We start from the raw sequence: 61,313 nt of genomic DNA, 5'->3' as shown, positions 1-61,313 counted from the left end.
GTACTAGACGAGCGGCTGCTGCCGTGTACTAGACGAGCGGCTGCTGCGTGTACAAGACGAGCGGCTGCTGCCGTGTACAAGACGAGCGGCTGCTGCCGTGTACAAGACGAGCGGCTGCTGCCGTGTACAAGACGAGCGGCTGCTGCCGTGTACAAGACGAGCGGCTGCTGCCGTGTACAAGACGAGCGGCTGCTGCCGTGTACAAGACGAGCGGCTGCTGCCGTGTACAAGACGAGCGGCTGCTGCCGTGTACAAGAAGAGCGGCTGCTGCCGTGTACAAGACGAGCGGCTGCTGCCGTGTACAAGACGAGCGGCTCTGCGTGTACAAGACGAGCGGCTGCTGCCGTGTACAAGACGAGCGGCTGCTGCCGTGTACAAGACGAGCGGCTGCTGCCGTGTACAAGACGAGCGGCTGCTGCCGTGTACAAGACGAGCGGCTGCTGCAGTGTACAAGACGAGCGGCTGCTGCAGTGTACAAGACGAGCGGCTGCTGCAGTGTACAAGACGAGCGGCTGCTGCAGTGTACAAGACGAGCGGCTGCTGCAGTGTACAAGACGAGCGGCTGCTGCAGTGCACAAGACGAGCGGCTGCTGCAGTGCACAAGACGAGCGGCTGCTGCAGTGCACAAGACGAGCGGCTGCTGCAGTGCACAAGACGAGCGGCTGCTGCAGTGCACAAGACGAGCGGCTGCTGCAGTGCACAAGACGAGCGGCTGCTGCAGTGCACAAGACGAGCGGCTGCTGCAGTGCACAAGACGAGCGGCTGCTGCAGTGCACAAGACGAGCGGCTGCTGCAGTGCACAAGACGAGCGGCTGCTGCAGTGCACAAGACGAGCTGCTGCTGCAGTGCACAAGACGAGCGGCTGCTGCAGTGCACAAGACGAGCGGCTGCTGCAGTGCACAAGAACGAGCGGCTTCTGCAGTGTACAAGACGAGCGGCTTCTGCAGTGTACAAGACGAGCGGCTTCTGCAGTGTACAAGACGAGCGGCTGCTGCGGTGTACAGGGCAGCTGCTGCCATAAAGTAGACAAGGCCTGCTGTGTACTAGGCGTGCAGGGCTGTACTGGTCCAGGCATCCACACAAAGAGGCTCATGGGCATTTATCATAACATATCTCTGCAGGAGTTCTAGTAATTCTATGCATTGGGCTCATGGACCTGCAGAGCGCATGCTATTCATTCCCATAGTGTACAGGCATGAGGACTTAAAGGGGCTGAGGGGCTGCGTCTTAGGACGTGCTAGACATAAATATACCCAAAAGACCTCTAGATCGTAGCCAAGTTTGTGCAGAACACGCTTAGGACATTTTTTTTTGTACAACAAAACATTTTTCCTTAGTTTTCGCTAGTCTGCACCAGTGGTAGCTAAAGCTGAGTGCAAACCTCGAATAAAGACGTGAACTGGACGCAACCAAATATGGCAGCTCCACAATATGTAAACAAAGCCACCGCAGCCCGTGCCGCCCGGTACAGAACACATGGCATCAGTCCATGCATGCGCCACTTAAGTCTGTGCTTCTGGCAGCTTCCTACTGGGTCCTGGCCGAGGAGTGCCGAGTCTGGAGCTGTGTGAATGAGTCCTCGGCTCGCCTCACAGTTCAGGTTCTGATAGCGGGATGTGTCCGGGGGGACCTGCGGCAGACTGATATGAAACTAAACCCGCCCAAACAGCAGGCAGGACATGACACCGTCTCCTCGTGGTCCAGGACAGAACTTGAAGATGCGTGGAGAGGAGCCATGCTACCACTCTCTGCACCCTCACAGCCGAGGCCGGGCAGGCTTCCTTCCCATAAATTCCCCTCCAGAGAACCCAGCGGATGTGGATTGAGCAGGCCGACCCACCTGATGGGCTTACTGCTTACCACATTGTTGTTGTCCGAAAGGCTCAACCTGTTTGGGACACCTTGTGGCTCTAGTTGCCAAGTGCTGACTGGAGGGGACGGGGAACGGGAAGACGATGGTGTGGAAGATGATGAAGAGTGAGGAGAAGACGAATGAGCCAGAAGAGATCCATTGGTTTGTAGGTGCGGGAGCCTTCTGCAGAAGTTATTCTCTTCTGTGCTGTCAGGACTGCTGGAGCAATCCATGGGCTGCTCCGGCTGCGGAGGACCCCCCGGTGATGCTGCGTTGGGTTTCCACTTTCTATTCCAGTCTTTGGATCTCTCTTGAGATTTCAGGGCTCGGGAATCAGGACGCTCCCCAGATAAACGATCATCCATCCATTCACTGATATTTGGGGAACCATCTATGTTCGCTGCCTCTCAAATCCGTTTTCTCCACATGGAGGACTTTTCGTGGTCTTGTCCCCATTACAGTGTAGGACACCTCCTTCTATAGGCATTTCCTTCATGTAGTCCGTTAGTGTCTCATTGACAATCTGCAGGTCAGAATGTGGTCTCCATTCAGGACCACAGGGTTTAGTGTACGGACAGTCTATATCTAACGGAGGGCTGGAATCCCATTGGATGGCAGATTCTTGGGGGAGGTTAAACTTGCTGAAAGATTGTCGGAAGAGTTCTCCGGTAAAAGAGAATTAGGGAAATAGTCCCGAAAGAAGCCATTGACTACTCTGGTGTCCTGACTGCTGTCGGTCCTCTACCGAACTAAAGTCAGGCGTGTGCCAGAGGTCACCGCTCTCTCCTTTATCTCGATGGCCCCTTTGGACCGGGGTGGAGACCGGGCACGGGCTTCCTCTACGTACAACTTCAGGTGAAGATGGAAGAGATCTACATCGTCTCGGTCTTGTCACCAGGTCAGAGAATTCACACTGGGCATCCACCATTGGCTCAGGGGTTACGGGACTGCTCATCTGGTAGACAAAGGTGGCGGGAGGTCAAAGGTTAGTGAGATGACCGATTTGCTGGGGGTGTCATAGAGTTTGATTCTTCCTCCTTTCAGGTCTTCCGCTGTGAGAAGGGATTGAAGCGGGCGGGAGTGTCAGGTAACAGGTCTGTGTACGGGCCATGAGAGCGAAGAGCCAGCGGAGCCTGAGGAGAGAACATGTCTGACTGACTCCGGGACAAGCGCTGGTCAGGTGGGTGGGGAGATCCAGGTCCGCTCCTGATTATCCGACTTCTTAGAACTTCTCCCTCCACCTATATGAGAAACAAAATGTTGTTACTATATATAATGTTATAATAACAGAAAATTAATATGAGGTGGCGCCACGTCCGGGCTCTGACCTAAGGATCATGAATACCCCTTATAGATGGGAGCAATCACAAATACTGCGGTGACCTATGACCTGAAGGATCGTGAATACCCCCTATAGATGGGTTCAATCACAAATACTGCAGTGACCTCTGACCTAAGGATCGTGAAGACCCCCTATAGATGGGATCAATCACAAATACTGCGGTGACCTATGACCTGAAGGATCGTGAATACCTCCTATAGATGGGATCAATCACAAATACTGCGGGTGACCTATGACCTGAAGGATCGTGAATACCCCCTATAGATGGGATCAATCATAAATACTGCGGTGACCTCTGACCTAAGGATCGTGAATACCCCCCTATAGATGGGATCAACCACAAATACTGCGGTGACCTCTGACCTAAGGATCGTGAATACCCCCCTATAGATGGGATCAATCCTAAATACTGCGGTGACCTCTGACCTAAGGATCATGAATACCCCCTCTAGATGGGAGCAATCACAAATACTGCGGTGACCTATGACCTGAAGGATCGTGAATACCTCCTATAGATGGGATCAATCATAAATACTGCGGTGACCTCTGACCTGAAGGATCGTGAATACCCCCCTATAGATGGATCAATCATAAATACTGCGGTGACCTCTGACCTGAAGGATCGTGAATACCCCCTATAGATGGATCAATCATAAATACTGCGGTGACCTCTGACCTAAGGATCGTGAATACCCCCTATAGATGGGATCAATCATAAATACTGCGGTGACCTCTGACCTAAGGATCGTGAATACCCCCTAAAGATGGGATCAATCACAAATACTGCTGTGACCTCTGACCTAAGGATCGTGAATACCCCCCCTATAGTTGGGATCAATCATAAATACTGCGGTGACCTCTGACCTAAGGATCGTGAATACCCCCTATAGATGGGATCAACCACAAATACTGCGGTGACCTCTGACCTAAGGATCGTGAATACCCCCCTATAGATGGGATCAATCCTAAATACTGCGGTGACCTCTGACCTAAGGATCATGAATACCCCCTCTAGATGGAGCAATCACAAATACTGCGGTGACCTATGACCTGAAGGATCGTGAATACCCCCTATAGATGGGTTCAATCACAAATACTGCAGTGACCTCTGACCTAAGGATCGTGAATATCCCCTATAGATGGGATCAATCACAAATACTGCGGTGACCTATGACCTGAAGGATCGTGAATACCTCCTATAGATGGGATCAATCACAAATACTGCGGTGACCTATGACCTGAAGGATCGTGAATACCCCCTATAGATGGGATCAATCATAAATACTGCGGTGACCTCTGACCTAAGGATCGTGAATACCCCCCTATAGATGGGATCAACCACAAATACTGCGGTGACCTCTGACCTAAGGATCGTGAATACCCCCCTATAGATGGGATCAATCCTAAATACTGCGGTGACCTCTGACCTGAAGGATCGTGAATACCCCCTCTAGATGGGAGCAATCACAAATACTGCGGTGACCTATGACCTGAAGGATCGTGAATACCTCCTATAGATGGGATCAATCATAAATACTGCGGTGACCTCTGACCTGAAGGATCGTGAATACCCCCCTATAGATGGGATCAATCATAAATACTGCGGTGACCTCTGACCTGAAGGATCGTGAATACCCCCTATAGATGGGATCAATCATAAATACTGTGGTGACCTCTGACCTGAAGGATCGTGAATACCCCCCTATAGATGGGATCAATCATAAATACTGCGGTGACCTCTGACCTGAAGGATCGTGAATACCTCCTATAGATGGGATCAATCATAAATACTGCGGTGACCTCTGACCTGAAGGATCGTGAATACCTCCTATAGATGGGATCAATCATAAATACTGCGGTGACCTCTGACCTGAAGGATCGTGAATACCCCCTATAGATGGGATCAATCATAAATACTGCGGTGACCTCTGACCTGAAGGATCGTGAATACCCCCCTATAGATGGGATCAATCATAAATACTGCGGTGACCTCTGACCTGAAGGATCGTGAATACCCCCCTATAGATGGGATCAATCATAAATACTGCGGTGACCTCTGACCTGAAGGATCGTGAATACCCCCCTATAGATGGGATCAATCATAAATACTGCGGTGACCTCTGACCTGAAGGATCGTGAATACCCCCCTATAGATGGGATCAATCATAAATACTGCGGTGACCTCTGACCTGAAGGATCGTGAATACCCCCCTATAGATGGGATCAATCATAAATACTGCGGTGACCTCTGACCTGAAGGATCGTGAATACCCCCCTATAGATGGGATCAATCATAAATACTGCGGTGACCTCTGACCTGAAGGATCGTGAATACCCCCCTATAGATGGGATCAATCATAAATACTGCGGTGACCTCTGACCTAAGGATCGTGAATACCTCCTATAGATGGGATCAATCATAAATACTGCGGTGACCTCTGACCTGAAGGATCGTGAATACCCCCCTATAGATGGGATCAATCATAAATACTGCGGTGACCTCTGACCTGAAGGATCGTGAATACCCCCCTATAGATGGGATCAATCATAAATACTGCGGTGACCTCTGACCTGAAGGATCGTGAATACCCCCCTATAGATGGGATCAATCATAAATACTGCGGTGACCTCTGACCTAAGGATCGTGAATACCTCCTATAGATGGGATCAATCATAAATACTGCGGTGACCTCTGACCTGAAGGATCGTGAATACCCCCCTATAGATGGGATCAATCATAAATACTGCGGTGACCTCTGACCTAAGGATCGTGAATACCTCCTATAGATGGGATCAATCATAAATACTGCGGTGACCTCTGACCTGAAGGATCGTGAATACCCCCTATAGATGGGATCAATCATAAATACTGCGGTGACCTCTGACCTGAAGGATCGTGAATATCCCCCTATAGATGGGATCAATCATAAATACTGCGGTGACCTCTGACCTGAAGGATCGTGAATACCCCCCTATAGATGGGATCAATCATAAATACTGCGCTGACCTCTGACCTGAAGGATCGTGAATACCCCCCTATAGATGGGATCAATCATAAATACTGCGGTGACCTCTGACCTGAAGGATCGTGAATACCCCCCTATAGATGGGATCAATCATAAATACTGCGGTGACCTCTGACCTGAAGGATCGTGAATACCCCCCTATAGATGGGATCAATCATAAATACTGCGGTGACCTCTGACCTGAAGGATCGTGAATACCCCCCTATAGATGGGATCAATCATAAATACTGCGGTGACCTCTGACCTGAAGGATCGTGAATACCCCCCTATAGATGGGATCAATCATAAATACTGCGGTGACCTCTGACCTAAGGATCGTGAATACCTCCTATAGATGGGATCAATCATAAATACTGCGGTGACCTCTGACCTGAAGGATCGTGAATACCCCCCTATAGATGGGATCAATCATAAATACTGCGGTGACCTCTGACCTGAAGGATCGTGAATACCCCCCTATAGATGGGATCAATCATAAATACTGCGGTGACCTCTGACCTGAAGGATCGTGAATACCCCCCTATAGATGGGATCAATCATAAATACTGCGGTGACCTCTGACCTAAGGATCGTGAATACCTCCTATAGATGGGATCAATCATAAATACTGCGGTGACCTCTGACCTGAAGGATCGTGAATACCCCCTATAGATGGGATCAATCATAAATACTGCGGTGACCTCTGACCTGAAGGATCGTGAATATCCCCCTATAGATGGGATCAATCATAAATACTGCGGTGACCTCTGACCTGAAGGATCGTGAATACCTCCTATAGATGGGATCAATCATAAATACTGCGGTGACCTCTGACCTGAAGGATCGTGAATATCCCCCTATAGATGGGATCAATCATAAATACTGCGGTGACCTCTGACCTGAAGGATCGTGAATACCCCCCTATAGATGGGATCAATCATAAATACTGCGCTGACCTCTGACCTGAAGGATCGTGAATACCCCCCTATAGATGGGATCAATCATAAATACTGCGGTGACCTCTGACCTGAAGGATCGTGAATACCCCCCTATAGATGGGATCAATCATAAATACTGCGGTGACCTCTTTGCTTGTTGTTTGCTGGAGGAGGAGACATGTAAAGCCTCATTCTCATACAGTGGGGGTTCTCCCCTTATAAAGATGAGGCTGTAATTATCAACATAGAATGAGAAATAATCCATAAATCACATTGTCTGATTATTAAAGAATTTATTTGTAAATTATGGTGGAAAATAAGTATTTGGTCACCTACAAACAAGTAAGATTTCTGCCTCTCACAGACCTGTAACTTCTTCTATAAGAGTCTCCTGTGACCTCCACTCATTACCTGTATTAATGGCTCCTGTGTGAACTTGTTGTTATCAGTATATAAGACACCTGTCCACAACCTCAAACAGTCACACTCCAAACTCCACTATGGCCAAGACCAAAGAGCTGTCCAAGGACACCAGAAACAAAATTGTAGTCCTGCACCAGGCTGGGAAGACTGAATCTGCGATAGGCAAGCAGCTTGGTGTGAAGAAATCAACTGTGGGAGCAATTATTAGAAAATAGAAAACATTATAGACCACTATTAATCTCCTTCAATCTGGGGCTCCACTCAAGATCTCACCCCGTGGTGTCAAAATGATCACAAGAACGGTGAGCAAAAATCCCAGAACCACACGGGAGGGACCTAGTGAATGACCTGCAGGGAGCTGGGACCAAAGTAGCAAAGGCTACCATCAGTAACACACTACACCGCCAGGGACTCACATCATACAGTGCCAGACGTGTCCCCCTGCTTAAGCCAGTACATGTCCGGGCCCGTCTGAAGTTTGCTAGAGAGCACTTGGATGATCCAGAAGAGTATTGGGAGAATGTCATATGGTCAGATGAAACCAAAATAGAACTTTTTGGTAAAAACTCAACTTGTCGTGTTTGGAGGAGAAAGAATGTTGAGTTGCAGCCAAAGAACACCATAACTACTGTGAAGCATGGGGGTGGAAACATCAGGATGACTGATCCGTGTAAAGGAAAGAATGAATGGGGCCATGTATTGTGAGATTTTGAGTGAAAACCTCCGTCCATCAGCAAGGGCATTGAAGATGAAACGTGGCTGGGTATTTCAGCATGACAATGATCCCAAAAACACCGCCCGGGCAAGGAAAGAGTGGCTTCATAAGAAGCATTTCAAGGTCCTGGAGTGGCCTAGCCAGTCTCCAGATCTCAACCCCATAGAAAACCTTTGGAGGGAGTTGAAAGTCCATGTTGCCCAGCGACAGCCCCAAAACATCACTGCTCTAGAGGAGATCTGCATGGAGGAATGGGCTAAAATACCAGCAACAGTGTGTGAGAACCTTGTGAAGACAGAAAACATGTGACCTCTGTCATTGCCAATAAAGGGGATATAACAAAGTATTGAGAGGAACTTTTCCTATTGACCAAATACTTATTTTCCACCATAATTTACAAATAAATTCTTTATAAATCGGACAATGTGATTTTATGGATTATTTCTCATTCTCTCTCATAGTTGAGGTTATAACCTATGATGATAATTACAGCCTCATCTTTATAAGGGGGAGAACTTGTACAATTGGGGGCTGACTAAATACTTTTTTGCCCCTCTCTATGTCCCGTCCCCCAGAACATCATAAGGTACAACTTTATACAGTAAATCATTTCAGTAAATATTATACTGGTCAGAAGGTGACATTGTATGAGAGGACATCGTATGAGGGGACATGGGATCAGGGGACATCATATGAGGGGACATGGGATCAGGGGACATGGGATCAGTGGACATGGGATCAGGTGACATCGTATGAGGGGACATGGGATCAGGGGGACATGGGATCAGGGGGACAAGGGATCAGGGGGACAAGGGATCAGGGGGACATGGGATCAGGGGGACATCGTATGAGGGGACATCGTATGAGGGGACATCGTATAAGGGGACATCGTATAAGGGGACATGGGATCAGGTGACATCGTATGAGGGGACATGGGATCAGGTGACATGGTATCAGGGGACATCGTATCAGGGGACATCGTATGAGGGGACATCGTATGAGGGGACATCGTATGAGGGGACATCGTATGAGGGGACATGGGATCAGGTGACATGGGATCAGGTGACATCGTATGAGGGGACATGGGATCAGGTGACATGGTATCAGGGGACATCGTATGAGGGGACATCGTATGAGGGGACATCGTATGAGGGGACATCGTATGAGGGGACATGGGATCAGGTGACATCGTATGAGGGGACATGGAATCAGGTGACATCGTATGAGGGGACATGGAATCAGGGGACATCGTATCAGGGGACATCGTATCAGGGGACATCGTATCAGGGGACATCGTATGAGGGGACATCGTATGAGGGGACATCGTATGAGGGGACATCGTATGAGGGGACATGGGATCAGGTGACATCGTATGAGGGGACATGGGATCAGGTGACATCGTATGAGGGGACATGGGATCAGGTGACATCGTATCAGGTGACATCGTATCAGGGGACATCGTATGATTGGACATGGGATCAGGTGACATCGTATCAGGGGACATCGTATGAGGGGACATTGGATCAGGTGACCCCAGAAGGAGAGAAGGGGACGGTCACTAACAACTTACCACTTCCTGGTGTTTTCAGCTCCGCTGCCTCTTTCTGAGCACTTTGTGGAGACATCGGGGCGTCCATACTGTCCAGGATGCCATCGAGTCGCTGACTCACCTCACAGAAGGACGACCTGGACTCTGGCGCCATCTATAGGTAGAAAGGGGAAGTGTCATGCAAACAAGAGAAATACTAAGGTTACATCATGTCTTATCCTCCAGAGCTGCACTCACTATTCTGCTGTTACATCACGTCTTATCCTCCAGAGCTGTACTCACTATTCTGCTGTTACATCATGTCTCATCCTCCAGAGGTGCACTCACTATTCTGCTGTTACATCATGTATTATCCTCCAGAGCTGCACTCACTATTCTGCTGTTACATCATGTCTTATCCTCCAGAGCTGCACTCACTATTCTGCTGTTACATCATGTCTTATCCTCCAGAGCTGCACTCACTATTCTGCTGTTACATCATGTCTTATCCTCCAGAGCTGCACTCACTATTCTGCTGTTACACCATGTCTTATCCTCCAGAGCTGCACTCACTATTCTGCTGTTACATCATGTCTTATCCTCCAGAGCTGCACTCACTATTCTGCTGTTACATCAGGTCTTATCCTCCAGAGCTGCACTCACTATTCTGCTGTTACATCATGTCTTATCCTTCAGAGCTGCACTCACTATTCTGCTGTTATATCATGTCTTATCCTTCAGAGCTGCACTCACTATTCTGCTGTTACATCAGGTCTTATCCTCCAGAGCTGCACTCACTATTCTGCTGTTACATCATGTCTTATCCTCCAGAGCTGCATTCACTATTCTGCTGTTACATCATGTCTTATCCTCCAGAGCTGCACTCACTATTCTGCTGTTACATCAGGTCTTATCCTCCAGAGCTGCACTCACTATTCTGCTGTTACATCAGGTCTTATCCTCCAGAGCTGCACTCACTATTCTGCTGTTACATCGTGTCTTATCCTCCAGGGCTGCACTCACTATTCTGCTGTTACATCATGGCTTATCCCCAGGGCTGCACTCACTATTCTGCTGTTACATCATGTCTTATGCTCCAGAGCTGCACTCACTATTCTGCTGTTACATCATGTCTTATTCTCCAGAGCTCCACTCACTATTCTGCTGTTACATCATGTCTTATCCTCCAGAGCTGCACTCACTATTCTGCTGTTACATCAGGTCTTATCCTCCAGAGCTGCACTCACTATTCTGCTGTTACATCGTGTCTTATCCTCCAGAGCTGCACTCACTATTCTGCTGTTACATCGTGTCTTATCCTCCAGGGCTGCACTCACTATTCTGCTGTTACATCATGGCTTATCCCCAGGGCTGCACTCACTATTCTGCTGTTACATCATGTCTTCTTCTCCAGAGCTGCACTCACTATTCGTCTGAGCTCAGCTAACACACCGCGGTGACCGTGAGACCCTACATACCCGGCAGCAGTGAAACGCCAGCTGTAAGAAGGCAGGAGGGCAGCCGGAGGGGACCATCTCCCGGAAAGACTCCATGTCCAGACCAAAGTCCTGGGGGAATCAAAGCAGAAGGTAAGAGAAGAAAAACAAAGCCTTACAGCCCCCAACATACAAAAGATGTCCCTGCAGCTCCCCTGCACCACAGCCCTCAAGATACAAGAGATGTCCCCGCAAGTCTTCTGCACCACAGCCCTCAATATACAACAGATGTCCCTGCAGCTCCCCTGCACCACAGCCCCCAACATACAACAAATGTCCCCGCAGGTCTCCTGCACCACAGCCCCCAACATACAAGAGATGTCCCTGCACCACAGCCCTCAATATACAAGAGATGTCCCCGCAAGTCTCCTGCACCACAGCCCTCAACATACAAGAGATGTCCCCGCAAGTCTCCTGCACCACAGCCCCCAACATACAACAAATGTCCCCGCAGGTCTCCTGCACCACAGCCCCCAACATACAAGAGATGTCCCTGCACCACAGCCCTCAACATACAAGAGATGTCCCTGCACCACAGCCCTCAACATACAAGAGATGTCCCCGCAAGTCTCCTGCACCACAGCCCTCAACATACAAGAGATGTCCCCGCAAGTCTCCTACACCACAGCCCTCAACATACAACAGATGTCCCTGCAGCTCCCCTGCACCACAGCCCCCAACATACAACAGATGTCCCCGCAGGTCTCCTGCACCACAGCCCCCAACATACAACAGATGTCACCACAGCTCCCAACATTCAACAGATGTCTCTGCAACTCCCCTGCACCACAGCCCTCAACATATGACAGATGTCCCCACAACTCCACTGCACCACAGCCCCCAACATGCAATATATGTCCCCGCAGATCCCCTGCACCACAGCCCCCAACATACAACAGATGTTCCCGCAGCTCCCCTGCACCACAGCCCCCAACATATGATAGATGTCACCACAGGTCTCCGCATCACTGCCCTAGACACACGACAGATGTCACCACAGCTCCCCTGCACCACAGCCCCCAACATACAACAGATGTCCCCGCACCACAGCCCTCAACATACGACAGATTTCCCTGCATCACAGGCCTCAACATACAACAAATGTCCCCGCAGGTCTCCTGCAAAACAGCCCCCAACATACAACAGATGTCTCTGCCACTTCCCTGCACCAAAGCCCTCAACATACGACAGATGTCTCCACAGCCCCCAACATATGACAGACGTCCCCACAACTCTCCTGCACCACAGCCCCCAACATACGACAGATGTCCGCGCAAGTCTCCTGCACCACAGCCCTCAACATACGACAGATGTCCCCGCAAGTCTCCTGCACCACAGCCCTCAACATACAACAGATGTCCCTGCAGCTCCCCTGCACCACATCCCCCAACATACAACAAATGTCCCCGCACCACAGCCCTCAACATACGACAGATGTCCCTGCACCACAGCCCCCAACATACAACAGATGTCCCCGCAGGTCTCCTGCACCACAGCCCCCCAACATACAACAGATGTCACCACAGCTCCCCTGCTCCACAGCCCCCAACATATGACAGATGTCACCACAGGTCTCCTGCACCACAGCCCTCAACATACGACAGATGTCCCCGCAACTCCCCTGCACCACAGCCCCCAACATACGACAGATGTCACCACAGGTCTCCTGCACCACAGCCCCCAACATACGACAGATGTCCCCGCAGGTCTCCTGCACCAAAGCCCCCAACATACAACAGATGTTCCTGCAGCTCCCCTGCACCACAGCCCCCAACATGCAATAGATGTCCCCGCAGCTCCCCTGCACCACAGCCCCCAACATACAACAGATGTTCCCGCAGCTCCCCTGCACCACAGCCCCCAACATACAACAGATGTTCCCGCAGCTCCCCTGCACCACAGCCCCCAACATACGACAGATGTCACCACAGGTCTCCTGCACCACAGCCCCCAACATACAACAGATGTCCCCGCAGGTCTACTGCACCACAGCCCCCAACATACAACAGATGTCCCCGCAGGTCTCCTGCACCACAGCCCCCAACATACAACAGATGTTCCCGCAGGTCTACTGCACCACAGCCCCCAACATACAACAGATGTCCCCGCAGGTCTCCAGCACCACAGCCCCAACATGCAACAGATGTCCCTGCAGGTCTTCTGCACAGTGTGCCCCCCACCACATCCCCACTAGTGGACAACCAAGATAGACGGGGTCTGCAGGACTCACCTCAGTGCGTGGGAGATAGTCCGGGTCTGCGGGAATCCGAGCGATGATCTCACAGAGGATTATCCCAAAGGCAAAAACGTCGGCCTAGAAGTAGAGAGAAGAACGGTGTGAAAGGACGAGAAGCCGAAACATCACAGACCGCAGGGACCGCTCCTCCTCACCTTCTCATTATACAGATCCCCCCGCAGGACCTCCGGGGCCATCCAGTATGGGGAGCCCACCACCGACAGCGGCTCTGTCTGACTGCAAGAGACAGGGGGGAGTCAGCAGGAAACGGCAGAGTAATGATCAGTAATAATAGGGCTACACAGTGACATGAATCACCTGACCCTGCAGAGCATCACTCAGTAATAATAAGCACTTATTGAAGGTGCCAGGGGTGGTCGGGTGACCCAGGTGCCAGGGGAGGTCGGGTGACCCAGGTGCCAGGGGAGGTCGGGTGACCCAGGTGCCAGGGGAGGTCGGGTGACCCAGGTGCCAGGGGAGGTCGGGTGACCCAGGTGCCAGGGGAGGTCGGGTGACCCAGGTGCCAGGGGAGGTCGGGTGACCCAGGTGCCAGGGGAGGTCGGGTGACCCAGGTGCCAGGGGAGGTCGGGTGACCCAGGTGCCAGGGGAGGTCGGGTGACCCAGGTGCCAGGGGAGGTCAGGGTGACCCAGGTGCCAGGGGAGGTCGGGTGACCCAGGTGCCAGGGGAGGTCAGGGTGACCCAGGTGCCAGGGGAGGTCAGGGTGACTCAGGTGCCAGGGGAGGTCAGGGTGACTCAGGTGCCAGGGGAGGTCAGGGTGACTCAGGTGCCAGGGGAGGTCAGGGTGACTCAGGTGCCAGGGGAGGTCAGGGTGACTCAGGTGCCAGGGGAGGTCAGGGTGACTCAGGTGCCAGGGGAGGTCAGGGTGACTCAGGTGCCAGGGGAGGTCAGGGTGACTCAGGTGCCAAGAGAGGTCAGGGTGACTCAGGTGCCAGGAGAGGTCAGGTGACTCAGGTGCCAGGGGAGGTCAGGTGCCAGGAGAGGTCAGGTGCCAGGAGAGGTCAGGTGCCAGGAGAGGTCAGGTGCCAGGAGAGGTCAGGTGCCAGGAGAGGTCAGGTGCCAGGAGAGGTCAGGTGCCAGGAGAGGTCAGGTGACTCAGGTGCCAGGAGAGGTCAGGTGACTCAGGTGCCAGGAGAGGTCAGGTGACTCAGGTGCCAGGAGAGGTCAGGTGACTCAGGTGCCAGGAGAGGTCAGGTGCCAGGAGAGGTCAGGTGCCAGGAGAGGTCAGGTGCCAGGAGAGGTCAGGTGCCAGGAGAGGTCAGGTGACTCAGGTGCCAGGAGAGGTCAGGTGACTCAGGTGCCAGGAGAGGTCAGGTGCCAGGAGAGGTCAGGTGCCAGGAAAGGTCAGGTGACTCAGGTGACTCAGGTGCCAGGAGAGGTCAGGTGACTCAGGTGCCAGGAGAGGTCAGGTGACTCAGGTGCCAGGAGAGGTCAGGTGACTCAGGTGCCAGGAGAGGTCAGGTGACTCAGGTGCCAGGAGAGGTCAGGTGACTCAGGTGCCAGGAGAGGTCAGGTGACTCAGGTGCCAGGAGAGGTCAGGTGACTCAGGTGCCAGGAGAGGTCAGGTGACTCAGGTGCCAGGAGAGGTCAGGTGACTCAGGTGCCAGGAGAGGTCAGGTGACTCAGGTGCCAGGAGAGGTCAGGTGACTGAGGTGCCAGGAGAGGTCAGGTGACTGAGGTGCCAGGGGAGGTCAGGTGACTGAGGTGCCAGGGGAGGTCAGGTGACTGAGGTGCCAGGGGAGGTCAGGTGACTGAGGTGCCAGGGGAGGTCAGGTGACTGAGGTGCCAGGGGAGGTCAGGTGACTGAGGTGCCAGGAGAGGTCAGGTGACAGGTGCCAGGAGAGGTCAGGTGACTCAGGTGCCAGGAGAGGTCAGGTGACTCAGGTGCCAGGAGAGGTCAGGTGACTCAGGTGCCAGGAGAGGTCAGGTGACTCAGGTGCCAGGAGAGGTCAGGTGACTCAGGTGCTAGGAGAGGTCAGGTGACTCAGGTGCCAGGAGAGGTCAGGTGACTGAGGTGCCAGGAGAGGTCAGGTGACTGAGGTGCCAGGGGAGGTCAGGTGACTGAGGTGCCAGGGGAGGTCAGGTGACTGAGGTGCCAGGGGAGGTCAGGTGACTGAGGTGCCAGGGGAGGTCACGTGACTGAGGTGCCAGGAGAGGTCAGGTGACAGGTGCCAGGAGAGGTCAGGTGACTGAGGTGCCAGGAGAGGTCAGGTGACTGAGGGGTTGGGTCACATGACTGTGTTCTCACCTGCCATCAGGAATTTTTTCAGCCAATCCAAAATCCGCCACCACGGCCGTGTACCCGCTGTCATCATAACGCACCAGGCAGTTCTAGGAGAGAGAAGACCCATAAGATCCCGGTAATCTGGCAGCAGGAGGTGAGTGGCGGATTACAGGACACCCTGTGTGTGACCGATGGTTCATACCTTGGAGGTGAGGTCCCGGTGGAAGACGCCCTTGGAGTGCAGGTAGCGCAGGCCGCGGGCGATGTCCAGACTCAGCTTGATGCGCACGGACCAGGACAGGGGGTCCCCGCTCTGCAGCAGCTGCTCCAGGTTACCCCCATTAATGTACTGCAGAGAAAACCAGACATGAGGAGATATCCCAGCATGCACCGGGTGACAGCCTCCAGCAGTCCTATGTAAATATACTGATCTAGAAACATTATATAGGAGTATCTATAGGTTACTTCCCACAGCTGAGAATCTGTTACAATTGTACACAGACTAGACAATCCTGTACTGATACATTGTACCAAACATCAGGAGAGCAGAGGGTGAGAAGCCCATCAATAAGATCCTCATATCTCAGCTTTCTGGACCCCTGGGGGTTTGGTTATGACTGGGACAGGTGAACAATTCTGAGCATACCCTCCACTTACCTCAGTGAGGGCGTGAAGCTGCCCCTGGTGCACACATACGCCCATGAACCTAAACAAAAGAAAGGATGAAGAGAAGAGTCACCACTCGGGAAAAGATGTAACAGTCACGACATAAAACATGGGGGACGGTACATGGGATGAGGGTGATCTTTACCTCAGTATATTGGGGTGATGGAGTTAAACATGGGATGAGTGAGATCTTTACCTCAGTATATTGGGGTGATGAAGTTAAACATGGGATGAGAGATCTTTATCTCAGTATATTGGGGTGATGAAGTTAAACATGGGATGAGTGTGATCTTTACCTCAGTATATTGGGGTGAGTGAGTTAAACATGGGATGAGTGTGATCTTTACCTCAGTATATTGGGGTGATGAAGTTAAACATGGGATGAGTGTGATCTTTACCTCAGTATATTGGGGTGAGTGAGTTAAACATGGGATGAGTGTGATCTTTACCTCAGTATATTGGGGTAATGGAGATAAACATGGGATGAGTGTGATCTTTACCTCAGTATATTGGGGTGAGGGAATTAAACATGGGACGAGTGTGGTCTTTACCTCAGTATATTGGGGTGATGGAGATAAACATGGGATGAGTGTGATCTTTACCTCAGTATATTGGGGTGATGGAGATAAACATGGGATGAGTGTGGTCTTTTCCTCAGTATATTGGAGTGATGAAGTAAAACATGGGATGAGTGTGATCATTACCTCAGTATATTGGGGTGAGGGAGTTAAACATGGGATGAGTGTGGTCTTTACCTCAGAATATTCAGGTGATGTAGCTAAACACGGGATGGGCGTGGCCTGGATGCTGAGCTGAACGGACGCACGAGCCAGAGCTCCCGCCGCTCAGCACTAATCACCTGTTTGCGCGGCCGGTACTTAACCCTGCTGTTACTGGAGGCTGGCTGAGGACCCGGGGACCGTTTCTGTGAGCTGTGGCGGCACGGGCAGAGGTCCGGGGCGAGTGAAGTGTCCCTGTGTTGGGTGGTGACTGGCTGGCGGAGGCTGGGGAGGGGGACTCCTGCTGTCGGCTGTGGTCCGGGCTGCTCTCCTGGTCCCTGGGTGGGTGTGGGCTCAGGTCTGCTGTAGAGGACGGGCGACCGCCATTGGAGGCTTCGTGGGCATGGCTTCCCCATTTCCCTGGTTACTCCAGGGCTCTGCTGTGCTCTGAAGCTGCTGTACTGGGATCTGTGGGTGCTGTAACCCCTCACTGGCCGGACTCTGTGGTTCCTGCTGTCCTATCAAGGGTGCCTGACTGCTCTGAGGTCCTGGACGGCTCCTCTCCCTCAAGTGAAGCTACTGTTTGGGGTCTTCTGCATGCTGTTAGAGACTGTTGCTAGTGCTGCTGGGTGGTGCATTGCTGGGACTTGTGTTGCTTGGACTCTGCTTACTGCCCGGTGAGCCTTCTTTGCTGCTACCCCTGCTGTGGGCCCTAGTGACTTTCTACCTGCTCTCTGCCTGGCCCTCCTGACCATGGGTGGCCCCCGTGGCAGCCAGAGACACAAGAAGTCTAAACTTAATGTTGATGCTCCAAGACCGACCTCTGATGAGGATGCCTCCTCTGATGAGGGGTCCTCCCGTTCTGGGGGCCCCTCGCAATTGGGTCCCGGCGTTCGAACTCCATTGGCCGCTAAGGTGTCTGAGCAGGCAGCGAAAGTGCTAAGTCAGTTCTCCAGAGATTCGGATCGCTCCGGGGGGGTCTTCCTCATGGGTCTTCCTGAAAGAGTTGAGGGGCAGGATCCTGTGAAGTTCCATGAAACCTGGCTGAAGGAGATTCTTCCAGCGGACACCTTCTCTTCCAACTTTTCTGTTGAGCGGGCTCACCGGGTCACGGCCCGGCCTCCTCGTCCCTTCTTGGCTAAGCTTCTTCATTTTAAGGACAGAGACGCTATCCTCAGGGCTGTGCGCCTCAAAGGTGAAATTGTTCGGGATAGGAGCAGAGTGTCCTTTTACCCTGATTTCTTGGTTGAACGTCGCAAGCAGCGGGTGCAGTTCACGGAAGTCCGTGCGAAGCTGCGAGCCAAGGGCTATCGTTATTCAATGTTATATCCTGCACGCCTACGAGTGGTAGATGGGACTTCCACCAAGTTCTTTACTTCTCCATCTGATGCTCTCCATTGGATTGATGCTGCTCCCCCTGCTAGACCACCGGACTGAGCTGTTTTGTTCTGGCCTGCTGCTGGCTGCTCTCCGTGAAAGTTTGTAGCTAGTGGTTAGGGAGTCAGCTTCTTGTTTAGGGCCTCTGTAGGTTCCAGTGTCCCTAGGTCCTCTTGGGATAGTTTTCAGTTACCGGCCGTATTAGTTCCTGCTGGGGTGGTGGGAGGGGTTGGGGGTTTATTAGACTTTTCTTCTGCGTCCTTGGGCGTCAGTAGTGGTTCCAGTTTTGGGTATAGGTCTGCACTGCGTTAGGGATTAACGGTTTAGTGTGTCCCGGTTAGTGTTGGACAGGGTCTTCATGGGGTTGTTTCCCTTATGCTATGTGCATTTGTTTTTCTGTTTTAAGTGTGTGCTATGTCTGTGTTTGTCTGTCGGTTGAGTGGGGTGAGTGTGGTCCCGGTGCTCAATCCTCCATAGTCCTGGTCGGGAGTTGGTCCATCCTGTTTCTTATTAGTGTACTCTATCCAGATGGGGACTCTGAAGGAGGTTTGTTGGAATGTCAGGGGGCTCAATTCCAAATTTAAGAGGGCCCTTTGTCTTGATTTTGTTAAGCGTCAGTCTCCTCACATTATTTGCCTCCGCTCCTTTCAAGTTTCAGTACTGGAGCTTATTACTAACGAACTGCTTTCTTTTCCCTCTGGCCCCATCCTCTTTGTAGGTGATTTCAACGTGGTTCCTGATCCAGTTCTCGACCGCACCACGGCTGTTGACCATGGCTCTTCTACATTCAATAACTGGCATTGGGCTTGACTGACCTCTGGAGGTGGAAATACCCTACAGGGTCCTCCTTCTACTCTGCGCTGCGGCCCATAGGTCATTTTCTTGCATTGACCTGGCATCTGAGGATCTTCTTCCAGTGGTAAGAGAAGTTTCCTACACCTCTAGGGGGATCTCAGACCACTCTGCCCTTGTGGTAGTTCTGCACCTTGTGGTAGTTCTGCACCTTGGCCCTACCCCCCCCCCCTTCCCGCATATGGCGCATGCACCTTGGCTGGCTACAGGCTGAGGCGGTTGAGGAGGCTTTGGGGGTGGCTTTTACTGAAAACTGGGAACGTAATAATGACTATTCGGGCCCTTTGGGGCAGTGGGATGCGTACAAGGCCACGATTAGGAGTGCTTTCATTGCGGGGGTTGCTGGTCAGCGAAGACGTAGGTCGGCCATGGAGGTTGCACTCTTGCAAAGGGTGGGGGTTCTGGAGGCTGAGTATGTTAGGAATCAGTCACCTGAGAATGAGAGGGAGTGGGCTAAGGCTCAGAGATCCTTGTTAGTTGTCCAGAAAGACAGGGTCCAATTGAAGTTAGAGGATAGGGAGGCTGCCCTGTTCGAATTTGGAGATAAGAACGGTAAATTATTGGTGTATTTGGCTAGGGCTACTCGCCCGACTGCCTCTATTCCTTGCATCATGGGAAGTGAAGGGGTGGTAGTTACGGATCCTTCAGGGATAAATGCAGTCTTCCAGGAATTCAATTCCTCCTTATATGCTGCCCCCTTTGTGCCCTGTCAGGGGGAGATTCTCTCCTTCTTACAGGCTTTGACTCTCCCCTCGCTTACGCGGGCTCAAGCAGAGGCATTAGATGCCCCCTTTACTGTGGATTAGGTGGCTCAGGGTATTAAAGATCTTCCTGAGGGGAAGACTTCGGGTTTAGATGGAATGGTAGGTGATTGGTACAGGATGAATGAGGAGCGTCTGTCCACTCCATAGCCGATGCCGATGCCCTTCCGGATTCTATGAGGGAGGCGCTCATCGTTGTGCTTCCCAAACCTGGGAAGGATCCAGTGCTCCCTGGCTCCTATAGACCTATTTCCCTTCTGAATGTTGATATTAAAATTATGGCTAGAGTCCTAGCTACTCGATTGTATGGACTTGTCGGTGCTATCATTCATCCTGACCCAACGGGGTTTATGCCAGGCAGGGCTACAGATGTAAATGTGAAACGCTTGCAGCTTAACATAGTGGCGGTAGATGGGGGCTTTCCCACGGGTGTGGTGATGAGCCTGGATGTCTATAAAGCCTCTGACTCAGTTTTGTGGCTTTATCTCTGGGAGGTGTTGGGGTCGTTTGGGTTTGGTCCCCGCTTTTGTGCTTGGGTTCGCCTGCTGTATTAGCCTAGGGCCCAGATCTGTACTAATTTGGACATTTCGGCCCCATTCTCCCTGGGTTGGGGGACGAGACAGGGGTGCCCTCTTTCTCCCTTTTTATTTGCGCTTGCGATAGAGCCTTTGGCAGCAACCATATGGAGGGACCCGGGTATATGTGGCATTTCCAGGGGGTCTATTATAGAAAAGGTTTCCCTTTATGCAGATGATACTCTAGTATATATGGCAGATGCTGAGGGTTCCCTACTGTCCCTTATGGACTTACTTAACCGATTTGGTGTAATCTCAGGCCTGCAGGTTACCTGGGCTAAATACTCCCTGATGGCGCTTTCTTCTGGGGTTCCCCTTCCGCCCTCTCTTCCGGCGGGGGTGCAGGTGGTTCCTTGTTTTTGATATTTGGGAGTGGAGGTTACTCCGTCCCTGTTAGACTATATGCCTAAAACAGAACTTCTTGTCTATTCTCCATCAACTGATACTGTACCTAACCCTGACATTTCCATCTCGGTATGTGGTACTACCATAACTCCCGGGCAGCAGGCTCGCTGTCTTGGAGTTATACTTGACTCTGATCTGTCGTTCAATCCCCATATTCAGTCCCTTTCACGTTCTTGTTACCTGCATCTCAAAAACATTTCCAGAATCCGCCCGTTTCTCACTACTGAAACTGCTAAAACTCTCATTATTGCTTTGATTCCCTCCCGCCTCGACTACTGTAACTCTTTACTAATAGGCCTTCCTTTCTCCAAACTCTTTCCTCTCCAGTCCATCCTTAATGCCGCAGCCAGATTCATCTTCCTCTCCAGCCGCTACAACGACGCCTCCTCCCTGTGCCAGTCACTACACTGGTTACCAATTCAGTCCAGAATACAGTACAAAATCCTCAGTCTCACACACAAAGCTCTCCACAATGCTGCACCTCCCTACATCTCCTCTCTCATCTCAGTCTACCATCCTACACGTTCTCTCCGATCTGCTAATGATCTCACACTAACATCTTCTATAATCCGAACTTCTCACTCCCGTCTCCAAGACTTCACTCGTGCTGCATCGGTTCTCTGGAATACTATCCCTCAATCCCTCAGACTCAACAACAACATCCATAGTCTCAAACGTGGCCTAAAAACACATCTCTTCAGACAGGCCTATAACAGTCTCTAATTGGCCTCAACATATCCCCAACATACATCCCCAAAATATCCTCAACATATCCCCAACATATCCCCAACATATCCCCAACATATCCCCAACATATCCCCGACATATCCCCGACATATCCTCGACATATCCTCGACATATCCCCCAACATATCCCCAACATATATCCCCAAAATATCCTCAACATATCCTCAACATATCCCCGACATATCCCCGACATATCCTCGACATATCCCCCAACATATCCTCAACATATCCTCAACATATCCTCAACATATCCCCAACATATTCCCAACATATCCTCGACATATCCCCCAACATATCCCCCAACATATCCCCGACATATCCCCGACATATCCCCGACATATCCCCAACATATCCCCAACATATCCTCAACATATCCTCAACATATCCTCAACATATCCTCAACATATCCCCAACATATCCAGAACATATCCCCAACATATCCCCAACATATCCCCAACATATCCTCAACATATCCTCAACATATCCTCAACATATCCTCAACATATCCTCAACATATCCCCAACATATCCCCAACATATCCCCAACATATCCCCAACATATCCAGAACATATCCTCAACATATCCTCAACATATCCTCAACATATCCTCAACATATCCTCAACATATCCTCAACATATCCAGAACATATCCAGAACATATCCTCAACATATCCCCAACATATCCTCAACATATCCTCAACATATCCTCAACATATCCTCAACATATCCTCAACATATCCTCAACATATCCTCAACATATCCTCAACATATCCCCACACCTCTTGTTTGAATAGTTATTGTGTAATATTATGTCTGATACTTGTCTTTGTTCCCATAATTGTAAGCGCTGCGGAATCGGTAGGCACTATATAAATAAATAAATAAAATGCCTCTTAACTTGGAGCCACTACTGCACTCCACTGTGGAGCGGCTGCTTGCATGGTCTACCCTCCCCCTCTCCCTGGCGGGCAGGATCAATATCTTTAAAATGATTTACCTCACTAAATTTCTATATGTATTTCACCTGTCCCCTGTCATTCCCCCCCCAAGAGGTATTGTAATGCGCTATGCAGTGCTCTGGGATCCTTCTATTGGCAGGGAAAGCCTCCCAGACTCAGTTGGGCCCTTCTTCAGGCCCCCAAGCAGTGTGGTGGCTTAGCTGGCCCTGATGTCTGTAACTATTTTCTTGCCTCCCAGTTGGTCTATACAGCGTGGTGGATCGACCTGGATTTGTTGAACTCGGCGACAGCCCTGGCTGGTGCGATTGTGGGATCATATGAAGCTCTGACCAATACCCTCTACAGGTATCACTCTGGCTTCTCCTTCCCTACCCCTCTGTCCACTGTGGCTAAGGTTTGGCCCATGGTGTCGAGTAAATTTCCACTGCCTCTGGTATCTCCTAGGGCACCCTTGTGGGGGAACGTTCATTTGTCTCACCTGCATGGGTTACAGGAGGCCAGTTTTTGGGGTGCTCATGGAGTTAAATTTATGACCCACTTGTTCCGGGAGGATCAGGTGTTCCTGTCCTTTGAGGAGATGATGGAACGCTATGGCGTCCCCGGGTCTGCCATGTTGTACGTATTTTCAGCTTCGGCACGTGGTTCAGGCGCAGTTTGGCTCCCTGACGTTTACCCAGGTGTTTTCCGAGGTGGAGCTCCTCTTGGGCACCACGGATCTCTCTAAACCTCTCACCCAGTCCTATCCCCTTCTCCAGTCATTGGGGCTCTGTCCTTTTTCCCTGGCCTTTTCTAAATGGGTGGCTGATATCCCGGACTTGTCGGAGAGTCAGTGGAAGGAAGTGGAAGGTTTGTATTATGCAACTGTGGTCAGTAGCCGAGATATGTTGATCCAATCTAGATATGTTTTGAGGGTTGTACTATACCCCTGCTAAGCTTAAAGAGGCACTGTCATTGTTAAAAACTTTTCATATATTGCAGGACTCATTATAATATGACATTTCACAATATACACCTGTTAAAAAAAATTAAATTTTCACCTGAAATTCAAGCTCAAAATAGCCACCACTAGGGGTCACCTGTCTTTTAGCCACAGACTAGTCTAGATTTTACAGCATACTGGATACGGCCGTAAAGCATACCGGTATCCAGTATAGGAGATTTCTATTGTGTGTGCAAAACTACAGATAAAGGATGTGTGGACATGCTGGGAGCTGTAGTTATACAACAGCTGGAGGCAACACTGCTCTAACACAGTTATTTACAACCATTGCAGCTTCAGTTGTTACTAAACTACAACTCCCAGCATCCTGAAATAGTCAAAGCTTTCTCAGACTCCTGAATGACAAAGAGGTTGATCAGACATTCAGGAGTCTGTGAAAGATGAATGACACACATAGTGACAGCTATGCTGATTAGCATCCAGCTTTACTAGGAGAAGATAAAACAGATAGGAAACGTATTCATAAAAATGCTGCTGTACTTTTATCTAAAAAATCCTTGCACTAATTTTATAAAGATCTATTCTTATATTTATACATTTCATCCTCATAATGTCTTCTGATTACTGCAGGCAAGCTCCAAGTATCTTCCTCTGACACATGACACAGCATAAAACCAGAGAGCAAAGGGTTACAGAGTAGAGAGTTCTGATTGGCTGACTGCCCAGGCTTGCTCCTGTGAGGGAGACAGACTGACACGCCCCCTCCAGCCTGCACAATGAAAAAGTAACTCACCAGCAGATAAATGCTTATATCTCTGGATATATAGGTCCGAGACACATAATAATGATATGCACATGATCAGGATTGGGTCCTGAGTAACAGATCACTTTTTTTCTTTTTTTTTGCACTATGACAGGTACGCTTTAAGCGTTTTGGATTGTCTCCATTGGACCTTTGTTTTCGATGTTCCTTGGAAGTTGGTACCTTTCTGCATGCTGTATGGGAGTGTCCTGTTATTGCAGCCTTCTGGGAGGAGGTGGTGGGTTTCTTGGGTGATCATCTGGACTTTCCCTTTGCATTTAGCCCTACGGTGTGCCTATTGGGGGTTCTTGATGACTTGATCTTTAGTACTCATATACGGTTGGTGATTCGTTTCCTGCTGTTTTGTGCCCGCAAGGGGGTAGTCATGACCGGGAAGGATACATCCACCCCTCCGCTGTCTCGTTGGATAGCCTTGGTGAACAAATATGTTCCACTGTATCAGGCCCTTTATGTTAGTCGTAAGTGCCTAAAGAAGTTTAATTTGGTGTGGACCCCCTGGTTGCTGTTAGCGGAGTTGGCTGGCCCGCCAGTTGGACTGTCTGAGTAGGTCGCTATGGGTTGTAACTGCTCGGTTGGTGTCCGGGCTGGGGTGGGGGGGTTGGGTGCCGGGAAGTATGTATGAATGCGTGTCAGGTTGTCTGTCTGTGTTGGATTCCTCTTGGGGCCTCGTAGCAGCCTTCTGTGTTCTTTGCAGATGCTTTTGGTATGCCTTATCTCCTTATTGTTTATCGTGGCTCCCTGAGACCTCTGGGGGTTGCTGTTCTCTCTGTCTATGCTATCTCGCCAGGATGGTGATGTCTGTTATCTTTATATGCAAAAACTTAAATAAATACTTTAAAAATAAATAAAGGAGTTAAACATGGGATGAGTGTGATTTTTACCTCAGTATATTCGGGTAATGGAGATAAACATGGGATGAGTGTGATCTTTACCTCAGTATATTGGGGTGATGGAGATAAACATGGGATGAGTGTGATCTTTACCTCAGTATATTGGGGTGATGGAGATAAACAAGGGATGAGTGTGATCTTTACCTCAGTATATTGGGGTGGAGATAAACATGGGATGAGTGTGATCTTTACCTCAGTATATTGGGGGTGATGACGTAAAACTTGGGATGAGTGTGATCTTTACCTCAGTATATTGGGGTGATGGAATTAACATGGGATGAGTGTGATCTTTACCTCAGTATATTGGGGTGATGGAGATAAACATGGGATGAGTGTGATCTTTACCTCAGTATATTGGGGTGATGGAGATAAACATGGGATGAGTGTGATCTTTACCTCAGTATATTGGGGGTGATGACGTAAAACTTGGGATGAGTGTGATCTTTACCTCAGTATATTGGGGTGATGGAGTTAAACATGGGATGAGTGTGATCTTTACCTCAGTATATTGGGGTAATGGAGATAAACATGGGATGAGTGTGATCTTTACCTCAGTATATTAGGGTGATGAGATAAACATGGGATGAGTGTGATCTTTACCTCAGTATATTGGGGGTGATGAAGTAAAACTTGGGATGAGTGTGATCTTTACCTCAGTATATTGGGGTGATGGAGATAAACATGGGATGAGTGTGATCTTTACCTCAGTATATTGGGGGTGATGAAGTAAAACTTGGGATGAGTGTCATCTTTACCTCAGTATATTGGGGTGATGGAGTTAACATGGGATGAGTGATCTTTACCTCAGTATATTGGGGTGATGGAGTAAAACTTGGGATGAGTGTGATCTTTACCTCAGTATATTGGGGTGATGGAGTTAAATATGGGATCAGTGTGATCTTTACCTCAGTATATTAGGGTGATGGAGATAAACTTGGTATGAGTGTGATCTTTACCTCAGTATATTGGGGTGATGGAGATACACTTGGGATAAGTGTGATCTTTACCTCAGTATATTAGGGTGATTGAGATAAACTTGGTATGAGTGTGATCTTTACCTCAGTATATTAGGGTGACATAGTCGGTTCATCAGCTGCACCTCTCGGAGCATATTGGCTCGATTACTCATCATCTTGTTCATCTTCAGGACCATGATTTGGCCGGACTGGCGATGCCGCACCTGGAGATAGAGGAAAGATCAGTCATCGGGGTCTCACAAAATCTACCTCACATATAGAGACCAGCGTGTGGTGCGACAACGAACATCAGGCAAACACAGTAAAGGTTCCTCTGTATATAGTAATGTAGGGAGGACATCACCTCTGTATTTAGTAATGTAGGGAGGACATCACCTCTGTATATAGTAATGTAGGGAGGACACATCCCCTCTGTATATAGTAATGTAGGGAGGACACATCACCTCTGTATATAGTAATGTAGGGAGGACATCCCCTCTGTATATAGTAACACAGGGAGGACACATCCTCTCTGTATATAGTAACACAGGGAGGACACATCCCCTCTGTATATAGTAACACAGGGAGGACACATCCCCTCTGTATATAGTAACACAGGGAGGACACATCCCCTCTGTATATAGTAACACAGGGAGGACACACGTTATACCTGTCCTGTATATAAGATCTTTAATGGAACATTATATATGAATGAATAATCTACAGATTTATTATTATAATCCCGATGTGCTGTAATAAAATGCACCATAATAATTTAGTGTAATAATCTACAGATTTATTATTATAATCCCGATGTGCTGTAATAAAATGCACCATAATAATTTAGTGTAATAATCTACAGACTGTGGACTTGGAACCTTTGTGACCTTCAATAGGGAGGTGTGAACAGGCTCCGAGGCCAGGAATAAATATCTCACTATTAACCCCTTAAAGACCAAGTGTTTTTCTGTTTTTGCACTTTCATTTTTTCCTCCTTACCTAATTTTGCACCTATAAAACCATATGAAGCTTATTTTTTGTGTCACCAAAAGACTTTTTATTTATTTTTTTATGGTATAAAAAGTGAACAAAAATACGCTGTTTTGGACTTTCCAATTCTTTGCACGCACGCCATTGACCGTGCGGTTTAATTAACATTATTTTTATATATTTTATTTCTATATATTTTATTTCTCCCCGCCTCTCCCATACGGGATAAGGGATAAGTGTCTTCCGCTGCAGATGTCCTTTAGCCCCTTCACAGCTTAACTTTATTTGGGGAAAAAACATGAAGGGGGAAGAAGGTGGAGGCACAGGAATGATACTGCTGGGGATGGGGTGGGGGCAGAGGAATGATACTGCTGGGGATCAGATGGGGGAACAGGACTGATACTGCTGGGGATGGGGTGGGGGCACAGGAATGATACTGCTGGGGATGGGGTGGGGGCAAAGGAATGATACTGCTGGGGATCAGATGGGGGAACAGGACTGATACTGCTGGGGATGGGGTGGGGGCACAGGAATGATACTGCTGGGGATCAGATGGGGGAACAGGACTGATACTGCTGGGGATGGGGTGGGGGCACAGGAATGATACTGCTGGGGATCAGATGGGGGCACAGGAATGATACTGCTGGGGATGGGGTAGGGGCACAGGACTGATACTGCTGGAGATGGGGTGGAGGCACAGGAATGATACTGCTGGGGATGGGGTGGGGGCACAGGAATGATACTGCTGGGGATGAGGTGGGGGCACAGGAATGATACTGCTGGGGATCAGATGGGGGAACAGGACTGATACTGCTGGGGATGGGGTGGGGGCACAGGAATGATACTGCTGGGGATCAGATGGGGGCACAGGAATGATACTGCTGGGGATGGGGTAGGGGCACAGGACTGATACTGCTGGAGATGGGGTGGAGGCACAGGAATGATACTGCTGGGGATGGGGTGGGGGCACAGGAATGATACTGCTGGGGATGAGGTGGGGGCACAGGAATGATACTGCTGGGGATCAGATGGGGGCACAAGAATGATACTGCTGGAGATCAGATGGGGCACAGGAATGATACTGCTGGGGATGGGGGCACAGGAATGATACTGCTGGGGATCAGATGGGGGCACAGGACTGATACTGCTGGGGATGGGGTGGGGGCACAGGAATGATACTGCCGGGGATGGGGTGGAGGCACAGGAATGATACTGCTGGGGATGGGGTGGGGGCAGAGGAATGATACTGCTGGGGATGGGGTGGGGGCACAGGACTGATACTGCTGGGGATGGGGTGGGGGCACAGGAATGATACTGCTAGGATGGGGTGGGGGCACAGGACTGATACTGCTGGGGATGGGGTGGGGCATAGGAATGATACTGCTGGAGATGGGGTGGGGGCACAGGAATGATACTGCTGGGGATCAGATGGGGGCACAGGAATGATACTGCTGGGGATCAGATGGGGGCACAGGAATGATACTGCTGGGGATCAGATGGGGGCACAGGACTGATACTGCTGGGGATGGGGTGGGGCAGAGGAATGATACTGTTGGGGATGGGTGGGGGCACAGGAATGATACTGCTGGGGATCAGATGGGGGCACAGGAATGATACTGCTGGGGATCAGATGGGGGCACAGGACTGATACTGCTGGGGATGGGGTGGGGCAGAGGAATGATACTGTTGGGGATGGGTGGGGGCACAGGAATGATACTGCTGGGGATCAGATGGGGGCACAGGAATGATACTGCTGGGGATCAGATGGGGCACAGGAATGATACTGCTGGGGATCAGATGGGGGCACAGGACTGATACTGCTGGGGATGGGGTGGGGCAGAGGAATGATACTGCTGGGGATGGGGTGGGGGCAGAGGAATGATACTGCTGGGGATGGGGTGGGGGCACAGGAATGATACTGCTGGGGATGGGGTGGGGGCAGAGGAATGATACTGCTGGGGATGGGGTGGGGGCACAGGACTGATACTGCTGGGGATGGGGTGGGGGCACAGGAATGACACTGCTGGGGATGGGGTGGAAGCACAGGAATGATACTGTTGGGGATAGGGTGGAGGCACAGGAATGATACTGCTGGGGATGGAGGCACAGGAATGATACCGCTGGGGATGGGGTGGGGTCACAGAAATGATACTGCTGGGGATGGGGTGGGTGGGGGCACAGGAATGATACTGCTGGGGATAGGGTGGAGGCACCGGAATGATACTGCTGGGTATGGGGTGGGGGCACGGGAATGATACTGCTGGGGATGGGGTGGGGGCACAGGAATGATACTGATGGGGTGGGGGCACAGGAATGATACTGTTGGGGATAGGGTGGAGGCACAGGAATGATACTGCTGGGGATAGGGGCACAGGAATGATACTGCTGGGGATGGGGTGGAGGCACAGGAATGATACTGTTGGGGATAGGGTGGAGGCACAGGAATGATACTGCTGGGGATCAGGTGGAGGCACAGGAATTATACTACTGGGGAACAGATGGGGGCACTTGAATAGTACTGCTGGGGATGGGGTGGGGGCACAGGAATGATACTGTTAGGGATAGGGGCACAGGAATTATACTACTGGGGAACAGATGGGGGCACAGGAATGATACTGCTGGGGACCAGGAGGGGGCAAGGAAATGATACTACTGGGGATCAGGTGGGGGCACAGGACTGATACTGCTGGGGATGGGGTGGGGGCTCAGGAATGATACTGCTGGGGATGGGGTGGGGGCACAGGAATGATACTTCTGGGATGGGGTGGAGGCACAGGAATAAAACTGCTGGGGATGGGGTGGGGGCACAGGAATTATACTGCTGGGGATCAGATGGGGGCACAGGAATGATACTGCTGGGGTAGGGGCACAGGACTGATACTGCTGGGGATGGGGTGGGGGGCACAGGAATAATACTGCTGGGGATCAGATGGGGGCACAGGAATGATACTGCTGGGGATGGGGTGGGGGCACAGGACTGATACTGCTGGGGATAGGGTGAAGGCACAGGAATGATACTGCTGGGGATCAGATGGGGGCACAGGACTGATACTGCTGGGGATGGGGGCACAGGAATGGTACTGCTGGGGATGGGGTGGGGGCACAGGAATGATACTGCTGGGGATGGGGTGGGGGCACAGGAATGATACTGCTGGGGATCAGATGGGGGCACAGGACTGATACTGCTGGGGATGGGGTGGGGGCACAGGACTGATACTGCTGGGGATGGGGTGGAGGCACAGGAATGATACTGCTGGGAATGGGGTGGGGGCACAGGAATGATACTGCTGGGGATGGGGTGGAGGCACAGGAATGATACTGCTGGGAATGGGGTGGGGGCACAGGAATGATACTGCTGGGGATCAGATGGGGGCACAGGAATGATACTGCTGGGGATCATATGGGGGCACAGGAATGATACTGCTGGGGATGGGGTGGGGGCACAGGTCTGATACTGCTGGGGATAGGGTGGAGGCACAGGAATGATACTGCTGGGGATCAGATGGGGGCACAGGACTGATACTGCTGGGGATGGGGGCACAGGAATGGTACTGCTGGGGATGGGGGCACAGGAATGGTACTGCTGGGGATGGGGTGGGGGCACAGGAATGATACTGCTGGGGATGGGGTGGGGGCACAGGAATGATACTGCTGGGGATCAGATGGGGGCACAGGACTGATACTGCTGGGGATGGGGTGGGGGCACAGGACTGATACTGCTGGGGATGGGGTGGAGGCACAGGAATGATACTGCTGGGAATGGGGTGGGGGCACAGGAATGATACTGCTGGGGATGGGGTGGAGGCACAGGAATGATACTGCTGGGAATGGGGTGGGGGCACAGGAATGATACTGCTGGGGATCAGATGGGGGCACAGGAATGATACTGCTGGGGATCATATGGGGGCACAGGAATGATACTGCTGGGGATGGGGTGGGGGCACAGGTCTGATACTGCTGGGGATAGGGTGGAGGCACAGGAATGATACTGCTGGGGATCAGATGGGGGCACAGGACTGATACTGCTGGGGATGGGGGCACAGGAATGGTACTGCTGGGGATGGGGGCACAGGAATGGTACTGCTGGGGATGGGGTGGGGGCACAGGAATGATACTGCTGGGGATCAGATGGGGGCACAGGAATGATACTGCTGGGGATCAGATGGGGGCACAGGAATGATACTGCTGGGGATGGGGTGGGGGCACAGGACTGATACTGCTGGGGATGGGGTGGGGGCACAGGACTGATACTGCTGGGGATGGGGTGGGGGCACAGGACTGATACTGCTGGGGATGGGGTGGAGGCACAGGAATGATACTGCTGGGGATGGGGTGGAGGCACAGGAATGATACTGCTGGGGATGGGGTGGAGGCACAGGAATGATACTGCTGGGAATGGGGTGGGGGCACAGGAATGATACTGCTGGGGATCAGATGGGGGCACAGGAATGATACTGCTGGGGATGGGGTGGGGCACAGGAATGATACTGCTGGGGATGGGGTGGGGGCACAGGAATGATACTGCTGGGGATGGGGTGGGGCAGAGGAATGATACTGCTGGGGATCAGATGGGGGCACAGGACTGATACTGCTGGGGATGGGGTGGGGGCACAGGAATGATACTGCTGGGGATGGGGTGGGGCAGAGGAATGATACTGCTGGGGATGGGGTGGGGGCAGAGGAATGATACTGCTGGGGATGGGGTGGGGGCACAGGAATGATACTGCTGGGGATGGGGTGGAGGCACAGGAATGATACTGCTGGGGATGGGGTGGGGGCAGAGGAATGATACTGCTGGGGATGGGGTGGGGGCACAGGAATGATACTGCTGGGGATGGGGTGGAGGCACAGGAATGATACTGCTGGGAATGGGGCGGGGGCACAGGAATGATACTGCTGGGGATCAGATGGGGGCACAGGAATGATACTGCTGGGGAACAGATGGGGCACAGGAATGATACTGCTGGGGATCAGATGGGGGCACAGGAATGATACTGCTGGGAATGGGGTGGGGCACAGGAATGATACTGCTGGGGATGGGGTGGGGCAGAGGAATGATACTGCTGGGGATGGGGTGGGGCAGAGGAATGATACTGCTGGGGATGGGGTGGGGGCACAGGACTGATACTGCTGGGGATGGGGTTTGGGCACAGAAATGATACTGCTGGGTATTGGGTGGGGGCACAGGACTGATAATGCTGGGGATGGGGTGGGGGCACAGGAATGATACTGCTGGGGATGGGGTGGGGGCACAGGACTGATACTGCTGGGGATGGGGTGGAGGCACAGGAATGATACTGCTGGGGATGGGGTGGAGGCACAGGAATGATACTGCTGGGAATGGGGTGGGGGCACAGGAATGATACTGCTGGGGATCAGATGGGGGCACAGGAATGATACTGCTGGGGATGGGGTGGGGGCACAGGACTGATACTGCTGGGGATGGGGTGGGGGCACAGGAATGATACTGGTGGGGGCGGGGGCACAGGAATTATACTGCTGGGGATCAGATGGGGGCACAGGAATGATACTGCTGGGGAACAGATGGGGCACAGGAATGATACTGCTGGGGATCAGATGGGGGCACAGGAATGATACTGCTGGGAATGGGGTGGGGCACAGGAATGATACTGCTGGGGATGGGGTGGGGCAGAGGAATGATACTGCTGGGGATGGGGTGGGGCAGAGGAATGATACTGCTGGGGATGGGGTGGGGGCACAGGACTGATACTGCTGGGGATGGGGTTTGGGCACAGAAATGATACTGCTGGGTATTGGGTGGGGGCACAGGACTGATAATGCTGGGGATGGGGTGGGGGCACAGGAATGATACTGCTGGGGATGGGGTGGGGGCACAGGACTGATACTGCTGGGGATGGGGTGGAGGCACAGGAATGATACTGCTGGGGATGGGGTGGAGGCACAGGAATGATACTGCTGGGAATGGGGTGGGGGCACAGGAATGATACTGCTGGGGATCAGATGGGGGCACAGGAATGATACTGCTGGGGATGGGGTGGGGGCACAGGACTGATACTGCTGGGGATGGGGTGGGGGCACAGGAATGATACTGTTGGGGATAGGGGCACAGGAATTATACTACTGGGGAACAGATGGGGGCACAGGAATGATACTGCTGGGGACCAGGAGGGGGCAAGGAAATGATACTACTGGGGATCAGGTGGGGGCACAGGACTGATACTGCTGGGGATGGGGTGGGGGCTCAGGAATGATACTGCTGGGGATGGGGTGGGGGCACAGGAATGATACTTCTGGGATGGGGTGGAGGCACAGGAATAAAACTGCTGGGGATGGGGTGGGGGCACAGGAATTATACTGCTGGGGATCAGATGGGGGCACAGGAATGATACTGCTGGGGTAGGGGCACAGGACTGATACTGCTGGGGATGGGGTGGGGGGCACAGGAATAATACTGCTGGGGATCAGATGGGGGCACAGGAATGATACTGCTGGGGATGGGGTGGGGGCACAGGACTGATACTGCTGGGGATAGGGTGAAGGCACAGGAATGATACTGCTGGGGATCAGATGGGGGCACAGGACTGATACTGCTGGGGATGGGGGCACAGGAATGGTACTGCTGGGGATGGGGTGGGGGCACAGGAATGATACTGCTGGGGATGGGGTGGGGGCACAGGAATGATACTGCTGGGGATCAGATGGGGGCACAGGACTGATACTGCTGGGGATGGGGTGGGGGCACAGGACTGATACTGCTGGGGATGGGGTGGGGGCACAGGACTGATACTGCTGGGGATGGGGTGGAGGCACAGGAATTATACTGCTGGGGATGGGGTGGAGGCACAGGAATGATACTGCTGGGAATGGGGTGGGGGCACAGGAATGATACTGCTGGGGATCAGATGGGGGCACAGGAATGATACTGCTGGGGATCATATGGGGGCACAGGAATGATACTGCTGGGGATGGGGTGGGGGCACAGGTCTGATACTGCTGGGGATAGGGTGGAGGCACAGGAATGATACTGCTGGGGATCAGATGGGGGCACAGGACTGATACTGCTGGGGATGGGGGCACAGGAATGGTACTGCTGGGGATGGGGGCACAGGAATGGTACTGCTGGGGATGGGATGGGGGCACAGGAATGATACTGCTGGGGATCAGATGGGGGCACAGGAATGATACTGCTGGGGATCAGATGGGGGCACAGGAATGATACTGCTGGGGATGGGGTGGGGGCACAGGACTGATACTGCTGGGGATGGGGTGGGGGCACAGGACTGATACTGCTGGGGATGGGGTGGAGGCACAGGAATGATACTGCTGGGGATGGGGTGGAGGCACAGGAATGATACTGCTGGGGATTGGGTGGAGGCACAGGAATGATACTGCTGGGAATGGGGTGGGGGCACAGGAATGATACTGCTGGGGATCAGATGGGGGCACAGGAATGATACTGCTGGGGATGGGGTGGGGCACAGGAATGATACTGCTGGGGATGGGGTGGGGGCACAGGAATGATACTGCTGGGGATGGGGTGGGGCAGAGGAATGATACTGCTGGGGATCAGATGGGGGCACAGGACTGATACTGCTGGGGATGGGGTGGGGGCACAGGAATGATACTGCTGGGGATGGGGTGGGGCAGAGGAATGATACTGCTGGGGATGGGGTGGGGGCAGAGGAATGATACTGCTGGGGATGGGGTGGGGGCACAGGAATGATACTGCTGGGGATGGGGTGGAGGCACAGGAATGATACTGCTGGGGATGGGGTGGGGGCAGAGGAATGATACTGCTGGGGATGGGGTGGGGGCACAGGAATGATACTGCTGGGGATGGGGTGGAGGCACAGGAATGATACTGCTGGGAATGGGGCGGGGGCACAGGAATGATACTGCTGGGGATCAGATGGGGGCACAGGAATGATACTGCTGGGGAACAGATGGGGCACAGGAATGATACTGCTGGGGATCAGATGGGGGCACAGGAATGATACTGCTGGGAATGGGGTGGGGCACAGGAATGATACTGCTGGGGATGGGGTGGGGCACAGGAATGATACTGCTGGGGATGGGGTGGGGCAGAGGAATGATACTGCTGGGGATGGGGTGGGGGCACAGGACTGATACTGCTGGGGATGGGGTTTGGGCACAGGAATGATACTGCTGGGTATTGGGTGGGGGCACAGGACTGTTAATGCTGGGGATGGGGTGGGGGCACAGGAATGATACTGCTGGGGATGGGGTGGGGGCACAGGACTGATACTGCTGGGGATGGGGTGGAGGCACAGGAATGATACTGCTGGGGATGGGGTGGAGGCACAGGAATGATACTGCTGGGAATGGGGTGGGGGCACAGGAATGATACTGCTGGGGATCAGATGGGGGCACAGGAATGATACTGCTGGGGATGGGGTGGGGGCACAGGACTGATACTGCTGGGGATGGGGTGGGGGCACAGGAATGATACTGCTGGGGATCAGATGGGGGGGCACAGGAATGATACTGCTGGGGATTAGATGGGGGCACAGGAATGATACTGTTGGGGATGGGGTGGAGGCACAGGAATTATACTGCTGGGGATGGGGTGGAGGCACAGGAATGATACTGCTGGGGATGGGGGCACAGGAATGATACTGCTGGGGATGGGGGCACAGGACTGGTACTGGTGGGGATGGGTTGGAGACACAGGAATGAAACTGATGGGGATTGGGTGGGGGCACAGGACTGATACTACTGGGGATCAGGTGGGGGCACAGGACTGATACTACTGGGGATCGGGTGGGGGCACAGGAATGATACTGCTGGGGATTGGGTGGGGGCACAGGAATGATACTGCTGGGGATGGGGTGGGGGCACAGGACTGATACTGCTGGGGATCAGGTGGGGGCACAGGACTGATACTGCTGGGGATCAGGTGGGAGCACAGGAATGATACTGCTGGGGATCAGGTGGGGGCACAGCAATGACACTGCTGGGGATGGGGTGGGGGCACAGGAATGATACTGCTGGGGATGGGTTGGAGACACAGGAATGAAACTGATGGGGATTGGGTGGGGGCACAGGACTGATACTACTGGGGATCGGGTGGGGGCACAGGACTGATACTACTGGGGATCGGGTGGGGGCACAGGAATGATACTGCTGGGGATTGGGTGGGGGCACAGGAATGATACTGCTGGGGATGGGGTGGGGGCACAGGACTGATACTGCTGGGGATCAGGTGGGGGCACAGGACTGATACTGCTGGGGATCAGGTGGGAGCACAGGAATGATACTGCTGGGGATCAGATGGGGGCACAGGAATGATACTGATGGGGATCAGGTGGGGGCACAGGAATGATACTGCTGGGGATGGGGTGGAGGCACAGGAATGATACTGCTGGGGATAAGATGGGGGCACAAGAATGATACTGCTGGGGATCAGATTGGGGCATAGGAATGATACTGCTGGGGATGGGGTGGGGCACAGGAATGATACTGCTGGGGATAAGATGGGGGCACAGGAATGATACTGCTGGGGATAGGGTGGGGGCACAGGACTGATACGGCTGGGGATCAGATAGGAGCACAGGACAGATACTGCTGGGGATCAGATGGAGGCACAGGAATGATACTGCTGGGGATCAGATGGAGGCACAGGACTGATACTGCTGGGGATCAGATGGAGGCACAGGACTGATACTGCTGGGGATCAGAGGGGCACAGGACAGATACTGCTGGGGATCAGATGGAGGCACAGGACTGATACTGCTGGGGATCAGATGGGGGCACAGGACTGATACTGATGGGGTGGGGGCACAGGACTGATACTGCTGGGGATCAGATGGGGGCACAGGAATGATACTACTGGGGATCAGATGGGGCACAGGAATGATACTGTTGGGGATGGGGTGGGGGCACAGGACTGATACTGCTGGGGATCAGGTGGGGGCACAGCAATGATACTGCTGGGGATGTGGTGGGGGCACAGGAATGATATTGCTGGGATGGGGTGGAGGCACAGGAATGATACTGCTGGGGATGGGGTGGGGGCACAGGACTGATACTGCTGGGGATGGGGGCACAGGACTGATACTGCTGGGGATGGGGTGGGGGCACAGGAATGATACTGCTGGGGATGGGGTGGGGGCACAGGACTGATACTGTTGGGGATCAGATGGGGGCACAGGAATGATACTGCTGGGGATCAGGTGGGGGCACAGAAATGATACTACTGGGGATGGGGTGGAGGCACAGGACTGATACTGCTGGGGATCAGATGGGGCACAGGAATGATACTGCTGGGCATGGGGTGGGGGCACAGGACTGATACTGCTGGGGATGGGGTGGGGGCACAGGACTGATACTACTGGGGATCAGATGGGGGCACAGGAATGATACTGCTGGGGATCAGATGGGGGCACAGGAATGCTACTGCTGGGGATGGGGTGGGGCACAGGACTGATACTACTGGGGATCAGATGGGGGCACAGGACTAATACTGCTGGGGATCAGATGGGGGCACAGGAATGATACTGCTGGGGATGGGGTGGGGGCACAGGAATGATACTGCTGGGGATGGGGTGGGGGCACAGGAATGATACTGCTGGGGATGGGGGCACAGGAATGATACTACTGGGGAACAGATGGGGCACAGGAATGATACTACTGGGGATCAGATGGGGCACAGGAATGATACTGCTGGGGATGGGGTGGGGGCACAGGACTGATACTGCTGGGGATGGGGTGGGGGCACAGGACTGATACTGCTGGGGATGGGGTGGGGGCACAGGAATGATACTACTGGGGATCAGATGGGGCACAGGAATGATACTGCTGGGGATCAGATGGGGGCACAGGACTGATACTGTTGGGTATCAGGTAGGGGCACAGGACTGATACTGCTGGGGATCAGATGGGGGCACAGGACTAGTATTGCTGGGGGATCAGATGGGGGCACAGGACTAATACTGCTGGGGATCAGATGGGGGCACAGGACTAGTATTGCTGGGGGATCAGATGGGGGCACAGGACTAATACTGCTGGGGATCAGATGGGGGCACAGGACTAGTATTGCTGGGGGATCAGATGGGGGCACAGGACTAATACTGCTGGGGATCAGATGGGGGCACAGGACTAGTATTGCTGGGGGATCAGATGGGGGCACAGGACTAATACTGCTGGGGATCAGATGGGGGCACTATGTTCAGTCTTCTGATATTCCAGTACCGGTTCCAATCACTGGGCAGAATACAGAGAGAACTCTTGGTACAGACAGAGGAGGAGGAGTCTAATGTGACTGCGCTCTGTCTATTCCTGCGGATGTTTTCATTATTACCTATACTACTACTCCTCATCATCCACTCCTAGGTGGGGGGCTCTAGATGGGACCATCATCATGTGACCTCCTCCAGTCCCGGTGATGGTGCACACAGGTAGAGTGAGGAGGCCGCGGTGCACTTTGTACCATGTGACCTCATTCACCTCCCAGGTCCTCCGCCCGCTCACAGAAGGCGTTGGCTGCTGATAAGACCGGAATGTGACGGCTCTGCAACCAACGATACAGGAGACCCACAGGGACCGTCCAGAACAATAAAACCACTGACAGGTGATGTGACGGACTATCTGGGGGGGGGGGGGGGGGTTGTATATTAAGGGAAGTGACCGGTCAATGCTTGAAGGCCAGACTGTCACAAGTGCCGAAGAGTTAAATGGGCACTGTCATGAACCTTTTTTTATATGTTGTAGTACTTATGTACTAAAACACATCTCTAATAAACTATGAACTAAAACTATAAAATATTGTACTTTATATTTGAAAAACAGCCACTAGGGGTCTCCCTCCTAGTGGTGGTTGCAGCCTGCCGTGACATCACGGCTGAACTCGGACCGATCCCGGCCGGGCAATCAGTCCTAATTCAGTCTTCCCGTATACGGTTTGGAGGAGGGGGGCAGGGCTTAATTGCGGCGCCCGCACTCAGCCGTATTCGGGAACCGTATTTAATGCAAGTCTATGAGCCGACCGGAGTTAACCGCAGCCTCCGGTCGGCTTCGTTTTCGTCCGTATGCGGTTTCCCGACCGCAGGCAAAAACGTGGTGTGAACCCAGCTTAACACTACACTGCTAAACAGGGAGGAGGAGACCCCGAAGCAGCCTGCTGTGCTATTGGCCGCTCATCTATGCGTGCTCCCGACGGGAGCGCAGCATAGATGAGCTAAGGGCAGAAGTCGGCCCCAGCAGGCATCAGTGAAATTGCGCCTACTGGGGAAGTCTTCCTGGTAAGTGAGCACACTACCAGGCAGACAAAAATATATTTCTAAGGGGGTAAAAACATTTTTAAAGGCAGGGATGGAGTTAGGGATAGATGGGCAATAGGCAGGGACATGGTGGGAGCTTCTGTTTAAGTGTAGACACCTGGGTCAGAGAATCTCCAGAATGGACGGCCTTCTGGGGTGTTCCCGATATATGGTGGTTAGTACCGACTAAAAGTTTCCAAAGAAGGACAGGATCGTTGGGGCCCAAGGACAAACAACCAGGGACAGGGTCATGGAGGGACAACCAGTGACCAGGTCATTGAAGTGTGTGTGTATGGGGCCCCGCAGACCGGTCAGATCACACAGGACATCACAGCTGTGTATGGGGCCCTGTAGACCGGTCAGATGACACAGGACATCACAGCTGTGTATGGGGCCCCGCAGACCGGTCAGATCACACAGGACATCACAGCTGTGTATGGGGCCCCGCAGACCGGTCAGATCACACAGGACATCACAGCTGTGTATGGGGCCCCGCAGACCGGTCAGATCACACAGGACATCACAGCTGTGTACGGGGCCCCGAAGAGCGGTCAGATCACACAGGACATCAGTGATGGGCAATGTTCTGCTGGAGACCTTGTCTCCTGGCATTGTGTGGACCATTGTACAGGCCAAGTCCCCCCCAATTGCAGCGGGCTCTATCAGTAGGATAATGCCCCCCTGGCCAAACTGTAGACATTGTTCAGGAATGATGAACATGATCAAGAGATGAAGGTGGTGACTCGGCCTCCAGATCCCCCAGATCTCATCCGATCGATCACCTGTGGGATCTACTGGAGAAAAAAGTCCATGGAGGCCGCACACCTTAGAGGATCTGATCCCAAAGGACACATCGGGAAACTGTGGGGTCCGGGCCTCAGAGGTCCCATCACAGGTCTATGGGCTCCGGGCCTCAGGGGTAACATCACAGGTCTATGGGGTCCGGACCTAAGAGGTCACATCAAAGGTCGATGAGGTCCGGACCTCAGGGGTCACATCAAAGGTCTATGGGGTCCAGGCCTCAGAGGTCACATCGCAGGTCTATGGGGTCCGGACCTCAGAGGTCACATCAAAGGTCTATGAGGTCCGGACCTCAGGGGTCAGATCACAGGTCTATGGGGTCCAGGCCTCAGGGGTCACATCACAGGTCTATGGGGTCCGGGCCTTAGGGGTCACATCAAAGGTCTATGGGGTCCGGGCCTCAGGGGTCACAGGCCGGTTCAGTCCAAACTGATGCTACAAAAAGGTCCAATTGCCAAGGAGTCAAACAAGACACATCTCATGGTGGAGAAAAGTCACACAAAACACATCTTATGGTGGAGAAAAGTCACACAAGACACATCTCATGGTGGAGAAAAGTCACACAAGACATCTCATGGTGGAGAAAAGTAACAAGACACATCTCATGATGGGGAAAAGTCACACAAGACACATCTCATGGTGGGGAAAAGTAACAAGACACATCTCATGGTGGGGAAAAGTCACACAAGACACATCACATGGTGGAGAAACGTCACACAAGACACATCACATGGTGGAGAAAAGTAACAAGACACATCTCATGGTGGAGAAAAGTAACAAGACACATCTCATGGTGGAGAAAAGTCACAAGACACATATCATGGTGGAGAAAAGTCACACAAGACATATCATGGTGGGGAGAAGTCACACAAGACACATCTCATGTTGGAGAAAAGTAACAAGACAAATCTCATGGTGGGGAAAAGTAACAAGACACATCACATGGTGGGGAAAAGTCACACAAGACACATCACATGGTGGAGAAAAGTCACACAAGACATCTCATGGTGGGCAAAAGTCACACAAGACACATCTCATGGTGGGGAAAAGTCACACAAGACATCTCATGGTGGGCAAAAGTCACACAAGACACATCTCATGGAGGAGAAAAGTCACACAAGACACATCTCATGGTGGGGAAAAGTCACACAAGACACATCTCATGGAGGAGAAACGTCACACAAGACACATTCATGGTGGAGAAAAGTCACACAAGACACATCTCGTGGTGGAGAAAAGTCACACAAGACACATCTCATGGTGTAAAAAAGTCACACAAGACATCTCATGGTGGAGAAAAGTCACACAAGACACATCTCATGGGGGGAAGAATCACACAAGACATCTCATGGTGGAGAAAAGTCACACAAAACACATCTCATGGGGGGGAAAAAATCACACAAGACATCTCATGGTGGAGAAAAGTCACACAAGACACATCACATGGTGGAGAAAAGTCACACAAGACACATCTCATGGTGGAGAAAAGTCACACAAGACACATCTCATGGTGGAGAAAAGTCACACAAGACACATCTTATGGTGGAGAAAAGTCACACAAGACACATCTCATGGTGGGGAAAAGTCACACAAGACACATCTCATGGAGGAGAAAAGTCACACAAGACATCTCATGGTGGAGAAAAGTCACACAAGACACATCTCATGGTGGGGAAAAGTCACACAAGACATCTCATGGTGGACGAAAGTCACACAAGACACATCTCATGGAGGAGAAAAGTCACACAAGACACATCTCATGGTGGAGAAAAGTCACACAAGACATCTCATGGTGGGGAAAAGTCAAAAGACATCTCATGGTGGGGAAAAGTCACAAGACATCTCATGGTGGGGAAAAGTCACACAAGACACATCTCATGATGGAGAAAAGTCACACAAGACACATCTCAGGGTGGGGAAAAGTCACACAAGACACATCTCATGGTTGGGAAAAGTCACACAAGACACATCTCATGGTGGGGAAAAGTCACACAAGACACATCTCATGGTGGAGAAAAGTCACACAAGACACATCACATGGTGGGGAAAAGTCACACAAGACACATCTCATGGTGGAGAAAAGTCACACAAGACACATCTCATGGAGGAGAAAAGTCACACAAGACATCTCATGGTGGAGAAAAGTCACACAAGACACATCTCATGATGGAGAAAAGTCACACAAGACATCTCATGGTGGGGAAAAGTCACACAAGACACATTTCATGGTGGGGAAAAGTCACACAAGACACATCTCATGGGGGGGGAAAAATCACACAAGACACATCTCATGGTGGAAAAAAGTCACACAAGACACATCTCATGGGGGGGGAAAAATCACACAAGACATCTCATGGTGGAGAAAAGTCACACAAGACACATCTCATGGGGGGGAAAAGTCACACAAGACACATCTCATGGTGGAGAAAAGTCACACAAGACACATCTCATGGAGGAGAAAAGTCACACAAGACATCTCATGGTGGAGAAAAGTCACACAAGACACATCTCATGATGGAGAAAAGTCACACAAGACACATCTCATGGTGGGGAAAAGTCACACAAGACACATCTCATGGTGGGGAAAAGTCACACAAGACACATCTCATGGAGGAGGAAAGTCACACAAGACACATCTCATAGTGGGGAAAAGTCACACAAGACACATCTCATGGTGGGGAAAAGTCACACAAGAAACATCTCATAGGGGGGAAAAATCACACAAGACACATCTCATGGTGGAGAAAAGTCACACAAAACACATCTCATGGGGGGGAGAAAATCACACAAGACACATCTCATGGTGGAGAAAAGTCACACAAGACACATCACATGGTGGAGAAAAGTCACACAAGACACATCTCATGGTGGAGAAAAGTCACACAATACACATCTTATGGTGGAGAAAAGTCATACAAGACATCTCATGGTGGAGAAAAGTCACACAAGACACATCTTATGGTGGAGAAAAGTCAAACAAGACACATCTCATGATGGAAAAAAGTCACACAAGACACATCTCATGGGGAAAAGTCACACAAGACAAATCTCATGGAGGAGAAAAGTCACACAAGACATCTCATGGGGAAAAGTCACACAAGACATCTCACGGTGGAGAAAAGTCACACAAGACATCTCATGGTGGAGAAAAGTCACACAAGACACATCTCATGGTGGAGAAAAGTCACACAAGACACATCTCATGGTTGGGAAAAGTCACACAAGACACATCTCATGGTGGGGAAAAGTCACACAAGACACATCTCATGGTGGAGAAAAGTCACACAAGACACATTTCATGGGGGGAAAAGTTACACAAGACACATCTCATGATGGAGAAAAGTCACACAAGACACATCTCATGGTGGGGAAAAGTCACACAAGACATCTCATGGTGGGGAAAAGTCACACAAGACACATCTCATGGTGGGGAAAAGTCACACAAGACACATCTCATGGTGGGGAAAAGTCACACAAGACACATCTCATGGTGGGGAAAAGTCACACAAGACACATCTCATGGTGGGGAAAAGTCACACAAGACACATCTCATGGTGGAGAAAAGTCACACAAGACACATCTCATGGAGGAGAAAAGTCACACAAGACATCTCATGGTGGAGAAAAGTCACACAAGACACATCTCATGATGGAGAAAAGTCACACAAGACACATCTCATGGAGGAGAAAAGTCACACAAGACATCTCATGGTGGGGAAAAGTCACACAAGACACATCTCATGGAGGAGAAAAGTCACACAAGACATCTCATGGTGGGGAAAAGTCACACAAGACACATCTCATGGTGGGGAAAAGTCACACAAGACATCTCATGGTGGGGAAAAGTCACACAAGACACATCTCATGGGGGGGGGGAAATCACACAAGACACATCTCATGGTGGAAAAAAGTCACACAAGACACATCTCATGGGGGGGGAAAAATCACACAAGACATCTCATGGTGGAGAAAAGTCACACAAGACACATCTCATGGGGGGGAAAAGTCACACAAGACACATCTCATGGTGGAGAAAAGTCACACAAGACACATCTCATGGAGGAGAAAAGTCACACAAGACATCTCATGGTGGAGAAAAGTCACACAAGACACATCTCATGATGGAGAAAAGTCACACAAGACACATCTCATGGTGGGGAAAAGTCACACAAGACACATCTCATGGTGGGGAAAAGTCACACAAGACACATCTCATGGAGGAGGAAAGTCACACAAGACACATCTCATAGTGGGGAAAAGTCACACAAGACACATCTCATGGTGGGGAAAAGTCACACAAGAAACATCTCATAGGGGGGAAAAATCACACAAGACACATCTCATGGTGGAGAAAAGTCACACAAAACACATCTCATGGGGGGGAGAAAATCACACAAGACACATCTCATGGTGGAGAAAAGTCACACAAGACACATCACATGGTGGAGAAAAGTCACACAAGACACATCTCATGGTGGAGAAAAGTCACACAATACACATCTTATGGTGGAGAAAAGTCATACAAGACATCTCATGGTGGAGAAAAGTCACACAAGACACATCTTATGGTGGAGAAAAGTCAAACAAGACACATCTCATGATGGAAAAAAGTCACACAAGACACATCTCATGGGGAAAAGTCACACAAGACACATCTCATGGAGGAGAAAAGTCACACAAGACATCTCATGGGGAAAAGTCACACAAGACACATCTCACGGTGGAGAAAAGTCACACAAGACATCTCATGGTGGAGAAAAGTCACACAAGACACATCTCATGGTGGAGAAAAGTCACACAAGACACATCTCATGGTTGGGAAAAGTCACACAAGACACATCTCATGGTGGGGAAAAGTCACACAAGACACATCTCATGGTGGAGAAAAGTCACACAAGACACATTTCATGGGGGGAAAAGTTACACAAGACACATCTCATGATGGAGAAAAGTCACACAAGACACATCTCATGGTGGGGAAAAGTCACACAAGACACATCTCATGGTGGGGAAAAGTCACACAAGACATCTCATGGTGGGGAAAAGTCACACAAGACACATCTCATGGTGGGGAAAAGTCACACAAGACACATCTCATGGTGGGGAAAAGTCACATATGACACATCTCATGGTGGGGAAAAGTCACACAAGACACATCTCATGGTGGGGAAAAGTCACACAAGACACATCTCATGGTGGGGAAAAGTCACACAAGACACATCTCATGGTGGGGAAAAGTCACACAAGACACATCTCATGGTGGGGAAAAGTCACACAAGACACATCTCATGGTGGAGAAAAGTCACACAAAACACATCTCATGGGGGGGGAGAAAATCACACAAGACACATCTCATGGTGGAGAAAAGTCACACAAGACACATCACATGGTGGAGAAAAGTCACACAAGACACATCTCATGGTGGAGAAAAGTCACACAAGACACATCTCATGGTGGAGAAAAGTCGCACAAGACACATCTTATGGTGGAGAAAAGTCATACAACACACATCTCATGGAGGAGAAAAGTCACACAAGACATCTCATGGTGGAGAAAAGTCACACAAGACACATCTTATGGTGGAGAAAAGTCACACAAGACACATCTCATGATGGAAAAAAGTCACACAAGACACATCTCATGGTGGAAAAAAGTCACACAAGACATCTCATGGGGAAAAGTCACACAAGACACATCTCACGGTGGAGAAAAGTCACACAAGACATCTCATGGTGGAGAAAAGTCACACAAGACACATCTCATGGTGGAGAAAAGTCACACAAGACACATTTCATGGGGGGAAAAGTTACACAAGACACATCTCATGGTGGAGAAAAGTCACACAAGACATATCATGGTGGGGAGAAGTCACACAAGACACCTCTCATGGTGGAGAAAAGTCACACAAGACAAATCTCATGATGAGGAAAAGTCACACAAGACATCTCATGGTGGAGAAAAGTCACACAAGACACATCTCATGGTGGAGAAAAGTCACACAAGACACATCTCATGGTGGAGAAAAGTCACACAAGACACATCTCATGGTGGAGAAAAGTCAAACAAGACACATCTCATGGGGAAAAGTCACACAAGACACATCTCATGGTGGAAAAAAGTCACACAAGACACATCTCATGGTGGAGAAAAGTCACACAAGACATCTCATGGTGGAGAAAAGTCACACAAGACATGTCATGGTGGAGAAAAGTCACACAAGACATCTCATGGTGGAGAAAAGTCACACAAGACATCTCATGGTGGAGAAAAGTCACACAAGACATCTCATGGTGGGGAAAAGTCACACAAGACACGTCTCATGGTGCAGAAAAGTCACACAAGACATTTCATGGGGGGAAAAGTTACACAAGACACATCTCATGGTGGAGAAAAGTCACACAAGACACATCTCATGGTGGAGAAAAGTCACACAAGACACATTTCATGGGGGGAAAGTTACACAAGACACATCTCATGGTGGAGAAAAGTCACACAAGACACATCTCATGGTGGAGAAAAGTCACAAAAGACATTTCATGGTGGAGAAAAAGTCACACAAGACACATCTCATGATGGGGAAAAGTCACGCAAGACACATCTTATGGTGGGGAAAAGTCACACAAGACATCTCATGGTGGGGAAAAGTCACACAAAACACATCTCATGGAGGAGAAAAGTCACACAAGACACATCTCATGGAGGAGAAAAGTCACACAAGACACATCTCATGGAGGAGAAAAGTCACACAAGACATCTCATGGAGGAGAAAAGTCACACAAAACACATCTCATGGTGGAGAAAAGTCACACAAGACATCTCATGGTGGGGAAAAGTCACACAAGACATCTCATGGTGGAGAAAAGTCACACAAGACACATCTCATGGAGGAGAAAAGTCACACAAGACACATCTCATGGAGGAGAAAAGTCACACAAGACATCTCATGGAGGAGAAAAGTCACACAAAACACATCTCATGGTGGAGAAAAGTCACACAAGACATCTCATGGTGGGGAAAAGTCACACAAGACATCTCATGAAGGAGAAAAGTCACACAAGACACATCTCATGGTCGAGAAAAGTCACACAAGACATCTCATGGTGGAGAAAAGTCAAACAAGACATCTCATGGAGGAGAAAAGTCACACAAGACACATCTCATGGTGGGGAGAAGTCACACAAGACATCTCATGGAGGAGAAAAGTCACACAAGACACATCTCATGGTGGAGAAAAGTCACACAAGACACATCTCATGGGGAAAAGTCACACAAGACACATCTCATGGAGGAGAAAAGTCACACAAGACATCTCATGGTGGGGAAAATCACACAAGACATCTCATGGTGGAGAAAATCACACAAGACATCTCATGGTGGGGAAAAGTCACACAAGACATCTCATGGTGGAGAAAAGTCAAACAAGACACATCTCATGGAGGAGAAAAGTCACACAAGACATCTCATGGTGGGGAAAAGTCACACAAGACACATCTCATGGAGGAGAAAAGTCACACAAGACACATCTCATGGAGGAGAAAAGTCACACAAGACATCTCATGGTGGAGAAAAGTCACACAAGACACATATCATGGTGGAGAAGAGTCATACATGACATCTCATGGGGGGAAAAGTCACACAAGACACATCTCATGGTGGCGAAAAGTCACACAAGACACATCATGGTGGAGAAAAGTCACACAAGACACATATCATGGTGGGATAAAGTCACACAAGACACATCTCATGTTGGAGGGAAAAGTCACACAAGACATCACATGGTCGAGAAAAGTCACACAAGACATCTCATGGTGGGGAAAAGTCACACAAGACACATCTCATGGTGGGGAAAAGTCACACAAGACATCTCATGTTGGAGAAAAAAGTCACACAAGACATCTCATGGTGGAGAAAAGTCACACAAGACACATCTCATGGTGGAGAAAAGTCACACAAGACACAACTCATGGTGGAAAAAAGTCACACAAGACACATCTCATGGTGGAGAAAAGTCACACAAGACACATCTCATGATAGGGAAAAGTCACACAAGACACATCTCATGGTGGAGAAAAGTCCCACAAGACACATCTCATGGTGGGGAAAAGTTACACAAGACACATCTCATGGTGGAGAAAAGTCACACAAGACACATCTCATGGTGGGGAAAAGTCACACAAGACACATCTCATGGTGGAGAAAAGTCACACAAGACACATCTAATGGTGGAGAAAAGTCACACAAGACACATCTCATGATAAGGAAAAGTCACACAAGACACATCTCATGGTGGAGAAAAGTCCCACAAGACACATCTCATGGTGGAGAAAAGTCACACAAGACACATCTCATGGTGGAGAAAAGTCACACAAGACACATCTCATGGTGGGGAAAAGTCACACAAGACACATCTCATGGTGGAGAAAAGTCACACAAGACACATCTAATGGTGGAGAAAAGTCACACAAGACACATCACATGGTGGGGAAAAGTCACACAAGACACATCTCATGGTGGGGAAAAGTCACACAAGACACATCTCATGGTGGGGAAAAGTCACACAAGACACATTTCATGGTGGGGAAAAGTCACACAAGACACATCTCATGGTGGGGAAAAGTCACATAAGACACATCTAATGGTGGAGAAAAGTCACACAAGACACATCACATGGTGGGGAAAAGTCACACAAGACACATCTCATGGTGGGGAAAAGTCACACAAGACACATCTCATGGTGGGGAAAAGTCACACAAGACACATCTCATGGTGGAGAAAAGTCACACAAGACACATCTCATGGTGGAGAAAAGTCAAACAAGACACATCTCATGGGGAAAAGTCACACAAGACACATCTCATGGTGGAAAAAAGTCACACAAGACACATCTCATGGTGGAGAAAAGTCACACAAGACATCTCATGGTGGAGAAAAGTCACACAAGACATGTCATGGTGGAGAAAAGTCACACAAGACACATCGCATGATGGGGAAAAGTCACACAAGACATCTCATGGTGGGGAAAAGTCACACAAGACACATCTCATGGTGGGGAAAAGTCACACAAGACATCTCATGTTGGAGAAAAAAGTCACACAAGACATCTCATGGTGGAGAAAAGTCACACAAGACACATCTCATGGTGGAGAAAAGTCACACAAGACACAACTCATGGTGGAAAAAAGTCACACAAGACACATCTCATGGTGGAGAAAAGTCACACAAGACACATCTCATGATAGGGAAAAGTCACACAAGACACATCTCATGGTGGAGAAAAGTCCCACAAGACACATCTCATGGTGGGGAAAAGTTACACAAGACACATCTCATGGTGGAGAAAAGTCACACAAGACACATCTCATGGTGGGGAAAAGTCACACAAGACACATCTCATGGTGGAGAAAAGTCACACAAGACACATCTAATGGTGGAGAAAAGTCACACAAGACACATCTCATGATAAGGAAAAGTCACACAAGACACATCTCATGGTGGAGAAAAGTCCCACAAGACACATCTCATGGTGGAGAAAAGTCACACAAGACACATCTCATGGTGGAGAAAAGTCACACAAGACACATCTCATGGTGGGGAAAAGTCACACAAGACACATCTCATGGTGGAGAAAAGTCACACAAGACACATCTAATGGTGGAGAAAAGTCACACAAGACACATCACATGGTGGGGAAAAGTCACACAAGACACATCTCATGGTGGGGAAAAGTCACACAAGACACATCTCATGGTGGGGAAAAGTCACACAAGACACATTTCATGGTGGGGAAAAGTCACACAAGACACATCTCATGGTGGGGAAAAGTCACATAAGACACATCTAATGGTGGAGAAAAGTCACACAAGACACATCACATGGTGGGGAAAAGTCACACAAGACACATCTCATGGTGGGGAAAAGTCACACAAGACACATCTCATGGTGGGGAAAAGTCACACAAGACACATCTCATGGTGGAGAAAAGTCACACAAGACACATCTCATGGTGGAGAAAAGTCAAACAAGACACATCTCATGGGGAAAAGTCACACAAGACACATCTCATGGTGGAAAAAAGTCACACAAGACACATCTCATGGTGGAGAAAAGTCACACAAGACATCTCATGGTGGAGAAAAGTCACACAAGACATGTCATGGTGGAGAAAAGTCACACAAGACACATCTCATGGTGGAGAAAAGTCACACAAGACACATCTCATGGGGAAAAGTCACACAAGACACATCTCATGGAGGAGAAAAGTCACACAAGACATCTCATGGTGGGGAAAATCACACAAGACATCTCATGGTGGAGAAAATCACACAAGACATCTCATGGTGGGGAAAAGTCACACAAGACATCTCATGGTGGAGAAAAGTCAAACAAGACACATCTCATGGAGGAGAAAAGTCACACAAGACATCTCATGGTGGGGAAAAGTCACACAAGACACATCTCATGGAGGAGAAAAGTCACACAAGACACATCTCATGGAGGAGAAAAGTCACACAAGACACATCATGGTGGAGAAAAGTCACACAAGACAAATCTCATGATGAGGAAAAGTCACACAAGACATCTCATGGTGGAGAAAAGTCACACAAGACACATCTCATGGTGGAGAAAAGTCACACAAGACACATCTCATGGTGGAGAAAAGTCACACAAGACACATCTCATGGTGGAGAAAAGTCAAACAAGACACATCTCATGGGGAAAAGTCACACAAGACACATCTCATGGTGGAAAAAAGTCACACAAGACACATCTCATGGTGGAGAAAAGTCACACAAGACATCTCATGGTGGAGAAAAGTCACACAAGACATGTCATGGTGGAGAAAAGTCACACAAGACATCTCATGGTGGAGAAAAGTCACACAAGACATCTCATGGTGGGGAAAAGTCACACAAGACACGTCTCATGGTGCAGAAAAGTCACACAAGACATTTCATGGGGGGAAAAGTTACACAAGACACATCTCATGGTGGAGAAAAGTCACACAAGACACATCTCATGGTGGAGAAAAGTCACACAAGACACATTTCATGGGGGGAAAGTTACACAAGACACATCTCATGGTGGAGAAAAGTCACACAAGACATCTCATGGTGGAGAAAAGTTACACAAGACACATTTCATGGTGGGGAAGTGTCACACAAGACACATCTCATGGTGGGGAAAAGTCACAAAAGACATTTCATGGTAGAGAAAAAGTCACACAAGACACATCTCATGATGGGGAAAAGTCACGCAAGACACATCTTATGGTGGGGAAAAGTCACACAAGACATCTCATGGTGGGGAAAAGTCACACAAAACACATCTCATGGAGGAGAAAAGTCACACAAGACACATCTCATGGAGGAGAAAAGTCACACAAGACACATCTCATGGAGGAGAAAAGTCACACAAGACATCTCATGGAGGAGAAAAGTCACACAAAACACATCTCATGGTGGAGAAAAGTCACACAAGACATCTCATGGTGGGGAAAAGTCACACAAGACATCTCATGGTGGAGAAAAGTCACACAAGACATCTCATGGTGGGGAAAAGTCACACAAGACATCTCATGAAGGAGAAAAGTCACACAAGACACATCTCATGGTCGAGAAAAGTCACACAAGACATCTCATGGTGGAGAAAAGTCAAACAAGACATCTCATGGAGGAGAAAAGTCACACAAGACACATCTCATGGTGGGGAGAAGTCACACAAGACATCTCATGGAGGAGAAAAGTCACACAAGACACATCTCATGGTGGAGAAAAGTCACACAAGACACATCTCATGGGGAAAAGTCACACAAGACACATCTCATGGAGGAGAAAAGTCACACAAGACATCTCATGGTGGGGAAAATCACACAAGACATCTCATGGTGGAGAAAATCACACAAGACATCTCATGGTGGGGAAAAGTCACACAAGACATCTCATGGTGGAGAAAAGTCAAACAAGACACATCTCATGGAGGAGAAAAGTCACACAAGACATCTCATGGTGGGGAAAAGTCACACAAGACACATCTCATGGAGGAGAAAAGTCACACAAGACACATCTCATGGAGGAGAAAAGTCACACAAGACACATCTCATGGTGGGGAAAAGTCACACAAAACACATCTCATGGTGGAGAAAAGTCACACAAGACACATATAATGGTGGAGAAGAGTCATACATGACATCTCATGGGGGGAAAAGTCACACAAGACACATCTCATGGTGGCGAAAAGTCACACAAGACACATCATGGTGGAGAAAAGTCACACAAGACACATATCATGGTGGGATAAAGTCACACAAGACACATCTCATGTTGGAGGGAAAAGTCACACAAGACATCACATGGTCGAGAAAAGTCACACAAGACATCTCATGGTGGAGAAAAGTCACACAAGACATCACATGGTCGAGAAAAGTCACACAAGACACATCGCATGATGGGGAAAAGTCACACAAGACATCTCATGGTGGGGAAAAGTCACACAAGACACATCTCATGGTGGGGAAAAGTCACACAAGACATCTCATGTTGGAGAAAAAAGTCACACAAGACATCTCATGGTGGAGAAAAGTCACACAAGACACATCTCATGGTGGAGAAAAGTCACACAAGACACAACTCATGGTGGAAAAAAGTCACACAAGACACATCTCATGGTGGAGAAAAGTCACACAAGACACATCTCATGATAGGGAAAAGTCACACAAGACACATCTCATGGTGGAGAAAAGTCCCACAAGACACATCTCATGGTGGGGAAAAGTTACACAAGACACATCTCATGGTGGAGAAAAGTCACACAAGACACATCTCATGGTGGGGAAAAGTCACACAAGACACATCTCATGGTGGAGAAAAGTCACACAAGACACATCTAATGGTGGAGAAAAGTCACACAAGACACATCTCATGATAAGGAAAAGTCACACAAGACACATCTCATGGTGGAGAAAAGTCCCACAAGACACATCTCATGGTGGAGAAAAGTCACACAAGACACATCTCATGGTGGAGAAAAGTCACACAAGACACATCTCATGGTGGGGAAAAGTCACACAAGACACATCTCATGGTGGAGAAAAGTCACACAAGACACATCTAATGGTGGAGAAAAGTCACACAAGACACATCACATGGTGGGGAAAAGTCACACAAGACACATCTCATGGTGGGGAAAAGTCACACAAGACACATCTCATGGTGGGGAAAAGTCACACAAGACACATCTCATGGTGGGGAAAAGTCACACAAGACACATCTCATGGTGGGGAAAAGTCACACAAGACACATCTCATGGTGGGGAAAAGTCCCACAAGACATCTCATGGAGGAGAAAAGTCCCACAAGACACATCTCATGGTGGAGAAAAGTCACACAAGACACATCTCATGGTGGAGAAAAGTCACACAAGACACATCTCATGGTGGGGAAAAGTCACACAAGACACATCTCATGGTGGAGAAAAGTCACACAAGACACATCTAATGGTGGAGAAAAGTCACACAAGACACATCACATGGTGGGGAAAAGTCACACAAGACACATCTCATGGTGGGGAAAAGTCACACAAGACACATCTCATGGTGGGGAAAAGTCACACAAGACACATTTCATGGTGGGGAAAAGTCACACAAGACACATCTTATGGTGGGGAAAAGTCACACAAGACACATCTCATGGTGGGGAAAAGTCACACAAGACACATCTCATGGTGGGGAAAAGTCACACAAGACACATCTCATGGTGTGGAAAAGTCACACAAGACACATCTCATGGTGGGGAAAAGTCACACAAGACACATCTCATGGTGGGGAAAAGTCACACAAGACATCTCATGGAGGAGAAAAGTCACACAAGACACATTTCATGGTGGAGAAAAGTCACACAAGACACATCTCATGGTGGAGAAAAGTCACACAAGACATCTCATGGGGGGGAAAAGTCACACAAGACACATCTCATGGAGGAGAAAAGTCACACAAGACACATTTCATGGTGGAGAAAAGTCACACAAGACACATCTCATGGAGGAGAAAAGTCACACAAGACATCTCATGGAGGAGAAAAGTCACACAAAACACATCTCATGGTGGAGAAAAGTCACACAAGACACATCTCATGGTGGGGAAAAGTCACACAAGACATCTCATGGTGGAGAAAAGTCACACAAGACATCTCATGGTGGGGAAAAGTCACACAAGACACATCTCATGAAGGAGAAAAGTCACACAAGACACATCTCATGGTCGAGAAAAGTCACACAAGACATCTCATGGTGGAGAAAAGTCACACAAGACATCTCATGGTGGGGAAAAGTCAAACAAGACATCTCATGGAGGAGAAAAGTCACACAAGACACATCTCATGGTGGGGAGAAGTCACACAAGACATCTCATGGAGGAGAAAAGTCACACAAGACACATCTCATGGTGGAGAAAAGTCACACAAGACACATCTCATGGGGAAAAGTCACACAAGACACATCTCATGGAGGAGAAAAGTCACACAAGACATCTCATGGTGGGGAAAATCACACAAGACATCTCATGGTGGAGAAAATCACACAAGACATCTCATGGTGGGGAAAAGTCACACAAGATCTCTCATGGTGGAGAAAAGTCAAACAAGACACATCTCATGGAGGAGAAAAGTCACACAAGACATCTCATGGTGGGGAAAAGTCACACAAGACACATCTCATGGAGGAGAAAAGTCACACAAGACACATCTCATGGAGGAGAAAAGTCACACAAGACATCTCATGGTGGAGAAAAGTTACACAAGACACATCTCATGGTGGAGAAAAGTCACAAGACACATATCATGGTGGAGAAAAGTCACACAAGACACATATCATGGTGGAGAAAAGTCACACATGACATCTCATGGGGGGAAAAGTCACACAAGACACATCTCATGGTGGCGAAAAGTCACACAAGACACATCATGGTGGAGAGAAGTCACACAAGACACATATCATGGTGGGGAAAAGTCACACAAGACACATCTCATGTTGGAGAAAAAAGTCACACAAGACATCACATGGTCGAGAAAAGTCACACAAGACATCTCATGGTGGAGAAAAGTCACACAAGACATCACATGGTCGAGAAAAGTCACACAAGACACATCGCATGATGGGGAAAAGTCACACAAGACATCTCATGGTGGGGAAAAGTCACACAAGACACATCTCATGGTGGGGAAAAGTCACACAAGACATCTCATGTTGGAGAAAAAAGTCACACAAGACACATCTCATGGGGGAGAAAAGTCACACAAGACATCTCATGGGGGAGAAAAGTCACACAAGACACATCTCATGGTGGAGAAAAGTCACACAAGACACAACTCATGGTGGAAAAAAGTCACACAAGACACATCTCATGGTGGAGAAAAGTCACACAAGACACATCTCATGGTGGAGAAAAGTCCCACAAGACACATCTCATGGTGGGGAAAAGTCACACAAGACACATCTCATGGTGGAGAAAAGTCACACAAGACACATCTCATGGTGGAGAAAAGTCACACAAGACACATCTCATGGTGGGGAAAAGTCACACAAGACACATCTCATGGTGGAGAAAAGTCACACAAGACACATCTAATGGTGGAGAAAAGTCACACAAGACACATCTCATGATAGGGAAAAGTCACACAAGACACATCTCATGGTGGAGAAAAGTCCCACAAGACACATCTCATGGTGAAGAAAAGTCACACAAGACACATCTCATGGTGGAGAAAAGTCACACAAGACACATCTCATGGTGGAGAAAAGTCACACAAGACACATCTCATGGTGGGGAAAAGTCACACAAGACATCTCATGGAGGAGAAAAGTCACACAAGACACATTTCATGGTGGAGAAAAGTCACACAAGACATCTCATGGTGGGGAAAAGTCACACAAGACACATCTCATGGTGGAGAAAAGTCACACAAGACATCTCATGGGGGGGAAAAGTCACACAAGACACATCTCATGGAGGAGAAAAGTCACACAAGACACATTTCATGGTGGAGAAAAGTCACACAAGACACATCTCATGGTGGGGAAAAGTCACACAAGACACATCTCATGGAGGAGAAAAGTCACACAAGACACATCTCATGGTGGAGAAAAGTCACACAAGACACATTTCATGGAGTAGAAAAGTCACACAAGACACATCTCATGGAGGAGAAAAGTCACACAAGACACATTTCATGGTGGAGAAAAGTCACACAAGACACATCTCATGGAGGAGAAAAGTCACACAAGACACATTTCATGGTGGAGAAAAGTCACACAAGACACATCTCATGGGGGAGATTAAATTGTGATCTCCTGGAGTCAGGGATGATGGGAGTGATACATTGTATGATAGGAGATTAGATTGTGATCTCCTGGGGTCAGGGATGATGGGAGTGATACATTGTATGATAGGAGATTAGATTTTGATCTCCTGGGGTCAGGGATGATGGGAGTGATACATTGTATGTGATAGGAGATTAGATTGTGATCTCCTGGGGTCAGGGATGATGGGAGTGATACATTGTATGTGATAGGAGATTAGATTGTGATCTCCTGGGGTCAGGGATGATGGGAGTGATACATTGTATGTGATAGGAGATTAGATTGTGATCTCCTGGGGTCAGGGATGATGGGAGTGATACATTGTATGAAAGGAGATTAGATTGTGACCTCCTAGGGTCAGGGATGATGGGAGTGATACATTGTATTATAGGAGATTAGATTGTGAGCTCCTGGGGTCAGGGATGATGGGAGTGATACATTGTATGATAGGAGATTAGATTGTGATCTCCTGTGGTCAGGGATGATGGGAGTGATAGATTGTATGATAGGAGATTAGATTGTGATCTCCTGGGGTCAGGGATGATGGGAGTGATACATTGTATGATAGGAGATTAGATTGTGATCTCCTGGGGTCAGGGATGATGGGAGTGATACATTGTATGTAATAGGAGATTAGATTGTGAGCTCCTGGGGTCAGGGATGATGGGAGTGATACATTGTATGATAGGAGATTAGATTGTGATCTCCTGTGGTCAGGGATGATGGGAGTGATACATTGTATGATAGGAGATTAGATTGTGATCTCCTGGGGTCAGGGATGATAGGGGTGATACATTGTATGATAGGAGATTAGATTGTGATCTCCTGGGGTCAGGGATGATGGGAGTGATACATTGTATGATAGGAGATTAGATTGTGAGCTCCTGGGGTAAGGGATGATGGGAGTGATACATTGTATGATAGGAGATTAGATTGTGATCTCCTGGGGTCAGGGATGATAGGAGTGATACATTGTATGATAGGAGATTAGATTGTGAGCTCCTGGGGTCAGGGATGATGGGAGTGATACATTGTATGATAGGAGATTAGATTGTGATCTCCTGGGGTCAGGGATGATAGGGGTGATACAGTGTATAATAGGAGATTAGATTGTGAGCTCCTGGGGTCAGGGATGATGGGGGTGAGGTGGAGCATTCAGTGCTCGCTGCTTCGCTCCTTATTTGTGCAGATCCTCTGTGTGAGTCACTGTCTCTCTTCTCCCGGTGTCTCCGGCAGCTGCGGCTGACATCACCCTCCCTGTATACGGCTGCAGCCCAGATGCCATCCGCCATCCACCCCCCCCCCCACACCTCCCATATCAGATATTGCCAGCGACGTGACCCCATACACCGCAACACGCACCCAGCTGGTTATTTTCCACACTGCACATGGACTGAGGGGGGATTAAAGAGGATAATCCCTTAGTGCCTAAGAATACATGAGCTGGTTATATGGACGGTCAGCAAAATAATGGGCAATTATAACGTTATATGTCATCGAAAACTGAAAGGATGAGCTGCAGTGTAAAGCATGGAGGAGGAACAGAGCAACAGCCACCATGCTTCAAGAGAATGTCTCCTATAGACAGTGCAGCTGGGCTAGAGTCCCCGATACAGCTGGGCTAGAGTCCCCGATACAGCTGGGCTACAGTCCCCGACACAGCTGGGCTAGAATCCCCTATACAGCTGGGCTAGAGTCCCCGACACAGCTGGGCTAGACTCCCACATACAGCTGGGCTAGACTCCCCGACACAGCAGGGCTAGAGTCCCCGACACAGCAGGGCTAGACTCCCCGACACAGCAGGGCTAGACTCCCCGACACAGCAGGGCTAGACTCCCCGACACAGCAGGGCTAGAGTCCCCGACACAGCTGGGCTAGAGTCCCCGACACAGCTGGGCTAGAGTCCCCGACACAGCTGGGCTAGAGTCCCCGACACAGCTGGGCTAGAGTCCCCGACACAGCTGGGCTAGAGTCCCCGACACAGCTGGGCTAGAGTCCCCGACACAGCTGGGCTAGAGTCCCCGACACAGCTGGGCTAGAGTCCCCGACACAGCTGGGCTAGAGTCCCCGATACAGCTGGGCTAGAGTCCCCGATACAGCTGGGCTAGAGTCCCCGATACAGCTGGGCTAGAGTCCCCGATACAGCTGGGCCAAAATGGAGCAGAGCTGCAGTGTAAAGCAGACTCCAGTAGACCATGCAGGATATCCATGGTTAGAAGAATTTACACTCTTAACTGATCACTTCTTACTGATCAATGGTGACTAAAAACCCCACAGTGACCACACAATAAAATGAGGAGGGAACCAAAGGGCGTGAATACTTTTTATAGGTTCAGCTATTAATGTTTAGATCGGAAAACTCAATAATTATACATGAGTAAAGGCGGGGTCCTCCCTCGGTGTACGTAGCCGGGTCGCGCGCCTTACAGGTGACCCAGCACAATAAACGCCACATGAATACGGCCTCTGAGGCTTCTGAACCTGAGTGAACTTTGGATCAATAACATGACGTGCAGGAGGGATAAATAGTAAAGGGTTAACTATCTATATGGGTTTCTTCTTCCAAGACAAGCTGCTGATGCAGGACCTTACCGCTCAGCCAATCACAATGTGAAACAGGACACCGCTGCACACGATTGGTTGAGCGGAAAGGTCCTGAAACTGACAGCTTTTCTCGGCAGAAGGAAGCACAGAAGACACCAGGACCACTCGGAGGAGAAGGGAATCTGCGGCAGACCATCAGAAGACAGAGGATAAGTAAGCACCAATTTCCCCCACGGCCCCGCACCATATAACACACACAGGGGTCAAGTGGGAGGTGGCGGACTGCAAGAGACACGGGAGTCAGGTGAGAGGTGGCGGACAGCAGGAGACATGGAAGTCAGGTAGGAGGTGGCGGACAGCCGGAGACACGGAAGTCAGGTAGGAGGTTGTGGACAGCAGGAGACATCAGAGTCAAGTAGGAGTTGGTGGACATCAGGAGACACAGGAGTCAAGTAGGAGGTGGTTGACAGTAAGAGACACGGGAGTCAGGTAGGAGGTGGTGGACAGCAGGAGACACAAGAGTCAAGTAGGAGTTGGTAGACATCAGGAGACACGAGTCAAGTAGAAGGTGGTGGATAGTAAGAGACACGGGAGTCAGGTAGTAGGTGGCGGACAGCAGGAGACATGGAAGTCAGGTAGGAGGTGGCGGACAGCCGGAGACACGGAAGTCAGGTAGGAGATGGTGGACATCAGGAGACACAGGAGTCAAGTAGGAGGTGGTGGACAGTATGAGACACGGGAGTCAGGTAGGAGGTGGTGGACAGCAGGAGACATCAGAGTCAAGTAGGAGTTGGTGGACATCAGGAGACACAGAAGTCAGGTAGGAGATGGTGGACAGCAAGAGACACGGGAGTTGGGTTATAAGTTGTGGACAGCAAGACACGCCGGGGGTTAGGATGGAGGTGGAGGACAGCAGGAGTCACCAGGGGTTGGGTTGGAGGTGGTGGACAGCAGGAGTCACCGGGGGTTGGGTTGGAGATGGTGGACAGCAGGAGTCACCGGGGGTTGGAGATGGTGGACAGCAGGAGTCACCAGGGGTTGGGTTGGAGGTGGTGGACAGCAGGAGTCACCAGGGGTTGGGTTGGAGGTGGTGGACAGCAGGAGTCACCAGGGGTTGGGTTGGAGATAGTGGACAGCAGGAGTCACCGGGGGTTGGTTTGGAGATGGTGGACAGCAGGAGTCACCAGGGGTTGGGTTGGACATGGTGGACAGCAGGAGTCACCAGGGGTTGGGTTGGAGATGGTGGACAGCAGGAGTCACCAGGGGTTGGGTTGGAGGTGGTGGACAGCAGGAGTCACCGGGGGTTGGGTTGGAGATGGTGGACAGCAGGAGTCACCAGGGGTTGGAGATGGTGGACAGCAGGAGTCACCAGGGGTTGGGTTGGAGGTGGTGGACAGCAGGAGTCACCGGGGGTTGGAGATGGTGGACAGCAGGAATCACCGGGGGTTGGGTTGGAGATAGTGGACAGCAGGAGTCACCGGGGGTTGGTTTGGAGGTGGTGGACAGCAGGAGTCACCGGGGGTTGGGTTGGAGGTGGTGGACAGCAGGAGTCACCGGGGGTTGGGTTGGAGATGGTGGACAGCAGCAGTCACCGGGGGTTGTGTTGGAGGTGGTGGACAGCAGGAGACACCGGGGGTTGGGTTGGAGGGGGTGGACAGCAGGAGACACCGGGGGTTGCCCACAATAACGGATGTAGATGTCACAATCTTGAGGACCACAGGGGCCTTGGGTTTGATCCTCTGATTGTGGAAAAGCACAGGTCATGTGGTCAGTAGGATGTCCTCAAGGTCACCACACTGACCACAAGTGCGCCACCGTCCTGCAGACAAGAACAACACATAACTGGACACTTCTTGACCCAGTAACGAAACCTCCATAAAAAAGGGCACAACCCAAGAAGCCACCAGTAAAATATTTGTGACCT

At 50.2% G+C, this 61,313-nt stretch overlaps 1 pseudogene; it reads right to left on the bottom strand.

Moving 5' to 3' along the window:
• Nucleotides 1-1,366: 1,366 nt before the first annotated feature.
• Nucleotides 1,367-26,670, bottom strand: LOC130311976 (dual specificity testis-specific protein kinase 2-like; annotated as a pseudogene).
• Between the last annotated feature and the right edge of the window lie 34,643 nt (nt 26,671-61,313).

Source organism: Hyla sarda, unplaced genomic scaffold (genome assembly GCF_029499605.1).
Source record: "Hyla sarda isolate aHylSar1 unplaced genomic scaffold, aHylSar1.hap1 scaffold_1697, whole genome shotgun sequence".
Classification (NCBI taxonomy): Eukaryota; Metazoa; Chordata; class Amphibia; order Anura; family Hylidae; genus Hyla; species Hyla sarda.
Note: the sequence above shows the minus strand (reverse complement) of the source record. Positions and strands in the feature narration are given on the sequence as shown.